The 67,488-nt window shown below is 63.2% G+C and overlaps 2 protein-coding genes across 5 annotated transcripts; one reads left to right on the top strand and one right to left on the bottom strand.

Annotated features, from left to right (window-relative positions):
- Nucleotides 1–14,320: 14,320 nt before the first annotated feature.
- On the top strand, nucleotides 14,321–49,842 carry COL18A1 (collagen type XVIII alpha 1 chain). Its single transcript, XM_058661534.1, has 41 exons — nucleotides 14,321–15,606; nucleotides 21,245–21,789; nucleotides 26,204–26,290; nucleotides 27,869–27,928; nucleotides 28,141–28,267; nucleotides 32,701–32,777; nucleotides 33,153–33,338; nucleotides 33,585–33,611; nucleotides 34,270–34,332; nucleotides 34,478–34,564; nucleotides 34,741–34,794; nucleotides 34,900–35,058; nucleotides 35,999–36,061; nucleotides 36,240–36,266; nucleotides 37,935–38,075; nucleotides 38,287–38,349; nucleotides 39,417–39,443; nucleotides 39,998–40,033; nucleotides 40,356–40,427; nucleotides 40,573–40,608; nucleotides 41,049–41,138; nucleotides 41,521–41,550; nucleotides 41,654–41,680; nucleotides 41,997–42,059; nucleotides 42,158–42,232; nucleotides 42,867–42,893; nucleotides 43,034–43,087; nucleotides 43,237–43,311; nucleotides 45,029–45,097; nucleotides 45,484–45,526; nucleotides 45,842–45,904; nucleotides 46,461–46,504; nucleotides 46,656–46,787; nucleotides 47,025–47,169; nucleotides 47,252–47,325; nucleotides 47,441–47,569; nucleotides 48,025–48,057; nucleotides 48,352–48,597; nucleotides 48,842–49,039; nucleotides 49,132–49,247; nucleotides 49,613–49,842. The coding sequence occupies exons 1-41, from the start codon at nucleotides 14,334–14,336 to the stop codon at nucleotides 49,821–49,823; spliced, it is 5,154 nt and encodes a 1,717-aa protein (XP_058517517.1). The 5' UTR covers nucleotides 14,321–14,333; the 3' UTR covers nucleotides 49,824–49,842.
- A 1,140-nt stretch (nucleotides 49,843–50,982) lies between these two features.
- Nucleotides 50,983–64,586, bottom strand: SLC19A1 (solute carrier family 19 member 1). 4 transcript variants are annotated; one of them, XM_058661210.1, is made up of 6 exons: nucleotides 64,512–64,586; nucleotides 61,078–61,364; nucleotides 58,956–59,727; nucleotides 58,674–58,866; nucleotides 55,309–55,450; nucleotides 50,983–51,398 (listed from the first exon to the last, which is right to left on the bottom strand). In XM_058661210.1, the coding sequence occupies exons 2-6, from the start codon at nucleotides 61,312–61,314 to the stop codon at nucleotides 51,177–51,179; spliced, it is 1,566 nt and encodes a 521-aa protein (XP_058517193.1). In that variant the 5' UTR covers nucleotides 61,315–61,364; nucleotides 64,512–64,586; the 3' UTR covers nucleotides 50,983–51,176. The 4 variants fall into 4 exon arrangements, with proteins under 4 accessions (XP_058517193.1, XP_058517194.1, XP_058517191.1 ...); XM_058661211.1 differs by lacking the exon at nucleotides 64,512–64,586 and adding an exon at nucleotides 63,936–64,046 and having other exon boundaries at nucleotides 61,074–61,364; XM_058661208.1 differs by lacking the exon at nucleotides 64,512–64,586 and adding an exon at nucleotides 63,936–64,046.
- Between the last annotated feature and the right edge of the window lie 2,902 nt (nucleotides 64,587–67,488).

Genomic DNA, 67,488 nt, shown 5'->3' with positions numbered 1-67,488 from the left:
CTGGCACTGAGGGCTTGGCTGTGCGGGGCTGATGTGGGCAGCAGACTGTCCCCAGAGGCTATAGCCCGTGTTGGCTGGGCAGGCAGCCCAGGAGCAGGGGTGGTTTCCTCCTCTGCTGATGCCCTCTTCACCCCTGCCTCCCACAAAGGCTGCCAGTGTGTGGGCCTGACCCCCGCCTGGGCAGCACCCCTGGGTAGGCAGGACATGCCTATACCCTGGAACATCCCAGGATCTCCCCAAAGGCCCAGCTTCTCCCTCCGTTCCTGCCCCCAGTCCTCACAGGGACAGGAGATTCCGGTACCCACTGCGTGAGGAGAACTGGGTAAGGCCGCCCACTCAAATGCTAATCCAGATCAGGTGCCGCCGCCTGGCCATGGATTACAGCTTGGGGAGGGGCAGCCCCTCCTGCTCGTGGAAGCTGCGAGTAGCTTACGTGACAGCCAGTGGGGAGGCAACTGCCCAGGGGGTCGCCGTGGAGGCCAGGCAGGCAAGCAGGTGTGGCCCCGCCCACCTTTCCCAGGCAGCTCCCCTGTGTCCTGGCCACACCCATACCAGGAACATGGCACCTCAGGGGGCTCCCTGACTGTGCCCATGTGTGTCCCCGGCCTGGGCCGGGGTGGTCAGCAGTCGCTTGTCCTGCTGGGCACTTTTAGTCTCTGGAGGCTCTGTGGATGGACAGATGGACGGACAGTGGACAGGCTCAGTGGGGTGCCCTCTGCTGCTCTTTGCACAGGTGCTCGTTGGCCAGGGGTCCAGAAATCACTCTGGATGCAGTTGGGAACCAAGAGCTTGGCCGTCACATCCTGCCTTGAAGATATATGTAGCAGGAGCTGGAGTCAGGGACTCCAAACCAGAAGTAGGAGCCATGTGCCAGGTGTGTGTGTTCCTGTAGGAGCTGTGTGCCAGGTGTGAGAACTTCCACAGGAGCCATGTGCCACGTTTATGTGCTCCTGTAGGTGTGGGCCATGTCGGAGCCGTGTGCCAGGTGTGAGAGCCATGTAGAAGCCGTGTGCCAGGTGTGTGGGTCATGTAGGAGCCATGTGCCAGGTGTGAGAGCCATTTAGGAGCCGTGTGCCAGGTGTGGGCCATGTAGGAGCCATGTGCCAGGTGTGAGAGCCATGTAGGAGCCATGTGCCAGGTGTGTGTTCCTGTAGGAGCTGTGTGCCAGGTGTGAGAACTTCCACAGGAGCCATGTGCCACGTTTATGTGCTCCTGTAGGTGTGGGCCATGTCGGAGCCGTGTGCCAGGTGTGAGAGCCATGTAGGAGCTGTGTGCCAGGTGTGTGTGTTACTGTAGGAGCCATGTGCCAGGTGTGAGAACTCCCTTAGGAGCCATGTGCCAGGTTTATGTGCTCCTGTAGGAACCGTGTGCCAGGTGTGTGGGCCATGTAGGAGCCGTGTGTCAGGTGTGAGAGCCATGTAGGAGCCGTATGCCAGGTGTGTGTGTTCCTGTAGGAGCCATGTAGGAGCCATGTGCCAGGTATGAGAGCCATGAAGGAGCTGCATGTCAGGTGTGTGAGCCATGTAGGAGCCGTGTGCCAGGTGTGAGAACCATGTAGGAGCCATGTGCCAGGTGTGGGCCATGTAGGAGCCATGTGCCAAGTGTGTGCTCCTGTAGGAGCTGTGTGCCAGGTGTGTGGGCCATGAAGGAGCTGTGTGCCAGGTGTGGGCCATGTAGGAGCTGTGTGCCAGGTGTGTGGGCCATGTAGGAGCCGTGTGCCAGGTGTGGGCCATGTAGGAGCCATGTGCCAGGTGTGTGGGCCATGTAGGAGCCGTGTGCCAGGTGTGGGCCATGTAGGAGCCATGTGCCAGGTGTGAGAGCCATGAAGGAGTTGTGTGCCCGGTATGAGAGCCATGTAGGAGCCATGTGCCAGGTGTGTGGGTCATGTAGGAGCCATGTGCCAGGTGTGTGGGTCATGTAGGAGCCATGTGCCAGGTGTGAGAGCCATTTAGGAGCCGTGTGCCAGGTGTGGGCCATGTAGGAGCCATGTGCCAGGTGTGAGAGCCATGTAGGAGCCATGTGCTAGATGTATTTGTTCTTGTTGGAGTTGTGTACCAGGTTTGTGACAGGTGGAGCCGTGGCCAGCAGGTGGCTGGGCAGACAATGAGCTGCAGAACCTGCAAGCCTCTTGGTGGAGCTCCCCGGTAGGTGCCCTCAGAGCTCTGAGGGTGTAGAGCCATGGGGTCCCTTTCCCCTGTGCAGGGTGGTGGGGTCTCAGAGCTGCTCCTCCACTCAGTTCCAGGGGTCACACTGTCCTGCAGGGCGAAGGTGTGGGAAGCCAGAAGCCCAGCTGGGAGCAGGAGGGTCTCACGTCATGGGGAACAGCGCAGGCTCCTGGCCACGGCTGACTTGGGCAGGGTTCCCAGGGGCAGTGGGGGCCGGGCTGTGCTGCCTGGCGTGGCAAAGTGGCCAGTGCTGCTGCTTCCTTGCCACGGGTAGATGGGGTTTGGGATGGAGCGGAAGTGACCATGCCTCTGTGTGCTGCCCTGCCTTGCAGGGGGTGCAGTGGGACCCATGTGGGCATGGCCACATCCATACCACCTCCCGTGTGAGCCCCCAGGACAATGCCCCCATTCCTGTGTGTGCCTGGGGTCCCCCAAACCCTTGGCCTGGCTGGCCAAGGCCTAGTGCTGCACCTCACAATGGGGCCCGTTAGGCCCTGTTTCCTCTGGGACCGGCCAGGGCTCTGCAGCCGGCTGTGGGTGGGCACACCCAGCTCTCCCCGGACGCTGTTCTCGTGGGGTCTTGGCGTGGGCAGTGGGAGCAGCTGCAGCCCAGCTGGCCAGCTCAGGAGGTGGGGTTGAGGTGTGGTCCTTGGAGGGCAGTGCCCTATGTCTAGCCGGTCCAGCCAGCTGTGCTGGGGGGCAGGCAGGGATCCGTGGGGAGCCCAGGGGTGCGGCCAGGCTGGGCTGACCGCCCTGTGCTGTTTGCAGCTGCCCCAGTGCCTGTCTCCTGGACTTGCAGTGACGGTGCCCGAGGCAGGGTGCCACCTGGAGGCACGTGGGACAGTTGTGCCCAGGCCGGCAGCTCCTGGCCCCCCCGGGGTGTCCTGTGGCCTGCAAGTACAAGTATCCCTCGTTGAGGGCTGTGTGGTGTCTCCCACAAACCTTTGGGGCCTGCTTCTCCACTGGCCGTGGGCCGTCCCTGCTTCCTTGGCGAGTGGCCAGAGTGGCCAGCCGTGGACACCAGAACTTCCACAGGACTCGGCTTTCATAGTCAGTCCTGTGTGGTGTTAGCCAGGTGGCAAGGCGGCCTCAGGCCCAGCGCACAGCCTCCAGGCCTCTCCTGCTGTCCCTCTGTCTCCTCTTGGCACTGCTCCAAGCACCGAGCAACTAGGACAGGCGCCCTCAGTGATCCTATGTTGGGGATGGTGCGGGGTCTGTGACATGAGACTGGCCCCAGGGGTGCAGGTTCGGGGTGTCCCGTGCCCATGTGTGCAGGATTGTGGGTGTCAGCTGACGCTCCTGGTGGTGGAGGCTGCGTCCCAAGCCTGTCCCCCCGCTGACCCTCTCGGGGGGCTGGCCTCCTGCCGTCCCCTGGGGAGGGGCTGCAGAGGAAGGGGACCACCCAGGATGGGCTTGGGTCGCGCAGTTACCCCAGACCTGGTTATGAAGCAGACGGGGAGAGACCACATGGGGAGGGCTGGCCTGGCTCAGCCTCTGTGCAGGGCTCCCCGGTCGTAGCCAGGCCTCAGTGTGGATCTGCCTGGTAGAGGGGCAGCACACCAGGGCACAGAGGCCCGGCGTGACCTGGCAGGCACCTTCTGGCAGCTGATTCCCCGGCCCTGGTCATGCATGCACAGGCCAAGACCAGCTGGGGGGGTTTCCTTTGGATTGGTACCCCCCAGGGGGTGTTACAGGCTGGACAGGGTGGATGCCTGGGTTTGGAAAGCCTGTGTCGTGGGCTTGGGCAGCATTGCGCAGAAAGGCCCTGCAGACCCCCGCTCGCCATTCCTACCCCCAGTCAGAGTTAGGAGAGACGGAGCTTACCGAGCTGGAGGAGATGCCTTCTCCCTGGACGGGCAGCACCCTGGCCGCCAGGGACTGTTCTGTGGGCTGTCGTCTCCTATGGATGCAGAACCTTCTGTGGCACGCCTGGGGTTTGGGCTGCGGGTTTCCTGGTCCGACTCCTTGGGGTGAGCCCCCACAGTCCCTCTGCCTCCATGTGGGCAGCTGGCACGGAGGCCCGTCCTGCATGTCGTATGTCAGCACGGCCGAGGGGCACCGCGGCGGCTGCGTGTTGACTGGGACGCAGACCCTGGCAGGTGGGAGGGAAGCTGGGGCATGTGTGGCAGGTCCCCCCACAGGCTCGGGAGGCAGGCGGTCTGTCCTCCCGCCCAGCTGTCCGTGCCGTGACCCTCAGCTCCTATGCCTTGGCTTCTGCGACCGGCCTGGGAGGGCTGGGGCTGGCCAGGTGGCACAGCCCGCTGGTGGATGTTGGTGTGAACGGTGGGGCAGAGAGGGCGAGCAGGTGTGCGGCTGATGGGTATGGGCAGGCCCTCTGGAGCGGAGTGTGCGTGAGGCCCATGGATGTGGTGACACAAGCCTGCAGGATGGAGTGTGGAGCAGAGGCCGGGTTGTTGTGGCTGTCGGGCAGGAACTCTGACCGTGTGGCTCTGGATGCCCGTGGCTCCTTCCCCTTGGGGCGTCCAGAGCACCGGCTCCTGGACCTTGCGCAGCTTTCTGCCCTGGTGGAGTAGGGGGCTGGCTGCGTGCCTGGGGAGCTCTGGTTATCAGGTACTGGGGGGAGGCACATGCAGGCGTCCGGGCCAGGGCCTAGCAGGTCCAGGCTCCTGTGCAGCGTTCACAGTGCTGGCTGCTGGAGGGGTTTTCGACCACAGCGCCCCTGAGTGGCCGTTCTTGACCTGGCCACCGGTTAGCCACCGGGTCCAAGGGGGTCACAGCAGGAGAGTCCTGGGAAGTCCGACTTCAGGTCCCCCACCCGTGTGTGCTGTGCTGTGTTGGAGCTGCCTCCTGGTTCCCCTGGGTGGTGAGTGTGTGTGGACATAGGGCAGGGTTAGCATGGGCAGAGCTGGGGTCTGGGGCGGAAAGCGGAACTTGCCATCCAGGGTGGACACTGGGGGGCAGAGGGCAGCCTCTGCCTGGGGTGCTGTGTGGGGTTCTCAGGGGCTGTGGTTCCACCCCCACCCCTCATAGCAATGCTGGTGTCACCACACGCAGAACCAGAGGACCTGCTGTCCAGTACCTAGGAGCAGAGCTGCGGGCCTGGGGCCACTGGAGGGACATGGCCCCTCTGGCCTTGTCCGGGGTCTGAGGACCTGCTTCACATCTCGACAGGGATTCCCAGGGCAGGCAGGGGTGACCGCATGTCTTGGGCTGCTCCTCACCGGGGCCCTGGGCACCCCACATGCGGGACCTAGGGCTGGCGGCACTTCAGAGACCCAAGCTATCTGTGCTCCGTGCTCCAACTTCCGGCCAACCATGTCCCCTTGGAGCTCCCTGGCAAAAGGTCATCTTTGTCAGGCACCATAGGCAAGGGTGGGCAGGGGTGGCGGCGAGGCTGCCCAGTCTCCAGCGCCTGCTCTGTGGGAGGACAGTGGTTCGGGGACGGCCTCTGTGGGGCTGTCTGCACGTGGCTGAGCCCTTGTGGGCTGTGCACACACGGTGCAAGTTCAGTCACAGTGCACGTGTGCACACTTACACGCATGTACTTACACACATACACACCCAGTGTGCACATGAGCACTCTCCCGTTCCAGGGAAGGGCTGCTGCTGGAAGTGCTGTGGACACTGCCCACCCCTCCTGTTATCCTACCCGGGCTCCTGGCCTCAATCTCAGGACTCTGAGCAGCCATCTGAGGGCCGTTGGCTGCTGCTGGGGGAAGGAGGGGCGGCACACTTGTGGCTGCTGTGGCTGCCGTGGCTGCCGTGGACAGCACGCAATGCAGCAAGTGTATCCGTGGCTGCCGTGGACAGCACACAATGCAGCAGGTGTATCCGTGGCTGCCGTGGACAGCACGCAGTACAGCAGGTGTATCCGTGGCTGCTGTGGACAGCACGCAGTACAGCAGGTGTATCCGTGGCTGCCGTGGACAGCACGCAATGCAACACGTGTTTCCGTGGCCATCCTGAGGGATGAACACGTGCTTGATGGCTTTAAGCAGTGGCACTGGGGCAGCAGTGGTGCCGTGGGCTGGCCTGTGTCCCATGTGGGTGTGCTCCCCCTGGAGGCGGTGGTGGCTCAGGTGCCTGGGTCCCTGCTGCCCGTGGGGAGACCTTGGTGTTCTAAGCTGCAGCCCCAGCTGATGGGGGTTTTTGGGGGTGACCCAGCAGGTGCATGAAGCCTCTTTCTGTCTCTCGTGGTTAAATGAGTGCATGAGACAACACAGCAGCACGTGCGCACTGCCTCGTAGTCCTGTCAGGCTGCCGTAGCCAGGGTCAAGTGCAGGCAGGGCGTCCTGGGGGTTCTGGGGAGAGTTTGCTTCCTGCCTGCCGGGGTTCAGGACACGGAGCTTGTTGCTGCTCAGCCTAGTCCATCTGCCCCTGCCCCGCTTCTCTGCCCGTGACCACAGTCTGACCATGGGCTGGAAGTGCTAAGTGACACAACTCCAGGGTTTCCACATCTGAGGTGGCCTGGGTGAAGGGGAGAGGCAGGTTGGCCTGCGCCTGTGTGTGTCAGGTCAGGACCAGAATACAGTGGCTGAGCGGCTGCGCACGGGTAGACAGGTAGCCCTGGCAGGATGGGGTTGCACATGACTGTGGCTGGGGTCTTGTGTCCCTCCAGGGAGGCTTGGCTGGCCCTTAGTGCAGGGTGGAGGATAGAGTGTGAATGGGACTTGATAGGCTCCTGCTGGGGGCTGACTTCCCCACTGAAAGGCCCTGGTGGAGGGCGGGAGTCAAGTTCCCCTTGTCCGGTCTGTGGCGCCCCCTAGTGGTGGCCCGGGTTGGGTGCCTGTCGCTGGGGCAAGGTGTAGGTCGCGTGTCCTCCTGCCGCGTGGGAGGACCCTGGAGGGCTGAGCTCGGTACAGGCTCTGCATTCAAGGGTGTGGGCCGGGAGCCGTCCGGTCCAGGAGCCGGTGTGTCCACTGGCGCCCGAGGCCAGCGGGAGGCGTGTGGCCCAGCACTGCCTGCGGCACCCGCCTACCCTGGCCCTGACCCAGCCACAGCTCACCCTCCTGTCCTGGTCCTAGAGCTGCAGCTGCTGCTCCCGCCAAGCTGGCACCACCTGCCTGCCAGCCTGTGTGATCGTGAAGGGGCTGCTCGTCCCGGGTGCCAGGACAGCTGTACCACAGAAACCAGCCTGCCAATACACAGAGAAAAACCCCCAGGGATCCCAGCCAGACGGGCCCTGCAGCCCACGGGACCAGGGAGGGGCTGGTGCTTGGGGCCTGAGGTACTGGGGTGTGGGAGTGACCTGGGGTCAAAGATGGTTGCACACTCCCACCCCTTGGATGGCAGAGGTGGCAGCCACCCCTCTGCTCTTCCTCCTCACCCTGCTAGACTGAGCCCGGAGGACAGTGGCTGCGGGGCCCCCAGTGCTCGTGCCTGGGCTGGCCATCTGCTTCTGCTCCTCTTCAGGAGTGCATCCTGGGTGTGCGAGCTCAGCGGGGGGCTGGACACCTGCTCGGTGGTCTGTGACGCCGGAGGAGGTTCGCCTGGGCTTGGCCCCCCGTGTGACCAGGGCTCTGTGTGGTGAGTTGGCAGTGACCACAGCTCCCTCCCACCTTGTTTGGGGCCTCTGCAGGGCCGCCCCCTGTGCCCAGCTGGGGAGCCGGGAGCCCACCAGTTCCCGCTGGTGGTGGCGGCCAGGCGGGGGCCCCCCTTCACTCCCATTCCTCCGCTCTGTGAGAACCTGCCGGTCTGTGCTGGCCCTCCGCGCCCTCTGTTATGGTCTGGTTAATAAGCAACCTTCAACCTGGAAAAAAAAAAAAACCCTGGGCGGTCTTGGCCACAGCTGGGCTGCCCTATCACAATGCACTGCTGCTTCCAATCACCTGTCCCTGTCCATCAGGGATGGCTTGGGCCTGGGGGAGACGGTCCCCACAAGGGGGCCCCAGTGAAGCCCTGGGAGGGACGCTGTCAGGAGGTGCCGGCCATGTGCCTGCCAGTGGCTGTGTTCCCAGAGGCCAGTGGGACCACAGGCATGCGTCTGTGAGGCGGCACCGGGTCACCCTCACGCAAGCAGAAGGGTGTCCCCTGCGGTCTGGGCCCTGCCCTGCTGGCCTCCGGGCTGCGTGTCAGCAGACAGGAATGCGCCAGCCCCCGTCTGCCCACCACATTCTTCACCGCCAGCCTGTTGGGCCCTGGCCTGGCCTCCCCGCTGTGTCTGTCTGCTGGGAGCTGTGGTCCTTGCCCGCGTCTGCAACACCCGGCAGGTGCTCCTCATGTACGTGTGGGACTGAACGTGTGCCGTCTGGTCTGTGAAGTGTATGCAGTGAGAGCGATGCGTGTGGTCTGCGCTCGCTGCCCTGTGGGCTGTGACTCAGAGCACCATGGCAAGGACGGCGGCTTAGACGTGAGAGACGGTGGCATCGGGTGCACACCAGGCACTTGGGGCACATGCGCCTGCAGCTCAGTGGAGGGGGCTGCCTGGACGAGGGGCTCCCACATGCACAGGCTGAGAGCCCGTGCGGCCCTGTGGCATCGTCAGCCATTGTCTGTCTTGGAGAGCGGGAAGGATGACCCGTGTTCCTGGCTGTGCCGGCGTGAGCCCCCAGTCCACAGCACAGGGCCTGGGTAGGTTCCGGCTGAGGCTGCCTGCTCACACACACACTGGAAGCAGCCGTGAGGGCTCCAGTGGCCGGGTCCCCGTTGTTCCAGGAGGCCTGGGCTGTGTTCGTGGCTCTGGGTTTGAGTACTGGCCTGCCCAGCCATGGCAGGCACTTGGAGAGGGAGCTTGTGTGCTTCCTCAGCCTCTCCAACAAAGAAGTGATAAATGCTTAGGAAAGCTGGTGTACAGGCAGTCACACAAGACGCAAACCCACGGCTCGCAGGTCAGCCAGGTGCAGGCAGACTACGGCAAGGCCCTGTGTTCCCGGGGCTGGGTGTTGTCAGGAGGCTCTGCGGCCTGGCCGCCAGGAGGCGCCCCCCTGTGAAGTGGGTGGTCGGGGCTGTCCTGTGTGCACCCCACCAGCCCTCCTGCCCTGCGGCTGGCGTCTGCATGTGCCAGGACCTTGTGAATTCAGCCGTGGCACAGGAGGGAGGCTGCATGGGGAGGGCATCCCTGCTGGCGTTCCTGCTGGCCCTGGGCGGGCCTCCCTCATGTGGAGGGGTACTGTGCAGAGTCCGTGTGCGTTTCTAACTGGGTTGTGCTGCGGTGTCCCCAGTCTCTGTCCCGCTGGAGGCAGGTTCCTCCCATGTTGTGCGGTTGGGTTGTCGCCTGTCCCGCCCGCCGCCCCTCCGCCCGCCCCATGGCTTCCCTTGAAGCCCAGAGGCTTGTCACTTGTGCGGAAAAGTGACTAAGCCACGAAGCGAGGTTGCAGTGATGTTTCTAGGTGCGTGCAGTGAGCTACCCAGATCCACCTACGTGAAAAAGGTACAGCTGAATGTAACAACAGAAGAATAAACCTGCAGCACAGTGTGGAACGGGATGGTGTTGTGGTTTGTGGGTTAAGCCTTCACCTGTGACGCCGGCGTCCCACGTAGGTGCAGGCTCCAGTCCTGGCTGCTCCACTTCCCATCCAGCTCCCTGCTGACGCCCCTGGGAGAGCAGCGGAGCATGGGCCAAGTGCTGGGCCTGCACCCATGTGGGAGACCGGGGTGGAGCTCCTGGCTCCTGGCTTTGGATCAGCTCACTCCGGCTGTTGCAGCCATTTGGAGAATGAACCAGCAGATGGAAAGCTTTCTTCTGTTTGCCTCTCCCTTAAAAAAAGAAAAAAAATGGGGGGGGGGGGAGAAAGAGAGGAAGGAGGGGAGACCTAAACAAACAAACCAAACAAAAACAATTGAAGTCGTTTCTGTCCCTGGGTTGGGAGGTGCCTACCCCAGGCGACCAGTGTCAGCTGGCTGCAGTTGAGGCCCGCTGTGGAGCTGCTGTGGAGCCCACGCGGGGATGACCAGGGTGGTCCCACACAACACAGGAAGAGCGAAGTTGGGGACCCCTTGCTTCTCAGTGTCTTCAGCACTATTTTTTTTAAGATTTATTTTTATTGAAAAGGCAGATTTACAGAAAGAAAAAGATCTTCCGTTTACTAGTTAACTCCCCAAGTGACTGCAACGCTTGGAGCCGATCTGAAGCCAAGAGCCAGGAGCCAGGAGCTTCCTCTGGGCCTCCCTTATGGATACAGGGTTCCAAGGCTTTGGACCGTCCTCACCTGCTTTCCCAGGGAGCTGCAAGGGAAGTAGAGCAGCCAGAACACAAACCGGTGCCCATGTGGTATTCCCGGTGCGTGCAAGGCAAGATTTAAACACAGTGCTGAGCCTTGTTTGTAGCACCTTAAAGAGGAGCTGCTCGGAGAGACTCCCGCTGCTCGGGCACGTGTGCAGTCTTGGGCTAGGCTCTCACTAGGAGCCGCCGGGACCTCCCCAGCTCTCTGCACACCCAGCACGGGGCGCACCTACCCCTGGGAGCCCTTTCTGGGGTCTCCCCAGCTCTCTCTGCACCCAGCACGGGGCACACCTACCCCTGGGAGCCCTATCTGGGTCTCCCCAGCTCTCTCTGCGCACCCAGCACGGGGCGCACCTACCCCTGGGAGCCCTATCTGGGTCTCCCCAGCTCTCTCTGCACCCAGCACGGGGCGCACCTACCCCTGGGAGCCCTTCTGCCCCTTCCCTAAGGCTGTGCCCGTGTCCTCAGAGTGCTCACCAGAGCCTGTGGGATGGCTGGAGAGGGAGGGACTCGGAGCAGTGAACGTCAGGGTCCTCACCCCATCCCCTTCTCTGCCGTCCAGGTCCATGTGCACACGCTCACATCTGTGCATGTACACACGCGTGGGCATCTGCGGTACACCCCTGTGTGCGCACCTGGGTATACACGTTTCCACACACACCTGTGTGTATGCACACTCCTCCATGTATGTGTGCTCACACATATCTAGGTGTGCAGCAGCCACACAGGCACACCCATGCACCCGTACACGGCCACGCGTGTGCACCCGTTGCCTGCCACCCCGATGGCTCTGCTCACGTCCTAAGGGCAGGAGTGTGGACCGGCTCTGCTCACCTCCTAAGGGCAGGAGTGTGGACCGGCTCTGAGCACCTCCTAAGGGCAGGAGTGTGGAGCGGCTCTGCTCACCTCCTGAGGGCAGGAGTGTGGAGCGGCTCTGCTCACCTCCTGAGGGCAGGAGTGTGGACCGGCTCATTTACTCTGTGACAGGCTGCGAGCGGCTGGTGTGAAGGCTGGTGTTAAGGCTGTTAAGGTTGTTGCTGTTCCTGGTCTGGAGGTCACAGTGCGCGATGGGGTAGCCCCGTGGATGGTCTAGAGCAGCGCCAGAAAGCAGAGCTAGGGGGCTCTCAGCTTTCATAACCACCGTTCCTGACACCCAGGACCTCCCACTGGGCCCCGAGGCCTGTCAGCTGTAACTGGGATTTAGTTGTTCCTCAGGACCGTGGGCTGAACTGGTCGGGGACGTTGGGGCGTTGGGGTCTGCTGCCTCACTCGTAGGAGCTGCGTCAGGGTTATGTGTAGCTGTGTCCAGGTGGCCGTGTCCTCCCACACTGCCCAGCAGGAGGTGGGTGGGAGCAGCCATGGCTGCCCAGTCCCGTGGGCCGGGGTGCCCGGGGTGGGGTGGGTGAGACGCAGCCCCAGCGCCCCTGCTGCTCTCCAGGGTGTCTCCGGCTGCCCTGGTGTTCTGTGCCCGTTTTCCAAATGAAAACAGAAGAGCACATTGCTCAGGAATCTGGACGAAGCTCTGACAAGACGGGGCGGACTCCGCACCAGGCAGGCCACATCCGCGCTGCCAAGGGCGGGGCGGTCCCCGAGGGCGGCCAGACCTGGGGCCTCAACTTGCCGAGGGCAATGAGGTAGACGGGGGGTTGTCCGTTCTACCCCCTTACCCTGGTCCCTGACATCTCCAGGCTGGTCAGGCGTGGCGGTTCCCACGGTTGGCCCCTCCTGGGTATTCATGGAAGGGTCCCTTGCTGTCCACTGCCGCTGCCCCAGAGCTTGCTCCCTGCTGGGGCGGCAACATGGACACTCAAGGGGAGCCTACTGGACCCTGAAGGCCAACGAGACGTCCTGCCCGGGAGGCACAGGGTCCCCCGAGGCCAGACCCCATGTCCACACATGGAGAAGCTGCTGTGGGGTCCATATGTCCTGTGTTCCCCCGTCAGTGGGTTCCTCATGTTAGGCTCTGTGAGCTGACCACGTGGGGACACCTGGTGGCTACTCCAGGAGTGACCAAGTGTCCAGAGCCTGCAGGGAGAGGGGGTCATGCCAGTGTGTTTGGGGCATGTCTGAGTCTGCCCAGCACTGGGACAGCTGGACACAGGTGTGAGAAAAGAGCTGTGGATGATATACAGGTGTGTGAGGACACAGCCGTGGACAGCACGCAGGGGGCACACACAGGGGACCTCTGCCCTTTGCACGGCTCCTGGCTGCTCCATCGCAGCTGCTGGGGGACGGTAAGCTGTGACAGCCACACCCCTCTCCCCATGGCCTGGAGCAGACGCCGCGGGTACTGTGTCGATCTGCTTCAGGATTGGAGAGGTGCAGTGTGAGCACGCCTGTGGGCACAGGCAGAGCGTGTGTGAGCAGGACTGTGTGTGTGAGGGTCACATGTGGGCACAGGCAGAGCTGTGTGTGAGCAGGACTGTGTGTGTGAGGGTCATGTGTGGGCACAGGCAGAGCGTGTGTGAGCAGGACTGTGTGTGTGAGGGTCACGTGTGGGCACAGGCAGAGCTGTGTGTGAGCAGGACTGTGTGTGTGAGGGTCACGTGTGGGCACAGGCAGAGCGTGTGTGAGCAGGACTGTGTGTGAGGGTCACCTGTTGAGGGGTACAATTAATATCATGTGTGGGTGATGGGAATCACACCCGTGATGGTCACGTGTGTGTGTTCATGTGTGAAATGGGACGTGGGCCATGGATTTGCCCACCTCTCCTGGGCTCAGGCTGGGCAGCCTGTATGTGTATGTGTGTGCATGTGAAATGGGACGTGGGCCATGGATTCGCCCACCTCTCCTGGGCTCAGGCTGGGCAGCCTGGCACAGGTGGGCACAGGCTCGTTGTTGGTGGGGAAGCTGCTGGAGCACCAGGTCCTGGCTTCTCTTGGTCAGTGTCAGGGCTGCCACTGGGCAGGTGGCACTGCCCACCACCCCCTGCTGGTGTCTACTCCTGCTGCTGGCATTTCTGGTTTCTCCCGGTTCAGGGGGCTCAGCGCATGGGGTCCCCCCACACTGGACTCAGTCGCCAGGCATGGGTTCCCCCATCCCGGACACTCTTGATGGTTGTCCCCAGAGCCCCAGGGGACCTGAGTGTCCCCAGAGAATCAGTCCTTCACCTGGGCTTGGTGGCCCCGCTGGCAAAGCTGTCCTGCTCCTTGTTAGGCCAGTGCCTCGGCCCAAGCCAGCAGGAAACAGCGTAGCCCTTGAGGTTGTCCACCCTCTGGGGCCAGCTTGTGTGCTGGGGTGGGAGTGGGCACCTGACCTAGGGCCAGGGAGCTGCATCTCTGGAGTGCCCCACAGAACCCCTGTCGGCCTCTGCATGGGGGCCCCAGGGTGCAAGGGGCAGGGCTCAGCGGTGCAGCCGGCCAGTACTGCCCAGAGCTGGGGGCTGGGACGGCAGACCTCTGGTCCCTGAGGAGCCCTCCTGGGGTAGACTCAGCCCCAGCACAGAGGGAGGGCTCTGGGGGAGCTGGGCAGGGGGCACGCGTGTCAGTGACCATGGGACACAATCTGGGACCCACAGCGGGTACTACAGAACCTGGCCTCCGTTACCACATTGTCCTTGGGGACAAAAGTTACTGCAGTTTTATGTGGGAGGGGGCTGTCTGGTGGGCCCGGGCGTGGGACTGTGGACACGGCGCCTGCCAGCCCATGGTCCCGGGGAGCCAAGGCGCAGTCTGCACTGGCCGCACCCTGCTGTCCTTTGCATCGCTGCCTGGAGCCGGGCTGTGGGGAGGGAAGGCTGCGTGAGGAGCTGCGGAGGATCTGCTGGCTGCTCAGTGGGGGCAGCGTGTGCGGCCCCTGCGAGCTCAGGAGGAGCTGGACAGCCCGTCCCTCAAGCCCTGGCTGCCCTGGGCGAGCCAGGAGCCGGGCAGGTGTGGAAGCTCTTCTTCCTGCCTCCTGGGAGGGAAGGTGGAGCAGCAGGGCCGGGCGGGAAGCAGGAGGGGCGGAGCCCAGCGGCCGGGGCGGAGCCCAGCGGCCGGGGTGGAGCCCAGCAGCCCCGCCTTCGGAGGACCGTAGGCGGCTGGGCGGCCTGGCCTCTCACTGCCCCGATGGCTCCCGACCCCCGCGGCCGCCTTGGCCTGCTGCTGCTGTTCACCTGCTGCGTGCCGATCGCCTGGGCCCAGTTGCTGAATTGGATATGGGCCACCGAGAATGTCAACCCCTTATCCAAGTGGGTCCCCAAGCCCCTCGGCAGCCCTGTGGAGCCCACGCTGGGACTCACCACGCATGGGGACCTGGGGCATGGCCCCACAGAACCCGAGGCCAGCCGGAGCCCAGCGCCTGCCGACACCAGCCCTGATACCACCCTGGCCACGAGCCCAGGCACGACCAAGGAAGGGAATGTCGCTGGAGTCGGAGCCCAGATCCTGAACGTGGCCGCGAGCATCCGGAGCTTTGTCCAGCTGTGGGATGAGGCCGCTCCCACTGAGAGTGCTGCTGGGGTGGCCACACTGGCTACTGTGGCTATCACAGACCCCCTCACCCTCCCAAGGCCACCTGATGACCCCCAGGAGCACAGAGACGCTCTCGGGCCCAGCACTGGAGCCCTGGATGCCCCGACGACCACCGCTAACGCGGTGCTGGCACCGACCCCACCACTAACCTCCTCTGGACAGCCCCAGGCATCGTCGGGGGTGTCTCCAGGTAGAACCGCCCTGTCTTCCCCGCCTGGTGGGGCCCCTCCCTGGGGAAGTCCCACGCCCTTGAGACAGCCCCAGGATCTGCACAGCAGCAGAGGACCCCGGCCCATGGCAGCCACCCCCCGTCGGCAGCGGTCAGAGCAACTTGGTGGCGGCCATCGAGCACTGCGCCTGCTTCCCCTGGTGCTGGGTCTCCCGGGTGTACACGTGGCCCCCGCTGCTCGCACCCCCGACCTCCTGGCCTCACCTGCTCTTGCTGCGGCCCCAGCTTTCATCGGTGATGGTGGTGGTGGACCCTGGGTTTCCCACGCGGCTAACGACTCGGCTCGCTGCCTGCTCCTGCCGCCTGCCTTGCCCATGTGCAGTCACCTGGGTATCGGGCACACCTGGCTGCCCAACCACCTGCGGCATGGGCGTGGCGAGGAGGTGCAAGCCGCGGCACAGGCCTGGGGGGCCCTCCTGCAGTCCCGCTGCCACCCTTTCCTCGCCTGGTTCTTCTGCCTGCTGCTGGCACCCCCATGCAGCCTGGGCCCACCACCCGGGCCCCCGCCATGCCGCCAGTTCTGTGAGGCTGTGGAGGACGCCTGCTGGAGCCGCCTGGACGGGGGCCGGCTGCCCGTCGCCTGCACCTCGCTACCTGCCCAGGAAGACGGGTACTGTGTGTTCATTGGGCCGGCTGCAGGTAACTGGCCGGCCGATGCCCTCCCTACCCTTCCTTTGTGCCTGGCCAGGTAAGCTGGACAGGGCCTGCCTGCCCCAAGCTGAGCTGGGCGAGAGCCCGAGGGAGGAGGCTGGGGCCAGGGTTGTGGGGTGCCACCTGCACCAGGTGCCCCCTGAGCATTCACTGCAGTGTGTTCTCCCCCTTCTGCCCCTGCCAGGGTGGGGAAATAGGTACCGGGTGGTGACAGGGCCCAGGTGTCTTCACGGGGTCCCAGCCTGCCTGGAGGGGCCGCTAGCTGCTATGAAGGCCAGTGCCTGATTATGCTTAGGGCAGGAGAGGCCTCTGGGCTCTGCAGCTCAGGGCCAGCGGAGGGGCTCCAATTCTGACTTCTCTGAGCTAGGGGCAGCTGGAACAGGCTCTGCCTCCGCGTGGGTGCGTGGGGGCTGGGCCCAAGTCACTGGCCAGGCCTGGGCGTCCTGTCTGCCTGGGGAGCAGCCCTCAGTCTGGGCTCTGGAGCGGGTGGTGGGGTGGCGAGTCTTGGGCCAGGTGACCTGTCACCCAGGGAAAGCCTGGTGCCTCCGCAGACCTGGGGTTGCAGCCTGTCAGGGGCACCAGCCAGGGGGAGAGGGACCAAGCCGTGACAGGGAAGGGAAGTTCTTGGGCTGGCATGAAGAGCAGGGGCGTACCCAGGGTATGTGTGTGTGTGATGGGGTGCCCAGCTTGTTCTGGGGCTCTCCTATGTGCAGAAACCAAGGGGGCCCCGTGGCTGTGCCCTGGGCGGCCAAGGTGGGGGGAGTTCTGGGAGCAGCTTGGCCCTGGGCCCCACAAGGCCAGCCCAAGTTGGCCCTGGTGTGACTGAGCCAGCTTTGTCCCCCACCCGGCCACAGCTGGCTGAGCCCGCCCTGCCCTGCTGTTGCCAAGTGTGTGGGGAGGGCAGCCACTCCCCGCCCAGCCCTGCCCACAGGCCCCCTGCTGCTTTTGAGGCGCTCCAGGGCCCTCTGGCAGAGAGGATCTGCCGTGTGGGGTGGGGTTGGCTCTGACGCCAGTGAGGCCTGGCAGGGCTGTGTGGGGCGGGAGGTCTTGGACCGCAGCTGGACAGTTTGGCCATTTCCCCGGCAGGGTCCTGGGGGACCCTCCCATTGAGCTGACAGCCAGCACCCCTCAGACCAGAGGAGGGAGCTGGCTGCTGCTGGCCGGTGCCTGTTCTGTGTGTGGCTGGGCATGACTGGGCACACTGCCCTGGTACTCAGCCCTTCCACCCCTTGGGGTGAGCACCCCCATGTTGGACTGGGTGCTCCAGGAGGACAGGAAGCGTCAGGGTGGGGGTGGCGGTCAGGCCCAGGGAGGTCGTTGGGGTGCTTCCCCTGGCCTGGGCAGAGCCCCGGCCACTCCTGGCTGCATGCTCCGTGCGTGGGCCCTGCCCTGTCCTGCCACCTGGTGCTCTGTGCGTGGGCCCTGCCCTGTCCTGCCACCTGGTTCCGTGTAGCCATGCCACCTGCTCATCTACACACCTGCTCCTGTATGTCCCCCCTCTCTCCCTGGGCTCTGTCCAGCCAGGCTTGCACCCCACAAGGGGTGCGTGCAGTGAGGTCTGGGGCCAGCTGTGGGGGTGCACTGGGTGGTGACCAGGAGGGAGGTTGCCCTGGGGAGCCTCTACTGTGGCTGTGCCTGGTGTTGCACAGGTCCTGGGGACCTCGTGGCCTCTACCTGTGTCCCTCAGGTCTGGGGGACAGGGGCTGCCTCTAGGGTCCTGCATCCACCTGTCCCATGGTCGGGCCATCCTAGGAGCCCCGAGGGGCTGTCCAGTGGGGCTGTGCATGTCTGACCCCAGAAGCAGGTGTCCTGCTCACAGGTGAGGTCTGGGAGGCCAGTGGAGAAGAGTGGAACCCCCAGCCCGGTGTGCTGCCCTCACTCCTGGCTGGCTGCTTGTGGTCGGGGCCACGTTGCTGAGGGTCACATCCCTGTCACTGTGCCCCAGCCAGGGGCTCTCTGCTGCCTGACTCCATTCACGTTAGCCTGCGTGTGTCAGAAAGTGTAGCCATCCCTGGCGGGCCCCCGTGAGCCTGCGGTCTGCAGGAAGTGGTCACTGCGCTTGACCGAGGTTCCTTGCGGGGATGTTTGGTGGTGCCAGTCATGACTTCCTGTGGCTGCCATGTTGGGGGGCTGCTGGGTGTGTTTGGGGTCTCCCCAGTGAGCTCTGAGCCCAAAGTGGGGTCTTGGCCGGTGGCTGATATCCCATCTCCAGGACCAGTTGGCCACATGGTTGTATACCAACACATGGCTCCTCCCTGTGCCTTGCCCCTGCCAACCCTGTGCCTGGCTCGTTGCTGTGGCTTATGGCCTGTACCACTGTGAGACAGGTTGCCATGTGTTGGAAGCCAGTGGTTCCTGTCCACGCCTGTGTCATTTGGCTGCCCAGAGATGCCGGGGCTGATTCTGTCTTGGCCGCCTTGTGCTGCAGTGCGCCAGGCGTGGCTGCGTGGGCAGACCTGAGGCCGCCCTTCCGGATACGCACCGTGCGGCACAGCTGTGGGGCTGGCAGATCCGTATATGCGAGTCCCAGCAACTTCCACACTGCTTTCCAGGAATGCCACACGGAGGGACACAGGGCCCGCCTGACACCCTCCCGCGCCACCAGCTCCTGTCCTCACCGGATTACATGTGTGTGGCTCTGAGCTGCACTCCCTGGGACTGAGACACCGAGCGCCTTCCCACATACGTGTTGTGTGGGCACACTGCTCGCTGAAACAGAAGGCTCATCTGTCCTGCAACAGCAGAGCATGTGGTGGGGAGCGTCTCCCGTCTGCTGGGTCACTCCCCAAACTGCCAGCAGCCTGAGCTGGGCCGGTCCAGAGCCAGGAGTCAAGAGCTCCATGCGGGTCTGCCTGGTGCTCTCGGGCCGGCCGCTGCTGCTTTCCCAGGAATGTTAACAGGGAGCTGGAAGGGAAGTGCTGCGGCCAGGACTTGAACCGATAAGGAAAGCCACCATGGCATGGCCCCAGGGCCAAGCACTTTTTCGTGACTGTGTTTCTGTCTGCTCTGGGTCTACTCAAGCACTTGGTCCTTATTCGAATGCGGCTTTGATGGTGTTCCTCATGTGCTTTGGGTATTAACGCATTTTCAGATATGTGATTTGCAAAGACCATGTTGCGTTTTGTGGGCTGCGTTTTATTGCGCTAATAGTTATATTTTGACACTAAAATGCTTTCAGTTTCCATGAAAGTCAGTCTGATGTACTTGGGCCCCCACCAGGAAATCCCACAAAGCCGAATTCGCTGAACTTCTCTTTTGCAAGGTTGGGGTTCTCTGGGATCCCCATGTGTCTTGGGACAGGGTTTCTGTATCTGCCAGAACATGGCCAGACTTCTGCTCGGCGTCCGGTAGACTGCAGGTTTGCCTTGGGTGTCGTCGCCTTGGTAGCCTCCTCCTCATGGCCTGGGTCAGGTGGCGTGTGGCTCCGTCTGCCGGGACACGTGTCCCCTGGTTGGTTTTCTCCTTCAGCCCCCAGCACAGCCCCATGGGAGTTGTGATGTGTGGCCAGCTTCAGGCATTGCCTCTCTGTTGTATGGCCAGTCCCAACCAGGACGTGTGGATCCAGTGTGGGCCAAGCAGGAGGACGGACGGTGGGCTGGGCAGGTAGGCACAGTGTGGGTCGGGCAGGTGGGCGCAGTGTGTGCCAGGCATGTGGGCACAAGAGCCTTTGCTGCTGGGTCAGGTGAGAGGTCCTTAAATGTACCTGTGGCTGCGGCCCAGGCAGGTTCATCTGCAGGCTGAGCCACATAGCCGTGTGTGGGGTCCCAGCACACAGGGCCTCCTTCCCTGTGACTGGCGTAAGCCCCCTGTCACCCCTGCCAGCCTGTTTCCCGAGGGAGAGGTCCTGAGCCACCAGGTCTCTGTCCTGGCCTCTGTGGGCCAGCCGGGGGCCGTAGGCCAGCCGGGGGGTGGTCCCCCTTCCCAGGAAGGCCGCATCCCCTGCAGTGCAGCTGGGCCGGGGCGGGCAGTGTGGGAGGTGGTGAGTCAGCGAGAGCCAGGATCCGGTGATCCGGTGACCCCTGTGGAGCCTGAGGAATGTGGTGGGGAGGAGGGAGCGGCTTGGGAAGAGTCTCTCTCGGGGGACCTGGCTGGGGTCTGAGGCCAGGAGTCGGCAGCTGCAGCCTGCTGCTTCCTTCATTAGCTGGGAAGTGCGTGGTGCTTGGCTGGTCACCCCAGAATGTCCCTGAGTGGACCCCGGGCCCGTTCTTCTGATGGACAGGACTCTTGCTGCGGGGGGTGGTCATGGTGCTGCGAGCAGGAAGTGGCTACCAGGGACAGTTGATCAGTGCGCTCTGACTCCAGCCTTCAGAGAGGCCGGGTGTCACGAAAGCCTCTGACCTCCTCTTCCTGTTGGGTGCAGGGAGTTGCCAGCAGCCAGTCATCCCCTCCTCCCTGCCGCCCCGCAGAGCGAAGCCCTGACGCTGCCTTGCAGGCTCTTAAGGAGCTTGAAGGACCATGACTGTCTCAGAAATCCGAGTTCCACTCCTTGCTCCCCGCATGAGCCTGGCCTGTGGCAGGGGCCCAGCCTATGTGACTGTCTCAGGACCAGTGTACATCCACACGCGTGTCTGCTCATGAACACAGGTTCACATACACCCCCACCACACAAATCCATGTGTTCACATGTATGTCTGCTCATGTACACTCGTGCATTCACACATGTGAACCTGCACATACAGCAGGTGTGTGCACGCACACTCCAGCCATGGGCACACTTACCTCACCACAGCCTCCCAGAGACATGCCTCAGTTCTTGCTCTGAGGCCCCTGAGATGTGAGCGCCCCACTCCTGCATGTGGGCTTCCTTCCGCAGCCAGGGGACAACTTGGGGTGCCCTTCAGGGGAACTGCAAGCCCGTGGGGTATCTGGAGTGTGGTTCCATTTTGTCTGCTGGTTCTGTGCGGGGCCAGTTTCCCATGCATAGAATTCCAGGGGAGTAGGGGTGCGTCTGGAGCCTGGGAGGCATGGAGCTCAGGGAGAGGTGTGTGCAGCTGCAAGGGGTGGTGTCTGGAGCCGCGGGGGGGGGGTCATCTGGCTCGTCCTTCCCCCTCCTGCACAGCGAGGCTTCTTTCAGGTAATGCCAGCGGCGGGAGCAGGGGTGGATGGGGGGCCCCTGCTCTTGGCAGGGCGCTCCCCGCCCCAGCCACCACTCATGGTGGTGTCCCAGAGGACTGCACAGTGGCCAGTGAGTCCCTGGAGGGTAGGAAGGGCCCGTGTTTGCTAGGTCCCTGGCAGGCAGTTTTGTTACTTCTCGAGCTGTATTTATTGCAAAGATAGTTAACAGGTTGTGGGGTGGGGAGGAGAAATCTTTCATCAGCTGGAAGGAACTGGGACTTTGGGTCCTCCGTGTAGATGCAGGGGCTTGGCAGTGGGGTGCCTGTACTGCCCTCCCAGGCCATCAGCAGGGAGCTGATCACAGGGGAGCAGCAGGACCGGGTGGGTGTGTTAGAGGGTGGTGTCGGCAGGCAGGGGCTTTACCCGCTGTACCCGAGCGCCAGCCCGTTGCGCGCATGCAGGTGTCGTTGGGCCAGCGGGTCTGAGGGGTGAGGAGCAGGGCTGCCACGTGCGGTCTTGGTCCCCGTGGGAGGTGAGGGACACAGGCCTCACCAGTCCTCTCCTCTTGCAGAGGGCTCCGGCGATGAGGTGGGGCTGCTGCAACTGCTCGGGGAGCCCCCACCCCAGCAAGTCACCGAGGTGGAGGACCCCGACGTCGGGCTGGCCTACGTCTTCGGGCCGGACGCCAACAGCGGGCAGGCGGCCCACTACCACTTCCCCAGCCCCTTTTTCCGGGACTTCTCACTGCTGTTCCGCATCCGGCCAGCCACGACACAGGCAGGGGTGCTGTTCGCCATCACGGACCCAGCACAGGCCGTGGTCAGGCTGGGCGTGAAGGTCTCAGAGGTGCAAGACGACCACCAACTCATCTCGCTGCTCTACACGGAGCCAGGCACCAGCCCGACCCGCACAGCTGCCAGCTTCCGCCTGCCTGCCTTCGTGGGTCAGTGGCTGCGCTTTGCGCTCAGCGTGGATGCTGGCCACGTGGCACTCTATGTGAACTGTGAGGAGTTCCAGAGGGTTCCCTTTTCACGCTCGGCCCAGAGCCTGCCGCTGGAGCCGGGCTCTGGCCTCTTCGTGGCTCAGGCCGGAGGAGCTGACCCTGACAGGTTCCAGGTAAGCTCTGTGTGGGGGTGGCAGGAACAGCAGGGACCACCTGGCTTCTGTGGCTCCTGTGGTCAACACTACCCTGTCATGGTCAGGAGCCCCATCTATGTGGACCCTGGTGGACAGGGCCACAGGGGTTGATGACCACAGAATTGGGAGTCCCCAGCCACTTTGAGTGACCAGACCCCATCTGCCGTGGCCTTCTGCCTCTGCGGAGGTGGCCAGGACCCTGAGCAGGGACAAGGCCTTGTGGGTGCCCTCGGCTGCGCTGACTCACTGGTGTGGATTCTGGCACTGGGTCCCTGTGGGCGACCTCGGGACAGAGAGTTAATTATTGTCACACTGAGGCTGTTTGTTTGAAGCTGAGCCGCGTCCTGGCCCTGACGCTGACCTCCCGTCCTTGACTGAGTGTTTAACCCCCAGGGGTCAGGAGCCCTGGGCCTCCGTGTGTTCTCCCAGTCTGCACAGTGAGCCGGAAGGAGACGGCATCCCTGTCTTGCCGTCTTGGGGGCAGGATTTAGACATTTGTGGAAGGGAGTACATCTGTGATGGAGTGGCACCTGGGGTCTGTGCATGCATGGGCCCTGTGATGCCATGTGGGCAGGGCGCCAGCCTGGGGCGGGTTTGCATTTTCTCTTGTAGTGTTGGCTTTTTTGTTTCTAGGATGGACTGAACTGTCTTGTTGATTCGTAGATTCTCTTTACATATGCACAAGACAAGCCTTGGGCTTCTGTGTAGTCGGTCTAGTCACAGCTTGTCCACTGTCCTCTGGATGTGGCCTGTGGACACATGCAGGCCCCAGGCATCCCATCAGGGTTGCAGGTCCCTTGTCTGCAGCTCATGTTCTGAGACCCCAGGCACTTCAGTTCTCTCTGTGGGTCCCCAGCTGGGAGGAGGAGACACGGGAGAGCAGAAGAGAGGTGGGGAGGTTCTCGGCCTCTGTGACCCTCTCAGGAAGGCCTCGTGCTGTGTGTAAGCTCTGAAGTTTGCAGAGCCAGCCCAGCACTGCGGGCACCTCATGGCATGCGACAGTGAGGTCCCTGGCCACCCAGGCACCTGTGGTTCCCCTCAGGACCGGGCAGCACCGTTCTCGCATTGGCCCCTTCCCCAGCCCAAGCTGTGTGCCCAGCAGGGCCTGCGCCTGAGTGTGTGCCCCGTGTCTCCTGTGACCCACCATGCCCCGTGTCACCCACTGTGCCCCGTGTCACCCACTGTGCCCCATGGTTCCTGTCACCCACTGTGCCCCGTGTCACCCACTGTGCCCCATGGTTCCTGTCACCCACTGTGCCCCGTGTCACCCACTGTGCCCCATGTCTCCTGTCACCCACTGTGCCCGTGTCTCCTGTGACCCACTGAACCCATGGTTCCTGTGACCCACTGTGCCCCGTGTCTCCTGTCACCCGCTGTGCCCCGTGTCTCCTGTCACCCACTGTGCCCGTGTCTCCTGTCACCCACTGTGCCCGTGTCTCCTGTCACCCACTGTGCCCGTGTCTCCTGTCACCCACTGTGCCCCATGGTTCCTGTGACCTGCAGTGCCCCATGGTTCCTGTCACCCACTGTGCCCCATGTCTCCTGTGACCCACTGAACCCATGGTTCCTGTCACCCACTATGCCCGTGTCTCCTGTCACCCGCTGTGCCCCGTGTCTCCTGTCACCCACTGTGCCCCGTGTCTCCTGTCACCCACTATGCCCGTGTCTCCTGTCACCCGCTGTGCCCCGTGTCTCCTGTCACCCACTATGCCCGTGTCTCCTGCTCTCCCTGCACAGGAAGGGGTCCCCAGTCCTAGTTTGTTCACTGCCCTTTATCTCTGGAACTCGGCCCTCACTCTGGCTTTGACCTCTTTGGTTGATGTCAGCCGTCTTGTTTGTCTAAATGTTCCACTGGCGTCCTTTGGCCCCCAGGCCACACAGAGCTTGAGAGCTGTAGGCCGCTCTAACAGTGGCCTCTGCCAGCACAGGCAGTTATGGATGTGAATTTTCTTCAGCGTGCCACCATGGGCATGCCGCCATGGGCACACCGCCATGGGCCAGTGGTGAGTGTGCTGAGACCTCAGGGTGGCACCACGGAACAAGCCGTGTATGTCCAGCCCTGCCAGACCCCATGGCTGACCAGGGAGCCTGGGGCACCCACAGTTCTGACCTTAGCCCGGCTCACCGAGCCATTTTTACGGATTTGGGGAGCCTGGGGGTGGCAGGACCCTGAGGAGAAGCCAGCACGTAGCAGTTAGCAGTGGACAGTGGTGGCAGGGTCCAGAGGAGGGAGGGACGGCCCCACCGCCTGGCTGCTGTAGTTCGTACTGTCCTGCGGGGAGCCGTCACCTGGGGAACCTCACCACGGCAGCTGTGGTGTGTCACGGGGCCGTGTGCTGTGAGCCAGAGGGTCTGGCGTTCAATGAGGCCGTGCACCGTGTCTGCTCGCGCACCTGGCGTGTGATGTAACCGTGCGCCGTGTTTGCTGTGGGACACTCTGATCTCCCGCCCAGCGCTCTGGATTTCATGGTTTTGGGTTTCAAGTCCAGCAAATATTTGCAGGGAACCATGTGGCTTCTGCACAGCTGCCTGTCCCCAGAGTGTGTCCCGCATGTGGAGCACCGGGAGGGCCGTGGGAGGCAGGCAGGGGCTTCTGTGCGGCCTCTGCCATGTGTCCCCTGCTAGGTGTGCAGGAGCCACTCAAGGGGACCACCCCCCGGCCTGACTGTGGGGTTTCCCCAGCTCCGCCCATGGCAGGTGTGCGTGGCCTGCAGGAGCCCCCAAGCCCTGCCCCGTGCGCGCCCCGAAGGCCTCTGTGCTGGGAACAGAGCCCCCCCAGGTCCTGTGCAGAGCTAGGGGATCCTGGAACACATGACATACACACACTCACTGACATCTTATCTTGGGACTTGCTCACACGCATGCAGTCACACGCTTACGGACTGTACAGTCACTTTCTCACAGGCATACGCACCTGTTCAGCCGTCCCAACATGGACACATGCCACATGAGGGCACATGTGCATGGTCATGGGCTCCCACAAACGTGCTCACACTGCACACACCATCACTCGCATGGACTACATGTGGAATGTCACTCTCACAGGTGTGCGCATCTGGTAACACACGTAGTGACACACTCCCACATCGCGAATCCACACACCTTACCATGCGCACACCCGTCCCTGGCACAGTCCAGCACTTTATGATCCTGAGGTTCCCAGAGGGCCAGGTTCCTGGGCTGGACTGACCCCCCATTCCCTGTCCTCCACCCCAGCTCTGTGTGGAGCCCCTTGCTGCCCTGTTCTGAGTCTGGGGCTGGCCCGAGCGTGTGGTGGAGGGCATGGGTCCTGCTAAGCCAGCCTGTGGCACCTGTGCCGAGTGGTCAGGCCCTATCCTGTGACCTGTGTGCCCTCCTGGTGCCCCAGGCCACAACCGGGGAGGATGATGGATCTGTCCTGGGGAACTCTGGAACAGGGAGACTGTGCTGGCATGACGGAAGCGGGTGTGGGTGTGTCCACTGTGTCCCTGCTGCTGTGTGAGGGGAGGACAGACAGGACTCAGGTGACTGAAGAGGGGTTCATTCCGGAAGCTTCCTTCCTCTGCAGCACTGCCCACCAGCAGAGGACATTGGTGGTGGCCCAGCTCCCAGGGACACCTGTGCTCTGGTGTCCTCAGGCCAGGATGGGCCGCTGCAGGTGATAGCACAGAACTCTGTAGAAACCCTGACCTTTCTGAGAACAGAGAGGACACTGACCACCCAACCTGCCCCCGGGCTCAGGGTTTTGGTGAGGATCCTGTGGCCAGCAGCAGGTGCCACAACCCTGGGCCCATGGTCATCCACGGCACTCTCCGGCCATGCCCTGCACGGCTACCAGTGGCCATGGCGCTTCTGCATTTTTCCATATTTGGGAAAATCCAAAATGATGCCCGTGTCAGACTTCAGTGTCCACACGTGAGTGCTCTGCAACAACCCCTGAGGCTGTGGGCTGCTGGTGGCCAGCGCTGCCGACCCCCTGAGGCTGTGGGCTGCTGGTGGCCAGCGCTGCCGACCCCCTGAGGCTGTGGGCTGCTGGTGGCCAGCGCTGCCCACCCCCTGAGGCTGTGGGCTGCTGGTGGCCAGCGCTGCCGACTGGGGGAGCGGCCAGGCTGAGAGCTCCAATACCCCATGCTGTTCGCTCTTGAAAAGGCCTGCCACCCCCACCATCCCTCCATCCTGGGGGTGTGAACTGCCACCCAGAATCCTCAGGGGGGTCTTGGTTAGGCAGCAGGGATGGTGAGAGGCAGACTGATAGCATGTGGCACCCCTATTGTCCCCCAGCCTGGACACCTGTCACACTCAATGTTGGGAGGGGCGTCACCTGGTGCCATGAGCCCCTGTAGGGCTGGGGCTAGGGTGGGCTGGGCTGGGCAGGGCCACCCTGGATCTGTGGTGACCTCTGTCCTCTGTTTAGGGGAGCATTGCCGAGTTGAGTGTGCGTGGGGACCCACAGCTGAGCCCCCAGCACTGCCTGGATGAGGAAGACGATGATGATGGCGGGGTGAGTGATGGTTTGTAGTGAGGCTGTGACCTGGTGCTCAGAGCCCAGCAGCCTTGCTCCCCGCTATTGCTGCCAAGGGGTTCCCCCACAGTAATTGCCCCCAGGGCTGCCTGGGGCTCGGGGCACAGTGGGCATGCGTGTTGCTTATTTATGTTTAGTTGCTGTGCAGTGACTGAAGGCAGAGCTGGGCTGGCCTCGTGCTGGGTAAGGCTGCGCCATGAGCAGTTCCAACCCAGTCCCCACATGCTGACCAGGCCCAGTCCCCACGTTGACCATACCCAGTCCCCGCATGCTGACCAGGGCCCAGTCCTCGCATGTTGACCAGGGCCCAGTCCCCGCACGTTAACCATACCCAGTCCCCACATGTTGACCAGGGCCCAGTCCCCGCATGTTGACCATACCCAGTCCCCGCATGCTGACCAGGGCCCAGTCCCCGCATGTTGACCAGGGCCCAGTCCCCACATGTTGACCAGGGCCCAGTCCCCGCATGTTGACCAGGGCCCAGTCCCTGCATGTTGACCAGGGCCCAGTCCCCACATGTTGACCAGGGCCCAGTCCCCACATGTTGACCAGGGCCCAGTCCTCGCATGTTGACCATACCCAGTCCCCGCATGCTGATCAGGGCCCAGTCCCCGCATGTTGACCAGGGCCCAGTCCCCACATGTTGACCAGGGCCCAGTCCCCGCACGTTAACCATACCCAGTCCCCACATGTTGACCAGGCCTAGTCCCCACGTTGACCATACCCAGTCCCCGCATGCTGACCAGGGCCCAGTCCCCACATGTTGACCAGGGCCCAGTCCCCACATGTTGACCATGCCCAGTCCCCGCATGTTGACCAGGGCCCAGTCCCCGCATGCTGACCAGGGCCCAGTCCCCGCATGTTGACCAGGGCCCAGTCCCCACATGTTGACCAGGGCCCAGTCCCCACATGTTGACCATGCCCAGTCCCCGCATGTTGACCAGGGCCCAGTCCCCGCATGCTGACCAGGGCCCAGTCCCCGCATGTTGACCAGGGCCCAGTCCCCGCATGCTGACCAGGGCCCAGTCCCTGCATGTTGACCAGGGCCCAGTTCCTGCATGCTGACCAGGGCCCAGTCCCCACGTTGACCATACCCAGTCCCCGCATGCTGACCAGGGCCCAGTCCCTGCATGTTGACCAGGGCCCAGTCCCCACATGCTGACCAGGGCCCAGTCCCCACATGCTGACCAGGGCCCAGTCCCCGCATGCTGACCAGGCCCAGTCCCCGCATGTTGACCAGGGCCCAGTCCCCGCATGTTGACCAGGGGTGAGTTTCCTGCCACGGCAGCTGCCTCCAGCCCTAGCCTTCATTCCATGTGCCCTGCCAAGAGCATGTGGCTATGGGGCCTCCTGTCCAGGCAGACATCCTGGGTGTGCTGTCCGTAGCCTCCATGGCCACAGCTGCCCAGACTCTGGGGGGCCCAGGCTAATGTGGGGAGGGAGCACCGCAGCTCCCTTCTTGAGGATGCTGGGAACACAGTGAGGTCGCAGCCTGAAGATGCTCAGTACTCCACTGGGGCCAGGCTGTGCTCACGCTCTTTGCCTCCAACCCTTCAGGCATCTGGGGACTTTGGCAGTGGACTCAAAGAGAATGGAGAGCTGCCCATGGAGGGCATGGTGAGTGGCTGCCCTCACCCCCAACCGTGCCCACACCAGGCACTCCTCCCGTCCCTGTGGTGTCTCAGACCTGTCCTCTGTGGTGCTCCCAGAAAGGAGCCCGTGCTGGGGGGACCTCGCCAGCTGCCCAGGGAGACTATGGTTGGCAGCCCAGGCCACCCCACCCAAGGGGCCCTCTGCCGGATGACCCACTCATGCGCCTGCTCCTGCAGGGCACGTCCCGGAAACCCAGCCCACCACAGCCACCGCCGGTCACTTCTCCTCCCTTGGCTGAAGACAGCACCATAGAAGATTCCAGAACTGAAGAAACTGAGGAAACTACGGTGGCTACATTAGGAGGTAACACTCTTCTGTGTGTCCACACAGAATCTGGTATGTATGGGTGTGCACACGGCGTGTGAGTATGTAGCACCTGCACAGCATGTGTGCTGGGAGTGAGCTCCGTGTCTGCTCCGTGTGGTGTGTGTCACGTGTGTGCTAGGAGCGAGCTCCATGTCTGTGCTCTGTGTGGTATACAGGTGTGTGTCACGTGTGTGCTGGGAGCGAGCTCCATTTCTTTGCTCTTTGCGGTATACAGGTGTGTGTCACGTGTGTGCTGGGAGTGAGCTCCATGTCTGTGCTCCGTGTGGTATGCAGGTGTGTGTCACGTGTGTGCTGGGAGTGAGCTCCATGTCTGTGCTCCGTGTGGTATGCAGGTGTGTGTCACGTGTGTGCTGGGAGCTCGCTCCATGTCTGTGCTCCGTGCGGTATACAGGTGTGTGTCACGTGTGTGCTGGGAGTGAGCTCCATGTCTGTGCTCCGTGTGGTATACAGGTGTGTGTCACGTGTGTGCTGGGAGCGAGCTCCATGTCTGCTCCGTGTGGTTTGCATGTGTGTGGTCTATGTGTGTTGTGTGTGTGGTGGCCAGGGTCTGCAGGGGTGAAGGTGGGGCAGCTGCTGACACAGTGCCGCCTCATGCCTCTGTCCCCCTGCACCTTCAGGATGGGTGGGCCCCCACTCACTCTGAGGGCCTGCAGGCTGCTTCTGCGAGGGGCTTTGCACAGGGACTGGGCGGGGGGGGGGAAGGGCCGGAGCAGCAGGCTGCTGGGGAGGGTGTGTGTGTGTGTGTGTCCTGGGTGCTGTGTATGTGTGTCAGCTCTGTGCCATGTGTATGTGTGTGTGTGTCCCCTGGAAACTGTGTGTAAGCGCCCCCTGGGTGCCATGTGTGTATGTCCACTACATGTCGTGTGTGTGTGTGTGTGTGTGTGTGTGCTCATGCACCCTGGTGCCATGTGTGGCCCCTCAGGGAACCCTGACTTGGTATGGTGGTCGAGATAGGTCCATCTTCCCCTTGCCTCTTATTGGGGGTGTCCTTGGCACCCTTGTCAATGCTTCTGTGGCCTCCAGCATGGCCAGGGTTGCGGGCGGGCGATTTTCCTGAAGAGCCAGTAGTGTGAACCTGTCCCTCTGCACAGAGCCTGGCTGCCCCCTGGTGGCCACGACGTGACTCACGCATGGTGTGGCTGCAGGCACTGCTGCCTGTTGGTGAGCCAGACCTGGGGGGACAGTGACCCCTGGGACCAGAAGGCTCTGGGCTGCCTGACAGGGCTCTGTGATGCAAGCAGGAACGGGGCATGTTCAGATCTCCAGAGGGGTGGACATAGCAAGGGCTCAAGGGAACTAGAGGATAGAATAGGAGGTTATGGAGCGCAGAACAAGGGCACCCCTCGCAGGTCACACCGTCCCAGGTCACACCATCCCAGGACACTCCTCACAGGTCACACTGTCCCAGGACACCCCTCACAGGTCACACAGTCCCCCAGGACACCCCTTACAGGTCACACAGTCCCCCAGGACACCCCTTACAGGTCACACTGTCCCAGGTCACCTGTCACAGGTCACACAGTCCCCCAGGACACTCGTCACAGGTCACACTGTCCCCAGCTCACCTGTCACAGGTCACACTGTCCCCCAGGACACTCGTCCCAGGTCACACTGTCCCCCAGGTTACCTGTCACAGGTCACACCATCCCAGCACACCCCTCACAGGTCACACTGTCCCAGGTCACCTGTCACAGGTCACACAGTCCCCCAGGACACTCGTCACAGGTCACACTGTCCCCAGGTCACCTGTCATAGGTCACACTGTCCCCCAGGACACTCGTCACAGGTCACACTGTCCCCCAGGTCACCTGTCACAGGTCACACCATCCCAGGACACCCCTCACAGGTCACACCATCACAGGTCACCTGTCACAGGTCACACCATCCCAGGACACCCCTCACAGGTCACACAGTCCCCCCGGTCACCCCTCACAGGTCACACCACAGGTCACCTCTCACAGGTCACACCATCCCAGGTCACACCGTCCCAGGTCACACCATCCCAGGACACCCCTCACAGATCACACTGTCCCCCAGGTCACCTCTCACAGGTCACATTGTCCTCAGGACACCCCTCATAGGTCACACTGTTCCAGGTCACCTGTCATAGGTCACACCATCCCAGGACACCCCTCACAGGTCACACTGTCCCCCAGGTCACCTCTCGCAGGTCACACCATCACAGGTCACCTGTCACAGGTCACACCATCCCAGGACACCCCTCACAGGTCACACTGTCCCAGGTCACCTGTCACAGGTCACACAGTCCCCCAGGACACTCGTCACAGGTCACACTGTCCCCAGGTCACCTGTCATAGGTCACACTGTCCCCCAGGACACTCGTCACAGGTCACACTGTCCCCCAGGTCACCTGTCACAGGTCACACCATCCCAGGTCACCCCTCACAGGTCACACAGTCCCCCCGGTCACCCCTCACAGGTCACACCACAGGTCACCTCTCACAGGTCACACCATCCCAGGTCACACCGTCCCAGGTCACACCGTCCCAGGACACCCCTCACAGGTCACACTGTCCCAGGACTCCCCTCACAGGTCACACTGTCCCCCAGGACACCCCTCACAGGTCACAGGTCACGTTGTCCTCAGGCATAGCTCAGATTGCCCCAGATCACCCCTCAAATGTCATAGGTCATGTTGTCCCAGTATACCTCTCAGAAGTACAGGTCATAGGTCATGCTCTCCCGTGTCACCTCCGTGTCCCGGGTCGCCTCCCACAGGTCTCAGTGCTGAAGGTGCAGTGGGCGTCCAACAGCCCTGAGACAGTTTGTCTCACTGCCCTCAGATCCCTGAGCCAGACGTGGCTATGGGCAAAGCAGCAGAGGTCAGACGTCAACCACTCCTGTAGGCCAGCATCAGTCCACCTGTGGCCTTGGCCGTGACCCCTGCTGTGGGGGTCTGTGGCCAGGCCTCACTCCAGGTAGCATGACGCGGCAGTGGCGTTCTCAACAGAGAAGTACTGAAGACAGTGATGGTGAACTTGTCCGTTCATAGAACCAAGCACAAGGTTACATAGGAGGGTCCAGGTTAACGAGCCTCAGGGCAGTGACAGCATTTGTATTGGATATCAGCTTCTGTTCCATAGCAAAGCCTAGCCAAGCAGCACAAACGTCACGTACTTTGCCCGGTGGCACGTATAGCCAGCCCTCCACACCCTGGAGTTATTAAAATGCATCACCAGTTTGTCACCAGAGGGGCATGGGCTGGGGTGGGCAGGGCAGGAGGTGACCGAGTTACTAGAAGCGGCTGAGTTGGAGGGAAGTACCCAGAGGGTCTCCGGCTTCTTGCCAACTGTATGGGTCCACAGGGGTCTCGAGCGCCATCAGAACAGAATGGGCTCAAGGCATACGCCAAAACCATGTTCCTGCTACCCCTTGCGTAGGCCGAGTGAGCCAAGGCCCATCCTGGCATTTGCTTGCCTCTCCATGTGCTGCTGGCCTGGTCTCCTCCTGTGAGCTTTCACCACAGGCGGGGGGCCCTGATCCTACCGCTGGTGCTGGCCACTGACCACTCACCACTTGGTCCATCAGAGGCAGAAGCCAGCAGCACACAGCCCTGATCACACCTCACGCATCTCATGCCCCTGGAGAGAAGGTCCCTAGGACACCGTGGGCCCGCACAGGTGGCCAGGTCATGCTCAGAGCAATGTGGGGTCACCAGGGGGACCTCAGATTGCCAGTGACCTCTAGCTCCCGGGACACACCAGTGTCAGGGAGAGGTGCCGATGCGTGTGTAAGCCCTGATGGCTCCAGATCAGATGACAAAGTGAGGTGTGTGTGATATTGTCAGCTGTGTGAACGAGAGGATGTATGGTGTAAGTGTGATAGCACACGTCTGCGTGTAAGTGGTATGTCATGCATGGGTGTGTTGGGTGTAAGTGTGCTGAGTGAGGAGAGTGTGGCATGCAGCCTGTGGTGGGCATGGCGTGCACCACACTGTGTGACGTGCTGTGTGGTGTTGTGTGGTATATACACCTTGTGTGATGTGTTATGTGTGGTGTGTGGCGTGGTGTGTGGTGTTGTGTGGTGTATACACCTTGTGTGATGTGTTATGTGTGGTGTTGTGTGACGTGGTGTGTGGTGTTGTGTGGTGTATACACCTTGTGTGATGTGTTACGTGTGGTGTTGTGTGGCGTGCACCACACTGTGTGACATGGTGGTGTGTGGTGGTGTGTGGTGGTGTGTGGCGTGGTGTGTGGCGTGGTGTGTGGTGGTGTGTGATGGTGTGTGGCTGTCACCACCAGCTGTCAGCTCTCTCCTCATCTGTCCTGAACAACAGCTGCGACTCCTCCACCCGAGGGCACCTGGTGCAGCTGGGTGTGGGCGGCAGCACCCAGGCAGGGCCTGCAGGAGCCCTTGGGACTAACAGCGACACCCCTGCCTCTCCACAGCGCCCACGCTTCCTGCCTCAGACCTGGTGTCCACGCGGGATGAGGGTGTGCAGAGCCCTGCAGGCCGCCTGGAGAAGGTGAGGCTACTTCCCTGACCCACAGGGAGCCATAGTGTTTGTGCCCCACTCAGGGAAACCCTGATGAGTCCCTTTGCTCTGTGCCCTGCCCGCTTTCTTCCTGGCACATGGCGCTGTGGCCTGGTCACTGTGTGTCACCGTCCCACCACTGTACACATTGTGGATCACATAGCCTGAGCAGGAACTTGGGACACACAGGGGCACACGTGTGTGCCATCCCAGGTGCACACAGGGGCACACGTGTGGACCATCCCAGAAGCACATGTGTGGGCCATCCCAGGTGCACACGGTGGCATACGTGTGGACTTTCCCAGGAACACACGGGCACGCACACGTGTGGGTCTCTTCACCCTTGCCTTTTGTCCCTGTCTCCAGGGAGGCCTGAAGGGACAGAAGGGGGAGCCAGGAGCTCAGGGTCCGCCTGGCCCGGCTGGCCCTCAGGGTCCTGCAGGCCCAGCGGCTCGGGACCCCGATGGGCTGCCTATCCCGGGGGCACAGGGGCCTCCTGGGCCACCAGGGCTACCGGGGAAGGACGGCACCCCAGGGAAGGACGGCGAGCCGGTGAGTGCTTGTCTGCATGTCTGGAAGTTGAGGCTCTGCGGGGGGATGGCATCGGGGTGAGGACCCAGAATGTGCTGGGAGCTGGGTGGAGGTGGGATGCAGGACCCGGTGCAGCAGAGACCCCTCACCAGGGTGCTGTCTGGGGGCTCGGCTGTGCAGGTGGGCCCGCTGGGCAGCTGCGTCCCCTGTTGTGGTTCAGGGGCAAGGCTGACCACCAGCACTGAAGCTGTTCTTGCACTTTTCCAGGGTGACCCCGGCGAAGACGGGAAGCCTGTAAGTTTGCTACTTGCGAGGTGTGCACAGGCCCTGGCTTTGTGCCCCAAGGCAGCAGAGCATGTAGCTGCTTGGCAAAGAGGCTGCAGGCAGGAGTCAGGGAGAATGACAGGGCATGTGGAGCCGAGCCGGGAGCGTGGGGGCAGGCGCGCCTTGGAGGTGCCTCCCAGACAGACGTGTTTGGAACCCACATGGCGTCTCACCGATGGGCTCACCTGGAGAGCCCACGTGTGGCCACATGAAGAGGAGCCGGGCCCGGGGCAGTCCCGTGTGAATCATCTCAGCCCCGTTTCTGTCATTGGAAACAGAATTACTGTTGTCAAGCACATCACACACACACACATCACAGTGCAACATACGTGCACAACACTACACATGTGTAATTGTATAGGACATGCCGCACACATGTGCATTGTGTGTGTGAATACAGGGCACGCGTGTGCATGTGTGGCCCCTCATGTGTAGCACACACACACATTGACAGCCAGGTGCTGCTCTTTGTGGGGTCGCTGGTGGGCACTGCTGTTACGAGGGGTGGGTCACACGGTGGTCCTGGATCCTCTGGGAGGGGCCCCGCTCCGCAGGCCTCACCCGGGGTGAGCACAGGGAATGGGACAGGATGCATGGGGCCCTGATGGGTCCTGCTTTTGCCTTCCAGGGTGAAGCTGGGCCACAAGGTTTCCCGGGGACTCCAGGAGATGTGGGCCCCAAGGGCGAAAAGGTGTGTGGTGCCTCTCCTCTGCTGCCGCCCCAGGGTGCCTTGTGCCTCTCCTCTGCTGCCGCCCCAGGGTGCCTTGTGCCTCTCCTCTGCTGCCGCCCCAGGGTGCCTTGTGCCCGCCGCGTGACAGCCTTGCCTTTTGTTCTAGGGGGACCCTGGGGTTGGGCCGAGGGGACCTCCAGGACCCCAAGGACCTCCAGGGCCACCAGGACCTCCGTTCAGACATGACAGACTGGTAAGTCACACGTTAGGAGCCGGGGGCACCCCGGCCAAGGCAAGGACAGGGCCGTGGGCGCTGTCCGGCCAGGGTCTCAGGCCTCCACTGCAGGAGCCGGGGGCACCCCGGCCAAGGCAATGGCAGGGCCGTGGGCGCTGGCTGGCCAGGGTCTCAGGCCTCTGCCTTGCCCACAGACCTTCATCGACATGGAAGGATCTGGCTTTGGGGGTGAGCTGGAGACGCTCCGGGTAAGTGCTGGGGTTGGGGGAAGACTCAGCTGATGTCCCCCAGCACCTGTGGAGCAGGGACCCACGGGGACGGGGATGAGGCCCTGTGTCTGTCTCCCTGTGCAGGGTCCTCGTGGCTTCCCTGGGCCCCCTGGCCCTCCTGGAGTCCCAGGCCTGCCGGGCGAGCCAGGCCGCTTCGGTGTGAACAGCACGCACTCCCCGGGCCCTGCAGGCCTCCCCGGAGTGCCTGGGCGACAGGGGCCCCCTGGTGTCCCTGGCCCCCCGGTAAGTTGGTCCGCCCCTCTCACTCACTGCCCTGTCTTGTCCTCCACCTCCCTCCACCCCTGTCGGGAGGGGCAGCTTGGGCCGTGGGATGCTGACCAGCTGGGGAAACTGATCCTTTTTGGGGTCTCCAGGTGGCTCACCGATGACAGGAAGTCAGGGCCCACCACGAGGGGTACCCAATGTCCCTGGGTTCCCGGTGCCAGCCCCAGTGCCAGGAGTCTCCCTGCCATGTGCTCATAAGCATGTGAGATGTGTACCCACGCCAGGGTTGGCCTGTGATCCGGGAACTAGCCCTGCCGGGGATCCTGCCGCACGCATGTGCGCTCCAGCACAGCCCAGCCTCAGTCCCTGGCCCCGCACTGCCTCCCAGGATGGCCTTGATGGCCCTGCCATGGGTGCCTGCCCTGATACCCCTCCCAGCAGTGTTTGACTAATAACTGAAAAACCAAAAAACAGAAGTGAAGCCTAGGAAAAGAAGCTGGTGCCGTGTGCTGAACTCTGTTCTGTGTGCTGAGCCCTGTTCCGTGTGCTGGACTGTGTTGCGTGTGCTGAGCTGTGTTGCGTGTGCTGAGCTGTGTTCTGTGTGCTGAGCCCTGTTCCGTGTGCTGGACTGTGTTCCGTGTGCTAAGCTGTGTTCTGTGTGCTGAGCCCTGTTCCGTGTGCTGGACTGTGTTCCATGTGCTGAGTCCTGTTTCATGTGCTGAGCTGTGCTCTGTGCTGAGCCGTGTTCAATGTGCCGAGCCGTGTCCCGTGTGCTGAGCCATGTTCTGTGTGCTGAACCGTGTTCCATGTACTGAGCCATGTTCCATGCACTGAGCTGTGTTCTGGTTCCTGTGGTTGGGTCTCCCATGGGCTGTTCCATGTCCCTGTGTGTCAGGCCCCTGAGGTGCCCATGAGTGACCATGTCCTAGGACCCACACTCTGCTTTCTTCCCACACAGGGACCCCAAGGTCCCCCAGGAAGGGAGGGGCAGCCAGGAGCGCCGGGACCGAAAGGCAGCCTTGTGAGTGAGCACCTCCTGGGGGTCGTGCCCTCCAGAAAGGGGTGGTGATAGCAGGAAGGACACCCGAGGCAGCTGTACCCATGGCTCTGGGGGTGGGGGGCTCCCTGTGGGGCGATGACAAGGGCTGTGGTGTTCATCCACTGGTTCTGGCCTCACCTGAAGCCTTCTTTCCCTACAGGGCGACGTGGGCGCCCCGGGACCCAAGGTACACATCCCAGCCTCACATCCTCACGTCACAGCTGTCTGCTGGGGGCACATGTCCAGGCAGCGTGTGGCAATGGGCAGCCAGCCCACAGCCCAGGGGCTGACCAAGGCGTCTGCTGGGGAAGAGGGCAGGGCTTATGTGGGTGGGGTGTAGGCTTGGGAAAGACCCAGGGTGACACGCACGGAAGGGAGGTAGCCCTGCCCTGGCTACCAGGTTGCCCAGTGGGAGCTTCCACACCCAGGCGCCTGTCTCCAACAGGCCTGTCCTCCAGGCTCATGGCCTGTTTGGAGACCCTCACCCAGCTTCTCCTGGGAAGGAGAGGAGCTTGCTAGAGACCAGGGCAGGCCCCTAACTACAGGCAGACCCCTTCCCAGTGGACAGCCCCCCATCCTGTCCAGGACATGGGGCTGGATAGGCGGTAGCCAGAAACTTACCCACTACTGTAGGGGCGGGGGGGGGGGTGGAAGGGGAGGGAGGTGTGGCTAAGGAATTGGAGAGCTGGAAGAAAAGGTGGGGTACTGGGGTTCCTAAAAGGGTTTAAGATAAATACATGAGCGTGTGTGCACACAGGTACAGGTCAGTGAGCATGCACAGGCCTGTGGCCGTGCGTCCTGAGCAGAGGGCTCCGCTGGGGGCTGACCTGCACTGGGCTCCCTGCTCGCCTTCCAAGGCACCGGGCTCCTGCCTCTCGCCCTGAGCGGCTGCATGTCTTCCTTGTGGCCATGCTGTGCCCTGAGGTCCCTCAGAACCTGTGTGCACCCCGCCCCCAGCCCTGCGGTGGCCAGGACCTGCACCCCACCCCGGGCTCTGCAGTGGCCAGGACCTGCACCCCACCCCAGGCTCTGCAGTGGCCAGGACCTGCACCCCACCCTGGGCTCTGCAGTGGCCAGGACCTGCACCCCACCCCGGGCTCTGCAGTGGCCAGGACCTGCACCCCACCCTGGGCTCTGCAGTGGCCAGGACCTGCACCCCACCCCGGGCTCTGCAGTGGCCAGGGCCTGCACCCCACCCTGGGCTCTGCAGTGGCCAGGACCTGCACCCCACCCCAGCCCTGCGGTGGCCCGGTCCTATACCCCACCCTGGGCTCTGCAGTGGCTAGGACCTGCACCCCACCCCAGCCCTGCGGTGACCCAGTCCTGTACCCCACCCTCGGCTCTGCAGTGGCCAGGACCTGCACCCCACCCCGGGCTCTGCAGTGGCCAGGGCCTGCACCCCACCCCGGGCTCTGCAGTGGCCAGGGCCTGCACCCCACCCTGGGCTCTGCAGTGGCCAGGACCTGCACCCCACCCCAGCCCTGCGGTGGCCCGGTCCTATACCCCACCCTCGGTTCTGCAGTGGCCAGGACCTGCACCCCACCCCGGGCTCTATGGTGGCCAGGTCCTACCCCATGCCCCCAGCCCTGCGGTGGTCAGGACCTGGCTGTCCTCAGTCTGTTCTTTCCTCTCTCCTCCTGGCCTCGCTCCTGGCAGCTGCCCCACCCTTCCTCACCTGCTCCACCTGCTCCTGGCTCCCCGGGCCGGAGGTAACGGCCGTGTGTGAGCATGCTGGTGTGTTGCACGCTGTCCCCAACCACTTGCCCTCCAAGCTGGCTCGGCTCCAGGCTGCCCAGTGTGCATTCGCCAGGGGGCATGGCCACTGGCTAGCAGTGCCCTCTTTTCTCCCCTGCAGGGCAGCAAGGGAGACCCTGGCCCCATGGGTAGCCCAGGCGAGACTGGCTTCGTGGGAGCCCCAGGGCCTGCCGGGCCCCAAGGACCCCCCGGACCCCCAGGGCCACCTGGGCCTCCAGGACCAGGGCTCGCAGCTGGATTTGTGAGTGTGCGACCCCGGGAAGCTGTCAGCCACCCCATACTCCCCTCCCTGCCCCGATCCTGAAGTCCTGAGGGCAGGTCGCAGGTACCTGCCCTGTTGGTGCTGTTCCTACACAGGACTGCACTGTTCAGCGAGGCCCAGTGACCACACATGGGGCCTTCCCCGTGCCACCTGTCCAGTGGCTCAGCAGTCTTGTCTCTCTCTCCCCCAGGAAGACATGGAAGGCTCCGGGGTTCCCTTCTGGACAACAGCCGGAAACTCTGAGGGGCGGCAGGTACCTACAGCAGGGTCTGGGCAGTGGGGCGGGAGCCCCCTGTGAGTGTGGGGAGTCCCAGGACAGAAGCCATATCTCCAGAGTAGGGGTGCCGTGTCAGCCAGACCCAGACATCTGCCCTGGGGACCCCGTCATTGCTTCATTCTCTGGCTGTGGGTTTGGAGCAGGAAACACGTGGTAGGACGTGTGTGGGAGCCGTTCCCTGTCTTACTGTTTTGTGTGCACAGTGACACGTCTGGGAATTCTGACACGTGGGGGAGAAGCTGTCTTGTGTGAATGCTGACAGGTGTCAGGGAGATGCTCTGTCTTCCGGGCACATGCGAGGCCCCTTGTATCCAGGTGGAGGCCTGGTGACCGAGTAGCCGTGGGCCTTCACGACGCGGCCCTCGCCTGGCCCTGCAGCAGCCTGGACGGCCCCGGTCACGGCCTGGACGGACCCTGGTCACGGCCACTCTGGCGCAAGAGCAGATCTCTGTTTAATCAGTGCCCACAGCAGATGGGAGCACCTCTGAGGCTCCTTGAGGCCAGCCTGAGGGGCATGTTGGGGACCACTGCCTCCTGAGGGAGCCCACACACGTGGCCTGGAGCCCAGCATGCCTTTCCCCTTGGAGACTGGCCAGTGAAGGGTATGGGGGCAAGACGAATGAGAACTTGAGGCCTGAGCCTGCCAGGTGGGCTCTGCCCCAGTGTAGCTTGGTACCACGCCTGCAGCAGCCGGCAGCCTGGTGGACAGAGGAGAAGGCCCTGGCGGTCCCAGCCACGCCGCCAGCCACGCCGCCAGCCACGCCGCCAGCCACACCGCCATGCGTGGTCCCAGGTGTTAGTTCCATGAGGTGCTGGTGCTTCCTGTTTGGGTCGGCCTGGGCCAGCTTGTGCTGATGCCAAGGATGACAGAATGTCCTAGAGCGTGGCAGAGACCACACCCACTTGCACCCAGTTCGTGGGTCTCCTGTGTGCCCCACTCCCGTGAACCCTGGGGGGATTGCAGCTCCAGGGAGTCCTCCTGGGGACATGGCGCCTTCTAGGGGGGCTGGCCACACTCACGCCTCATTCCTTTGCCCTGGCAGGGACTGCCCGGACCCCCAGGACTCAAGGTCAGTAAGGGGGCAGTCCAGGGCCCTGGACCTGAGCAGCCCTGGGGTTCTAGGCACAGTGCATCCTGGGAAATGTGTGAGCTCAGCAGAAAATCTGGGCGGAGCTAAGACCCTAGGCCAGAGAATGGGGGCTGTGTCCCAGCTTCCGGCATCACACGCGGGGCCTCCCAGACGCGGGGCCTCCCAGACGTGGGGCCTCCCACATGTGGGACCTCCCAGACGTGGGGCCGTGGGCCAGCACCCTGGCCCCTTATGACCGATGCCACCCCCAGACAGTTGGTTGGACTGGGAGGACCCCCCAGGCTCTGCAGCCACCCACATCCATGGTTCCCAGCCATGTCCAGCCCCCGGGGCTACAGGTGCTCCCTGGGGCGTTGGGGGGGGCCCAGGTGTTAGGGAGCTGCTCCTGCCCCTGAGGCTGCCCGTCACCCAGCTGGACCCTGTGCTCAGAGCTTGGGGCACTGGAGATGTATCCTAGCCAATGAGGGGGAAACTGGCATGGGCGGTGCCCTGGGTAGCCACCCCGTACCCCTCAGAGTCTCTATCCCACTTAGGGGGACCCTGGAGCAGATGGGAGACCCGGGCCCAAGGTAAGCTCCTTTGTAGCATTCTGGAGGTGGGTGGGGGGCGGGGAGGGTCCCTTGGCCCTGTACGGGGGTGCAGCTGGTCAGGGGGTGCCCACGGCTCAGAGCCCAGCTTGTCTCTCGTAGTTGAAGACTGCGCATCCTTGCTGAGTCCTGTGCAGATCTCTGGGGCACGCCCGGCTGCCCCCCACCTCTTGTCCTTGCCTGCCCACAGCCTCCAGCACTCAGAGCCCCTGACCACCGGACACCAGGGCTGTGGGATGAATTCCATGAGCACTGTGGCTGCCTCCTGGGCTCATGTGGCTGATGCTACTTCCTGTCCTTGCAGGGAGAAGTTGGTGCAGATGGTGCCCCTGGCTTCCCAGGCCTCCCCGGGAGAGATGGCACGTTGGGACCCCCGGTGAGTGGGTGCCAAGAGGGCTGAGACCCCAAGGGGCTCCCCAGGGCTGACTCCTGCCACCCCCACATCTTCCCTATGTCTGGGGTCTCCTGAGGGGAGGTTCCAGCTCCATTTCTGAAAAACTAGTTTCCTCCTGTCTCTGCAGGGTCCCAAGGGAGAAAAGGGGGTCCAGGGAGAGAAAGTAAGTGGGGGCCTGGGGGGCTTGGAGGGCCCTGGGGAAGACTGGGGGGAGTGGAGGGGCCTGCGGGTGTTGGGGAACCCTGGGAAAGACTGGGGGGAGTGGAGGGGCCTGGGGGGCTTGGGGGGCCCTGGGAAAGACTGGGGGAGTGGAGGGGCCTGGGGGGCTTGGGGGACCCTGAGGGAAACTGGGGGAACTGGGGGACCTGGGGGAGGCCTGGGCAGGCTGGGGGGAGTCGGGGGGCCCGGGTCAGACTAGGGGAAGAGGGTGGGAGCGCTGCCGTCCACTGAACGCTTTCCTGCCAGCCGTGTGGCCCCAGAGCTGGGCCCTGAGACCTCCAGTCAGCCGCAGGACTCCAGGCTGGAATGCAGTGTGACTGGGAGGGTCTCCCAGAACCGTGGGGTCCTGGCCAGAACTGCGATGACAAGTGCTCTGTCTTGCAGGGAGACCCCGGGAAGGATGGGGTTGGGCAGCCAGGCCTGCCCGGGCCCCCTGGACCCCCAGGACCTGTTGTCTACGTGTCGGAGCAGGACGTAAGGACGCTGTGGTGGGCCCTGGTGGAGGGTGGGTGGTGACCCTCGACCACACAGCCCTGACGCCCACGCTCTTGAGGGTGGAATGGGTCGGCCGTGGCAGAAGGTGTGACCCGGCGGAGCTCGGCCTCCCCCCCCTCCAGGCACGGCGCAGAGGCCATAGGGTGGACGTGCAGCCGCCAGCCGCAGCGGCCTCTGTGTCACCTCAGGCCCTGCTGCTCGTGCGCAGGGATGTGGCTCCCGGGCAGGGCGAGAGGAGGGCAGGTGGGCAGCAGAGTTACGTGGATGCTGCCAGGATGTGACTTGGCCATGGCCTGGGGGCTTCCTGCAGCGGGACATGGGGCATCTTTAAATGTCACTTTTTCTTCCTTTCTGCTGCCAGCGAGCTGTGATGAGTGGGCCAGGACCTGAGGTGCGTGCCCCGCCCCTGCCCCTGAGACCCCGGGTCTGGGTCTGGGCCATCCGGCCACCCCAGGGGCACAGTGACCCCCTTGCTGACTGTCCTCTCCCCACAGGGCCAGCCTGGCTTTGCAGGCCTCCCTGTAAGTAGCCCCACGTGGGAGCTGCCCCTTGCCCCCCGTCCTGCACCGAGGGTTTGGGGAGCTGGGGAGGGCGTTTCTTCTGTCTCCATGGGACCCAGGTAGAGCTGAAGTAGCCTTAGTATAGGGGATGTCACTAGAAGCCCCTGCTGGCCCAGCCAGAGCCAGGTCTGCCCCAGGGCAGGGACTGGTCAGGGTTGTGGGTGAGGGACAGCCCTGTGCTGGGATTGACCATGGCGTCAGGCCAGGGTGGAGGAGAGGCTGTGCGGTCAGGGCCACAGATCAGACAGGCCCCCCACCCTTCTCAACTCACTCGCAGGGACCTGCTGGACCAAAGGGCGACCTGGGCTCCAAAGGCGAGCAGGGCCTGCCGGGACCCAAGGTGAGTGTGGCGGGAGGAGATCCCCCAGGAGGGCCCTGGTCCCTCTGGCCCCTGGGGAGGGGCCTCATGGGCTGGAACCCCTACGCCTGCCATTCCAGGGTGAGAAGGGTGAGCCTGGCAGCATCTTCAGCCCCGACGGCAGAGCCCTGGGTCCCGCCCAGAAAGGAGCCAAGGTGAGGAGTGTGGGCGACCGGGCCCATGAGACCACAAAAGTCAGGGGCTGGGCCCATGAGGTGGCGAGGGAGCCGGGAACCTGGGCCCATGAGACCACAACAGTCAGGGGCTGGGCCCATGAGGCGGTGAGGGAGCCGGGAACCCGGGCCCATGAAGCGGTGAGGGCTCCAGGGGCCGGGTGTGAGGCTGCAGTGCAGCCAGGGTCTAGGCCTGTCCTCCCCCAGGCGGTGCTGGAAGCTTCTATAGCCGGGATCCTGATGGCCCCTCTGCTCACCTGTGACAGTCACGCTCAGAGAGACGGGTCCAGTGCTCACTCTGCCTGGCCCTCAGCTACCTGAAGGGGCCAGGTTGTCCCCTACATCCTTCCTCTTGTCGGCCTCCAGCCGCCCCTGCTGGCAAGGGTCCTGGGGAACCCAGAGCCCCCAGGTGGCTGGGCTGGTGGGAGACACCCCACCAGCTGTGCCTCCCCCACATCTGGGTACAGCAGAGCAGGACCCTTGGGATCTGTACTCCATGTGCTGACCTGGACACAGGCCCCAGCCTAGAACCTTCCCTGTGGCGCCCCTTATCCTCCACTGTTGGGGAGATGGAGAGGGCGGGGGCCCTGCCTCATGCCCTACTTGTTCCATACAGGGCGAACCCGGCTTCCGTGGACCCCCGGTAAGTAGGCCCCTCATGTCCTTTGGGCTGGGCCACCCTGGTGGGCTGGTTGCAAGGGCTCTGCACTGCCCCGTGGTACACTGACCACCCTCGGGTGGGCCTCGTTGTGGGCCTACTGCTCACCTGGCTCCTCCCGGCAGGGCCCGTACGGACGTCCTGGTCACAAGGGCGAGATTGGCTTCCCTGGACGGCCGGTGAGCTCTGGGGCATGTGGGTGGGGGTCCAGCTGAGGGGACATTCCAGGCCTTTCCTAGGGGCAGAGGCCATGGGTCCTGCCCTTGTGCCCAAGTTTCCCCAGGGCAGGGGCCTGGGAACCCACAGTCTATTGTGTGCTCTGCCCCAGGGACGCCCCGGGATGAATGGGCTGAAAGGAGAGAAGGGAGAGCCGGGAGACGTGAGCCTCGGCTTTGCAATGAGGGTAAGTGTCCTGCGGCCGGGCAGACAGCCGGGCTCCTGCAGCTCCTCATGGGGGCTGACCCCAGAAGCCCAGTGTGGCCATGCCACGCACGGTCCAGAATGCACACTTCACGTGCACACACACTGAGCACTCAGTGTGTGTGTGTGTACATCCCTGTGTGCGCCCTCTGTGTGTGCATGTGTACACACCCTCAGTGTCCGTGTGTGTACATCCCTCTGTGTGTGCGTGTGTACACACCCTCAGTGTCCGTGTGTGTACATCCCTCTGTGTGCGCCCTCTGTGTGTGCATGTGTACACACCCTCAGTGTCCGTGTACATCCCTCTGTGTGTGCGTGTGTACAGACCCTCAGTGTCCGTGTGTGTACATGCCTGTGTGTGCGCCCTCTCTGTGTGCATGTGTACAGACCCTCAGTGTCCGTGTGTGTACATCCCTCTGTGTGTGCGTGTGTACACACCCTCAGTGTCCGTGTGTGTACATGCCTGTGTGCCCTCTGTGTGTGCGTGTGTACACACCCTCAGTGTCCGTGTGTGTACATCCCTCTGTGTGTGCGTGTGTACACACCCTCAGTGTCTGTGTGTACATCCCTCTGTGTGCGTGTGTACACACCCTCAGTGTCTGTGTGTGTACATCCCTCTGTGTGCCCTGTGTATGCGTGTGTACACACCCTCAGTGTCTGTGTGTACATCCCTCTGTGTGCGTGTGTACACACCCTCAGTGTCCGTGTGTGTACATGCCTGTGTGTGCGCCCTCTCTGTGTGCATGTGTACACACCATCAGTGTCCGTGTGTGTACATCCCTCTGTGTGCGCCCTCTGTGTGTGCGTGTGTACACACCCTCAGTGTCCGTGTGTGTACATCCCTCTGTGTGTGTGTGTACACACCCTCAGTGTTCGTGTGTGTACATGCCTGTGTGCCCTCTGTGTGTGCGTGTGTACACACCCTCAGTGTCTGTGTGTGTACATCCCTCTGTGTGCCCTGTGTATGCGTGTGTACACACCCTCAGTGTCTGTGTGTACATCCCTCTGTGTGCGTGTGTACACACCCTCAGTGTCCGTGTGTGTACATGCCTGTGTGTGCGCCCTCTGTGTGGGCTTGTGTACACACCCTCTGTGTGCACGTGTATGGCTACATAGTCACCTTGTTTAGGCACGCCCACATGTACAGCCACATGCATGTGTGTGTGGACGCACATAATCCCAGCCCACCAGGACCAGAGTGTCTGGAGGTGTTTCTCCTGCTGTGGCTCCCCTCAGCCCGGGAGGCGGCTCTGCTCACTGTGCCCTCAGGAGCAGGCTCCTCTCTGGGTCCCCTGCCAGGCAGCTGCTATTGCTGGGCGCCCAGGCCTGAGAACCCCCTCTTCAGGCCGGGACCAGCAGTGGTGCTGGCCAGTGGCTCCAGTCTTGGCGCTCCAGACGTGGCTTCGCACACAGCCCATCCAGCTTGAGCTGGTCCTCAGGCGGGCGGCCATCCCTGACGGCCATCCCTGACCGTGCTGCCTGCGCCGGAGGAACCCACACAGGCCACCCCTTTGTAGTGGGGAGTGTCCACAGCTGTCCAGGAACCCCCATCTGGGTGCTCAGGGACTAGGCGCGCCCGCCATTTTCTGTCAAGGGCCTTCAGCTCCATGGCTGAGTGATGCTTCCAGCCACGTGAACCACCGGCCTGGGTCAGGCGCCTGGCTGTGACCCTGCCTAAGCCCACTTCCCACCCCCCACAGGGACCACCTGGCCCCCCGGGACCCCCGGGACCCCCAGGCCCACCTGGGACGCCCGTCTATGACAGCAACGTGAGTCGTCGTGTTCCCCTCCCTGTGCCGTCTGTGGTCCAGGGTCCTGGGGGAGGGGCTATTGGGCAGCTGCATGGGGACAGTGGCTGAGAACAGGGACCCTCAACAGCAGGGGTTGGGCAGGGCAGCTCTAGGGGCTGTGGCCTGTTCACACTGAATTTGCACATGAGTGCCTGGGACCAGAGGGCAGGGCTGAGGAGGGCATCCTCGTGGGCCCAGTAAGGTGAGGTGGCCCTAGGGGCAGGTGACCAGGGCTCCTAACCCCAGTCCACAACCCCCCACTACTCCTATGTAGGATCAGGTGGTGGAGGAGGGGTGCCAGTGCCCAGTGTGGGGCAAGGGTACCAGTGAGGCCTGTGTGCTTAGCCTCATGCCTCTCCCGGTAGGTGTTCGCTGAGTCCAGCCACCCTGGGCCTCCAGGACTGCCAGGTGAGGGCTCCAGGCCTGGGTGCTGCACAGTGGGGGCCAGGAGCCACAGACCCTACCGCATGTCTGCCCTGCACTCGGGCCTCACCCCGGCCCTGTCTCCCAGCTGTCCAGGGGCCCCAGCAGGGTGGGGCCGCAGGATCACCCCCACCCCTGCCAGCTGCCTCCTCTTCCCTGGGCCACTGCTCCTACTGGCTCCGGCCCCTCGTCCATCCCACGCTCTCCCTGGCCCAGTCCCACCCCATGTACCCAGCACCCCTCGGGGTGAGGGTGCCCATGTTGAACACCCCATGAAGGGCACAGAGTCTCTCCCTGCAGGCCTGCAAGGACCCCCAGGACCCAAGGGTGACAAGGGAGAAGTAGGACCGCCAGGACCAGCAGGTGAGCCCTGGGTGTGTCCCTTGACCTTCTGTCTTCCCTGACCACATCGGGGGTGGACACTTGGTCAGCCTCATAGCTGGACACAACAGCTGTCCCCACAGCAGCCCGAGATGGGGCAGCGCCCTGTGCATTGGTCCTCAATGTCCCTCCCATCCTCTGGGCCAGTACAGAGGGGATGGCCCCAGGCGCTGACCCAGCTGAGGGGACATCTGAGCCATGCAGGGTCGCAGCCACCACCTCGCTGGGCAGCAGCAGCATAACAGTACAGCTGTCCCTAAGGCTGCAGTGGGAGGGCAGTAGCAGGGAGCAGGTGGACACATGAAAACAGCAGTGATGTGGTGGGGTCAGAGGCCACACCACTCGTGGTCCCCAAGAAAGGACAGGGATGGCCAGGGTTGGACATGGGCGTGACCAGGGTGGGGACGGGCACGACTTGAATGAAGTCGGGGGACTTCTGTCCATGCAGTGTCTGCCTAACCCTTTGGGGCCTTTCCCAAGTGGGTGGGAGGGAGCATCATGGCGAGACCCCAGCCCCTCTCCCACTCCCCCTCTGCAGGGCAGTTCCCCTTTGACTTTCTTCAACTGGAGGCCGAGATGAAGGTGTGTGACGACATGGTCAGACCCAAGACGGGTGGAGAGGGGAGGGCAAGCACCCCAGGTCCCAGAAGTCCCTGGCGGGCAGCAGGCACCTGGCAGGTGCGTGGCACTGGGCAGCTGGACAGCCCTGTCAAACCAGTGTCTCCACCCCCAGGGCACAAAGGGCGACCGAGGCGCCCCAGGACAGAAAGGCGAGAGAGGCGAGCCTGGGGCCGGCGGCTTCTTTGGCTCCAGTGTGCCTGGTCCCCCGGGGCCCCCTGGCCCCCAGGGCTACCCTGGGATTCCGGTAAGATCGGTGCTGGCCAACCTGAAGCCCGTGGGGCCAGCCTACAGATACCCTAAGCAATGGCAGGTCCAGCTCAGCCACCTGGGGTGTAGCTGGAGAGGGTGGGGAGGTCTGAGTGGGGAGGTCTGACAGGGCGCCAGCCCACACCTGTCAGGGACTTGGCAGGCACGCCAGCCCCAGGCCTGCCCTGGCCTGGGCGCCTGCACCCCATGCAGCCTGCTTTGCCCTTGTTTTTAGGGTCCCAAGGGAGACAGCATCCGGGGCCCACCAGGCCCCCCTGGGCCTCAGGGCCCCCCTGGCATCGGCTACGAGGGACGGCAAGGCCCTCCTGGCCCCCCCGGACCACCTGGTCCCCCGTCGTTTCCTGGCCCTTACAGGCAAAGTAAGTTGCTGCGAGTGCCGGGGGCCTCCCTACCCCCACAGGCCCGGGGATCCTGCTGGGCCTGACCGTTTCTCTCCCACAGCTGTCAGCATTCCCGGCCCCCCTGGCCCGCCAGGACCCCCAGGGCCCCCTGGAACTGGGGGTGCCTCCTCAGGGGTGAGTGTCTTGGGGGCTGAGAGAGGGGATGGCCAGGGCTAAGGGGTTGGGTGACAGGTCTGGGGCTCCTTTGCCTCAAGCAGTCCTGGGGCCCACACAAGGTTGTGCCCGGCAGGTGAGGGTGTGGGCCACCTACCAGACCCTGCTGGACAAGGTCCACGAAGTGCCCGAGGGCTGGCTCCTCTTTGTGGCCGAGAGGGAGGAGCTCTACGTCCGTGTGCGCCATGGGTTCCGGAAGGTTCTGGTGAGTGCCAGCAACCTGGGAGGGGGTGACACTGGGCTCTCAGAGAGCTGGGGCAGCGGTGGGGCTGTTACAGGTGTCCTGCCCTGGGAGGTGCCTGACTCCTAGGTGTCCCCGGCCCTAGCATGCAGAAGCCACTGTGGACAGCATCAGGGTCACTTGGGAGGGGCCTCATTCCTGGGGCACACCTGGCTGCTTGACCCTGCACCCCCAGAGCAGCCCCAGGCTCCAGGTGGGGGTTCTGCACACCTTGCCAGCCTCCGTCAGTGCCAGAGGCCTCCCTCCCTGGCCCCTACACACTTCCACCGACCCCTTACCTGGCCAGGCCAGCCGTAGGCCTCTGTGTCTCTGAGAGCCAGGCGTGCGGCCGTGAGCTGGCAGGGTGGGAGCACTTGGGGAGGCAGCAGAAGGCCCTGACCACTTGGAGCTCACCCAGTGACCCTGCCCTCTCCTTCCAGCTGGGGCCGCGGACACCACTTCCCCGCGGGACGGTAAGGATGTCAGTAGCAGGGAGGGAGGCGGGGGGCAGCTGCCCCAGCCCTGGCCTGTTCTTCCTGGTCCCCCCACCCTCCCCCTGTGACTCTCCTGTGGTTGATCTAGGAACAGGACGGGGCTGGGGTCTCACCCTGAGAGTGGGCAGGGGCTCCCGGGGCAGGCTCAGGTCACCCTAACCCCAGGAGTGGGTACAGCTCCCTGCTTGCTGCCCGCCAAGCACTCCAGGGAGCCAGCAGGCTCAGGTGGAGTGCCACTGTGTCCCACGGGCTCCCTGACTGCTCCCTCCACAGGACAACGAGGTGGCCGCCCTACAGCCCCCAGTGGTGCAGCTGTATGAGGGTAACCCGCACCCCCGGCGGGAGCACACCCACTCCACAGTGCGGCCCTGGCGAGCCGATGACATCCTGGCCAACCCCCCATACCTGCCAGACCCCCGGCCCTACCCCGGAGCCCCTCGCCACGGCTCCTACACGCACCTGCAGCCAGCCCGCCCCACGGCCTCACCTGACCACATCCACCAGGACTTCCAGCCAGTGGTGAGTTCCCACAGTGGACGCAGGGCATCCTGGCCCCTCTGCCCTCCGGGCCACCAGGCCCAGGAAGGGGACAGTGAGGACATTTCAGGAGGGCAGCCAGGCCAGCTGGGCCTGCAGCCCCCAGCCCACCCTTGCTGCCCGTGGGCTGAGGGGTCTGGCAGGTTGGGCCCTGTGCCCTGCTCACAGGGGCTGGGTGAGCTGGGTGCCCCTGCTGGGCTGTGACAGTGGCGTTATTTCCTCTCAGCTCCACCTGGTGGCGCTCAACAGCCCCCTCTCGGGCGGCATGCGTGGCATCCGCGGGGCGGATTTCCAGTGCTTCCAGCAGGCGCGGGCAGTGGGGCTGGCCGGCACTTTCCGTGCCTTCCTGTCCTCGCGCCTGCAAGACCTGTACAGCATCGTGCGCCGCTCCGACCGCACGGGCCTGCCCATTGTCAACCTCAAGGTGTGCAGGGGCTGCGGGGAGGATGGGGCGGGCCAGCCCGGACTCCCCGTGCCCCGCCCCTATGGCCTGACCGCCCTGCTGTGTCCGTACAGGACGAGGAGCTGTTCCCCAGCTGGGAGGCTCTGTTCTCGGGCACCCGCGGCCAGTTGAGGCCGGGGGCCCGCATCTTCTCCTTCGACGGCAGGGACGTCCTGCGGCACCCAGCCTGGTAGGTGGTGTGGCCCGGAGCCCCCAGGAGCTGGCCTCCTTGGCTGTGCCGTGCCCATCCCCAGGCCTGGACTGAGGGTCACAGGATGGGGGCAGCATGGGAGTGGGGCTGTGCGCACATCAGCTCTGATCCTCATGCTAGGTGCTGGTGCTGCCTCCCCAGTGGGCAGGTGCTGCTCCAGGGGACAGGTGTGGCCAGGACCCCAGCCAGGGGAGCCAGGACCAGCCAGGAGGCAGCTGCAGAGACCACCGTGGGGAGGGACCAGGCTAAGCCCCACCCTCTCGTGGTCCCCACCACTCCCAACCTTGCCTGGCCTGGAGTTGGATTGCTCTGGGTGTGGCTGAAAACCAGCTGCCCCTCCACAGGCCCCAGAAGAGCGTGTGGCATGGTTCAGACCCTAGCGGGCGCAGGCTGACCGAGAGCTACTGCGAGACCTGGCGGACAGAGGCGGCAGGGGCCACGGGCCAGGCCTCCTCGCTGCTGGGCGGCCGGCTGCTGGAACAGACGGCGGCCGGCTGCCACAATGCCTACATTGTCCTCTGCATCGAGAACAGCTTCATGACCTCCTCCAAGTAGGGCCTGGGCGGCCTGGACACTGGCAGGCCACAGCAGGCAAGGGGGCAGCGGGGGGTACCCACAGCCTGGACCTCGGCTGGGGCTCGTCCCCGTGTGGCTCCCATACCGTGTAACCCTCAAAGAATTAAAGACGCCAAAGAGTGTATTTTTTAAAAACCTCCAGAGCGAGCCTGGCGTGAACTTCCTGCAGCTGCAGCCCTGGCTGGAGCAGGTCTCTAGGCTCAGTGTCCCCATGGCCACACCCAGGACCAAGGCCATATGTCCACATGGCCCAGGCCACCCTGCCATGCAGACTCATAGTGGAACAGAGCTAACCCAGCCAAGGCCCTGGGAAACCGGCCCTTGGGTTGGCTTCATGCTGGTCCCCGCCTGGGCTCCCCACAAGAGCCTGGTCCTATGTACCCAGGCGCCTGGACTGTTCATGCTTGGGGCCAGTGTGAGGTGACCCCACATACACCTAACCTGGTCTGCACACTGCACTGTTCAAGAAGGGGGTAGGCATCCCCGGGGTGCCCCAGGCACCTGTCATGCGATCAAGACTCACACAAGCTCTGCCCCTCACCCCAGGCCCAGCACACAGGGGCTCACCACAGCAGGTGTCCACAGGCTCTGACCCCCTGGAACCATACAGCCCAATGAGTGGAGGGGGCATGAGGGTACAGGAGTCCCACGAAGGCCCTGCCCTAGTGGCTGGCAAGGGGGGGTATCCCAGGAAGAGGCACCCTAGGCCCAAGGGGACAGTGGGCTGGCATGGGCCCTGGCCCCACCTGGCCACAGTAGCTGTGACACAGGACCCCACATGTGGCAGCTTCCTCCTTGACCCAGAGGCCCTGGAGGGGCACAGTACAGGGGGCTTGGTCCGCCCTGGGTCCCCCACTGGGAGTGTGTCGAGTGTGGCACTTCTCCCTGCCAGGGCCACAGCTGGGCATGTACAGGTCAGAGGGCAGCCAGTCCAGCCCCTTGGCAAAGGGCACGCCTCAGCCCAGGGAGGCCGGAGCAGCGCCCAGTCACTGAGAACAGGAAAAGGCTTGGGGTATGGGGTATGGGACCTGCCTCCTAATATACAGAGAGAAGCCCAGTGTGGTTCCTGGTTTTATTTAAAAAGACCAGCACGTTGTTCAAGTCGTTACCCAAGGATGTCACAGTTTGGTCAGGGCCTGTGCTAAAGTGCCCTGGGCTGGGCTCCATGCAGCGGCAGCCCTGTACAGGGCCAGCCTGTGGCCTCCAGAGGGGCTGCAGGAGTGTCCTTCGCAGCAAGGGCTCCGTGGTGCCTGGCCAGAGTTGGCCAGGGCTGCCTGCGCTGCGGGGAGAGACTGTTACACAGCTGAGGGTGGGCTGGGGTGTCCCAGAGGGTCAGGCCTTCACCTCACACAGGTCCATGCTCCGCTCGGTCCCTGGGGAGGAGGGGCGGGGCAGTGTCCAGCACGCATGGTCCTTGCGGTGGTTTCTCCGGGCTCTGCAGCTCCTGGGCCATTGGCACCGGTTGGTGGCAGCCATGTGCCACAGGAAGTCCAGCAGGGCCCCTAAGGCGTAGGCGATGGTCAGCACCAGGAAGTACCCGAAGTAGACTTTGAACTGCAAGAGAGTGGCCAGGTGGGGGGCTGGGATGCGGCTGCTTCAGCCGTCACTGCCCTGGGCGGCCGCAGAATCCCAGGAGGACCCATGAGGGTGAGCAGAATGCCCAGGGAGCTCAGCCTCACACAAGGCAGCCTCTCCCTCCCGTGACCCCACCTAGCTCTGCGGATGCCAGAGCTCCCAGGTGGTGCTCAAGGTCTGGGGCTGAGCCCACGCAATGCAGCGCAAACACAGGACCCTTCCTGAGTTGAGCGAGAGGCACCCCACCGCCCTCGCCAGGCTGCAGGGAGGACACTGCTGCTGGTGGCCAGCATGGGGCCCTGCCCAGGGCAGCGGCCTGGAGACATCAGCCGCCCACAGCAGGGGCTGAGCTCACAGCAGGGATGCAGCGAGGCACCACGAAATTGCACAGTGCTGCACACAGAGCAGGTGAACAGGAGCCCTAGGGAGATGGCGGCACAGGAGGTTGCGGGGAGCACTCCAGACCTGCAGGTCCGGGTGCCAAGAATCCAGGAGGACAAGCCCACAGCGCCACAGCCTTCCCCACCACGTGGCTCATCCACAGAAACTGCAACAGGGATACGCCACCGGCTCGCGGGTGAGATGCCACCTCCAGGAGGCAGAGGCAGTCAAGGTGTTGGGAGAGGAGGCTGTCCCAGCAGATCTGCCAGAAATCGTGGTGGTTCTCTGAACAGGGGAGTCGTGCTGGGACCAGTGTTGGATGCCATGGCCACACGAGGCTGCTCCACAGAGGGGAAAGCCCAAGAACGCCATGAGGGGATGAAACCAAAAAGTGACACCATGGCGCTGAACAAGGCGCTCCATGCAGCGTTTCCAGGAGCGCTTGGCTCAGCCCTGGATGGCCCAAGGTCGGCCTTGGCAAGCTAGTGTCCGAGCCAGAACCAGACCCAGGCACCCCAGCTGAAGGTGTAAGCTGAATACCCACTGCCTTCCAGAACCTTGTAACACACCTTTGTCCATGTGCCAGGGAAGACACGGTGACATCCAATGAGGCAGTATTTCTATACTGCAGATGTCAGAAAACACCAGATGCAGCCACAGGAAATGCACACTGAGCACGCCAGACACACCACTGACACAGGAAATGCACACTGAGCACGCCAGACACACCACTGACACAGGAAATGCACACCCAGCAGGCCAGACATGCCACCATGACACAGGAAATGCACACCGAGCACGCCAGACACGCCACCATGACACAGGAAACGTACACCGAGCACGCCAGACACGCCACCGTGACACAGGAAATGCGCACAAGGGAGACACAGGGCACGCACCAACATACACACACACACACACACACACACACACACACACCCCACACTGCAGCACAGGCAACAGAAAGGGAAGGACGAACGGCCAACCTGGGTCCTGAGGCGCAACCTACTGCGTTAAACACGGACAGGACGGGAGTCCGGGAGTTGGCCCCAAGGCTGTGCTCTCAGCATGCCCTCCTCGCCAGTCCTGCCCCCAGAACGCGTGCTCTGTCACAGAAGAATCTAACAAACCAGTGACAGGAGGAAGATGGGGAAGTCATCATGGGTCTCAGAGATCAGAAAGTAACCCAAAACTCAGCCCAGGAAGACGGAGCTGACCACCGACCACGTGGCTACAAGGGAGCCTCCAACCAGTCTCCATAGCTCTCGTCTCGAGAACTTTCTAGAAAGGACCAGAAACAAGGAAACCAAGCTGTTGCCTGTGCACTGCAGCAGGAAAGAGCCACGGAGCCAAACAGCACGGGTGCCCACCTGGGGTCCTAAGGAACCTACCCACGGCCTGCACATGACAGGGGGGGCCTGAAGGAACCTACCCACGGCCTGCACATGACAGGAGGGCCTGAAGGAACCTACCCACGGCCTGCACATGACAGAGGGCCACCTGGGGTCCAAAGGAACCTACAAAATCCTGCCATGGTAAAGCAGTCAGCATGGCCAAACTGGACCACATGAAAACAGCTGACCACGTGGAGAGTTAACCAGACACAGATGGCCACACCAACACAGTTAACCACATGGACACAGCCGGCCATGCAGAAAGTTAACCATGCGGACACAGCTCTGATCACATGAGCACACACCCACTGCTGTCGACCTGGCCCCGCAGGTGCACACTGGGCCTTAAGGAAGCCCACAGCAGACACCTGTGGAACCGAGGATAGGGGGCTCTGGACTGGTCGGCTCTCCTGGGACTGCAGGACAGTGAGCCAGTGTGAGCTGCCCATTGGCACAGCCATGGCTGACACAGACCCAGGACACTCCCCATGCCAAGCTGCTCCAGGCACAGCCAACACCACACAGAGTCTTGGTGTCAGCAAACCAGACTTGAAGCCAAGGCCACGGACTGCGGGCAACACTACAGCTGCCTGCCAAGGCCAACGCTGGCTCCAGGCCGAGCCCATGAGATGCCCACAGGAACTGTGTGCCATCCCGTGGGAGACCTGCATGGAGCTCCCGGCCGCTGTTGCAGACTGGCCCAGCCCAGCTACCGTGAGCATCCAGGCAGTGACCCACAGATGGAAGACGCCCGCGTCTCTCCGCCATTCCAATAGCTAAATGAACTCAAAGCATCTGGAAGTTCTCAGGCTTCACACCGTAACATGAGCCACCAGCAAGATCTGAATCCAGCAGTGGAACCCCAGCCAGAGAACGAAGCCCACCCACAGAAGTTTCCAGAACACAGAGGCACCGCATGGACCTCTGAGAGAAATGAAGAGAGGTGGAGGGGCGGCATATGCCACTGCTTTCCAGGGCAGTGGCTCCGCATCGACTTCCCACCCAGCTCCGACCTGCGGGCGAGGAGGCGGCCATGACAGCTTGGGGGCCGGGCCCCTGCACCCACAGAGGGCACCCGGATGGAGCTGCTGCCCAAGGCCTGGCCACTGCAGCCATTTGCAGAGTGAATTACTGAATGGAAGCATTCTCGCTCCCCGCTCACCACCCGTCCCCACCAGACACTCTCCTACAATTAAATACGATTTCTCACAAGAAACAAACGGACGATGAGAGGGAGCAAATCTCTAAGGATTCCTCATGAAACAGGAGCCCTTGCAGAGTGTGGGGGAGGGGCACACAGGCGCAGGGACACGGGGTGCAGACACACTGGGGTACATACACAGAGTGCAGAGACACACACACTGGGGGCACTGAGGGCAGCTGTGGTCCCTGCACGGTCGGAGTGCCCACTTCTGGGCTTGGCCAAGACATAGGAAGGACGGTGATCAGGACCCTGGGCCAGCCCCTCTCGCCTGCCACCTGTCCAGCATGCTTGGCCTCCCACGGGATTGACACTGACCCAGCCCAGGTGAAGGCCCCAACGCCTGGCACAGGCTGAGGACGGGGAAGGGCTGACCGCCCCCCAGGGATAGCCCCGTTGGTTCCTGGCAGCCACTGGCCTCAGGTGGACATGGCAGTCACAGGCCCACACAGGCTGGCCCTCCAGTCTCCTCAGAGTAGCCAGCCCACTGCAGAGGTGCCTGCCAGGTGGGCAAGACTGTCTCACCGGCCGAGGACACCTGTGTCCCCTGGTGGCCAGTGCCACGCCCCTCTGTGCTCGCATCTGCCAGCTGCAGCAGCCCTGACGCGACCTCGTTGACCCTACGGGGTGCACGCAAGGGACCCAGAGGCCCACGCCTGGGCCCAGGTAGGCAGCACGAGGTGGTGCCTGGCCAGGCAAAGGCGTGCTCGTAACTTACCTACCCAGTGCCCAGGTGAAACCCCACTCATCCTCATTGGCCCAGCGTGATCCAGCATGGCCCACAGGACAACCCGGCCTGCCTGTAGCTGGGTTCAGGTTAGGCGGGCATTGGGAGGCCCTGCAGGCCCAAGGCAGACCCTCCCTGATGGGAGACCGGGGGTCTCTCCTCCCTGATGGAGACCGCAGGGCCCACCTGCTCATGCACTTGCAGCCCGAGGCCGCGCTTGTCGGAGACGATGAGGGTGATGAGTGTCTTCAGGATGGTGGCCAGGAATGTGTTGATGCCAAAGAACAGGGCGCAGAGCTCCTTGGAGAGCGCGGATGCAATCTGGAACCTGGGCAGGAAGAACAGACAGTCAGCCTCCTGCAGGACAGCAGCCAACGCAAATATACCTGGAGACACGCTGAGCATGTCGCGAAATCCAACCCTGGGACCCAGGGCACAGCCCTGTCCCCACTGGGCAGCTGCTCCACTTCCCATCCAGCTCCCTGTTCATGTGCCTGGGAAAGCAGTGGGGGGCTGCCCAAGTCCTCAGTGCCCCTGCACCCATGCAGGAGACCCAGAGGAAGCTCTGGGCTCCTGGCTATGCCCTGGTCCAGCCCCGGGCAGGAACTGGGCTCAGGTGAGGAATGAGCAATAGCTGAGCTCTGTGGCAGGTGGGGGGTGAGGGGGAATGGGGGTGCCCCTAGCAGGAACAGTTGTCCTGAAACAACCCAGGCACTAGAGGGTTGAACTGCTCATCCCAGCCTGCCATGGAGTACAGCCAAGGCCAGGACACACACAAGCACAGGAGGAAGCACCAAGGAGAAGCAGGCTGAGGCGGCTGGCTACTCCCAGGCCAAAAAGGGAGGGAGGCCGGGCCTAGGGAATCCCCGGAAGAGGAGCCAGAAGTACCAAGGAACCCAGGATAGAAAGCAGGCAGCTGTGTGTGGGGTGTATGTGCAGTGATGGTGTGTGTGTGTAGCGATGGTGTGTGGTGTGTATGTATGCAGTGGTGGCTGTGGTGTGTGTGTGTGTGTGTGTATGTAGTGGTTGTGTGGTGTATGTAGTGGTTGTGTGTGTGTGTGTGTGCAGTGGTGATGATGATGTGTGTGTATGCAGTGGTGGCTGTGGTTGGTGTGTGTGTGTAGTGGTGGCTGTGGTGTGTGTGTGTGTGTAGTGGTGGCTGTGGTGTGTGTGTGTGTAGTGGTGGCTGTGGTGTGTGTGTGTAGTGGTGGCTGTGGTGTGTGTGTGTAGTGGTGGCTGTGGTGTGTGTGTGTAGAGGTGGCTGTGGTGTGTGTGTGTGTGTAGTGGTGGCTGTGGTGTGTGTGTGTGTAGTGGTGGCTGTGGTGTGTGTGTGTGTGTGTAGTGGTGGCTGTGGTGTGTGTGTGTGTGTGTAGAGGTGGCTGTGGTGTGTGTGTGTGTGTGTAGAGGTGGCTGTGGTGTGTGTGTGTGTGTAGTGGTGGCTGTGGTGTGTGTGTGTGTGTAGTGGTGGCTGTGGTGTGTGTGTGTGTGTAGTGGTGGCTGTGGTGTGTGTGTGTGTGCAGTGGTGGCTGTGGTGTGTGTGTGTGTAGTGGTGGCTGTGGTGTGTGTGTGTGTAGTGGTGGCTGTGGTGTGTGTGTGTGTAGAGGTGGCTGTGGTGTGTGTGTGTGTGTGTAGTGGTGGCTGTGGTGTGTGTGTGTGTATGTAGTGGTTGTGTGGTGTGTGTAGTGGTTGTGTGTGTGTGTGTGTGTGCAGTGGTGATGATGATGTGTGTGTATGCAGTGGTGGCTGTGGTTGGTGTGTGTGTGTAGTGGTGGCTGTGGTGTGTGTGTGTAGTGGTGGCTGTGGTGTGTGTGTGTAGAGGTGGCTGTGGTGTGTGTGTGTAGTGGTGGCTGTGGTGTGTGTGTGTAGAGGTGGCTGTGGTGTGTGTGTGTGTAGTGGTGGCTGTGGTGTGTGTGTGTGTAGTGGTGGCTGTGGTGTGTGTGTGTGTGTAGTGGTGGCTGTGGTGTGTGTGTGTGTGTAGAGGTGGCTGTGGTGTGTGTGTGTGTAGAGGTGGCTGTGGTGTGTGTGTGTGTAGTGGTGGCTGTGGTGTGTGTGTGTGTGTAGTGGTGGCTGTGGTGTGTGTGTGTGTAGTGGTGGCTGTGGTGTGTGTGTGTGTGTAGAGGTGGCTGTGGTGTGTGTGTGTGTAGAGGTGGCTGTGGTGTGTGTGTGTGTGTAGTGGTGGCTGTGGTGTGTGTGTGTGTGTAGTGGTGGCTGTGGTGTGTGTGTGTGTGTAGTGGTGGCTGTGGTGTGTGTGTGTGTCTGTAGTGGTGGCTGTGGTGTGTGTGTGTAGAGGTGGCTGTGGTGTGTGTGTGTGTGCAGTGGTGGCTGTGGTGTGTGTGTGTAGTGGTGGCTGTGGTGTGTGTGTGTGTGTAGTGGCTGTGGTGTGTGTGTGTGTGTGTGTAGTGGTGGCTGTGGTGTGTGTGTGTAGTGGTGGCTGTGGTGTGTGTGTTAGTGGTGGCTGTGGTGTGTGTGTGTAGAGGTGGCTGTGGTGTGTGTGTGTATGTAGTGGTTGTGTGGTGTGTGTAGTGGTTGTGTGTGTGTGTGTGCAGTGGTGATGATGATGTGTGTGTGTGTAGTGGTGGCTGTGGTGTGTGTGTGTGTGTGTAGTGGTGGCTGTGGTGTGTGTGTGTAGTGGTGGCTGTGGTGTGTGTGTGTGTGTGTAGTGGTGGCTGTGGTGTGTGTGTGTGTGTAGTGGTGGCTGTGGTGTGTGTATGTAGTGGCTGTGGTGTGTGTGTGTGTAGTGGCGGCTGTGGTGTGTGTGTGTGTAGTGGCTGTGTGGTGTGTGTGCAGTGGTGGCTGTGGTGTGTGTGTGTGTGTAGTGGCTGTGGGGTGTGTGTGTGTATGTAGTGGTTGTGTGGTGTGTGTGTGCAGTGGTGGCTGTGGTGTGTGTGTATGTAGTGGTGGCTGTGGTGTGTGTGTGTGTGTAGTGGCGGCTGTAGTGTGTGTAGTGATGGCTGTGGTGTGTGTGTGTGTGTAGTGGCTGTGGGGTGTGTGTATGTAGTGGTTGTGTGGTGTGTGTGCAGTGGTGGCTGTGGTGTGTGTGTGTGTAGTGGCTGTGGGGTGTGTGTGTGTATGTAGTGGTTGTGTGGTGTGTGTGCAGTGGTGGCTGTGGTGTGTGTGTGTGTAGTGGCTGTGGGGTGTGTGTGTCTAGTGGTGGCTGTGGTGAGTGTGTGTATGTAGTGGTGGCTGTGGTGTGTGTGTGTGTGTAGTGGCGGCTGTAGTGTGTGTAGTGATGGCTGTGGTGTGTGTTCATATGCAGATGACAGGTGTGCACACATGCTGCACGAGCCTGCATGCTTCTCCCCTCAGCCCCATCAGGGCCTCAGGAACATGTGTATGTGGACTGTGGCACCAAGACCAGGGTGCCAGGCGAGAAGAGAGCCAGAGGGTCTGGGAAGGCAAGGCAGGGTGCCCCGTCAGGTGCTGCGACGGCCGCGGGTGGAGACCGCTGGCTCCCTGGCACCTGGGCAGAGGGCAGCTGGAACTGGATCAGGTCAAAGTGGGAGTGTGGGGAGGACGGGGATGGGACCTTCAGAAGGCCCTTCTGTACTCACGTGGCAATGGGCACCAGGAACTGGTAGGCCCCGCGGAACAGCACAAACGTGGCATAGCAGAGCCAGATGTTATACGTGTTCATCATGATGCAGATGAGCCCAGCCTGAAAGGCGGTGACACCCGCGATGACCAGCTTCGCCCACAGCGCCCAGCGGATCTTCACGAAGCCAGCAGTGAAGGATGTGGCGGCCCCTGAGGGGAGGCGGGACTCAGGACCCGACAGGGCAGAGGGCAGGTGCTGGGGCGAGGGGAGCCTGGGGGGGCAGCGCGGCCCCACGTACCCAGCAGCGTGGAGGTGGCATCGGCAGCGCCGTTGTAGCTGTGGCTAACGCCGGTGAGCCGGTCAACCTCATTCCACCAGATGTGCACGTAGTAGACGATGAGGTAGTAGCCGGCCGAGTTGAAGACCCACCACAGGGACCAGAGGCGGAGCTGCGGCTGCCGCAGGCCGATTCCCAGCTCCCGCAGCATGCGCACCAGCACGCAGTCCCGGAAGGCCACCAGTGCCTGTTCCAGCTTGCCACCCGCCCGTGGGCCCGGGCCAGGGCCAGGGCATATCTGGGCCAGTTCTGCAGGCGTGGCCCCACAGGTGGGCGCCGGGCGGTGGAAGAAGAGGCTGCGCCGGGGCCGTTTGAGGAAGAGGGCGAGGACCAGGCTGAAGACGAGGAAGGCCAGCGAGACAGTGTTGAGCACGCTGAAGGTGACCCGGGCCACAGTGACCAGCAGCTGGCCCAGCACGGAGCTGGTGAAGACGCCCAGCAGCACGGCGGTCCGCGAGTAGCCAGCCATGCGCTGGTAGCGGGCGGGGCTGACCAGGGAGAAGATGTAGGAGGAGTAGGCGACGCGGGCGGCCATGGTCACGCCGTAGCAGAGCTCCATGAGCTGCATGTGCAGAACCGAGCGGCCCAGCAGCAGCAGCAGCCACACGCCGATGAAGCTGAGCACCTGCAGCACCAGGACGGGCGTGTAGCGCAGCAGGTCCGTCAGCAGGAAGACCGGCACCAGCACCGCCATGTACGAGTAGGACAACACGGGCAGGATCTCGTTGGTGACCTGCAGCAGGGAGGGCGGGCCGTGAGCAGGGCTGAGTGCTGGTGGCTGGGGGCGCGCTCTGTCCTGGCAGCCTCCCCCTGCCTCCCTGGGACGCCTGGCATCAGGTAACAGCATGCAGGTGCAGGACTGGTCTGTAGCAGACCAAGCCCCCAGGGCCTGGAAAGAGGCTGTAGCAGAAGTCACCATGGACAACTGGGGACTCAGAGGGACAGCAGGGCCAGGTCAAAGGCAGCTGGACCAGCAGCTGGCTGTGTGCAGGGGGTCAGCAGAAAGGGACTCAGCAAGGGCCAGCTGCCCAGGTCGGGCATGACAGAGCGGGGCAGCTCTCTGCACTGCTCCAGCCAGGGGTGGCGTCTCAGCCACACGCCATAGCTAGGCTCCATCCCACACAACCCCAGGGCCAGGGAGGGAGACTCACAGCTGCAGGGGTAGTGTGGGGCACCTGGGCTGCGCCCTGGACCTGGTCCCGACTCCAGCTACTGCTCACTGGGACAGCTGGGTGCCTTGTCTTTTACGTGACATGGAGAGCGATTATGATTATAGCAGGTCGTAAGTGACAGTCTCATCTCTGCCACGCGGGTGGACCCGCCCAGCCCCGGGGGATAGCGGCCTGACAGGCACTGCCACCTGCATCTGGGGGAGCTGGCTGCATGCCGTAGGGGCAGCAGGAGCACTCCCTGGGGGTCAGCAGTCAACTCCAGCCCAGGTCAGTTGGACCCTGGCCCACCCCAAGGCTTCTGGAACATTCCTTGAACCAGTCCCCTGAGGACAGGAATGCGGCCCGCACAGGCCCAGCCCTGCCTACCCCTCAATCCTGCACACAGCTGCCAGAAGGTACATGGCAAGATGCCATGGCCAGGGGCCTCCTCGGCACCCCAGGCCTCACTGGGAAACGACCTGGCTGAGCTGGGCAGGGCCAGCACGGTCACACTGCATCACGGGGGCTGCCACTGGGCTCCACAGCTCTAGTCGCGAGGGGGAGAGGCTGCACCCCTGGCCAGCACAGGCTGGGGGCAGGGGCGTCTGAGCGGGTGGGCTGCAGGCACAGCTTGCCCCCACACTGCTTCGCGGGGACACAGCCAGGCCAGGAAGGACTCCCTCCAGGTGTGCCTGGCCCTGCTGCCCCCACAGAACATTGCTGACCTGTTTGTTCTAAGGCCTCATCAGGACCCTCTGGAGCTGCCAAGTCTCTGCTGGACGCTGCGGCTGGCCCAGGACTGTCACCGGCACAGCTGGGCAGCGGGCCTGAGGAGTGGGGGTGGGGAGGCGTCCCCAGTCAACACACACACAGCCCCAGCAGGGACCCACGAGCCCGCTGCAAGGACACAGGGCCCAGCCTGACGTACGTGCCTGCGCCCGCGTGAAGTTCTTGTCGGGCCCCAGCAGGTAGGGCGTGATGAAGCTCTCCCCGGGCCGCATCTGTGCCATGAAGCCGTAGAAACACAGGTAGAACACCAGACAGTGCCAGGACCGCAGCTCGCGGCTCGGCTCGGGCTCGGACACGGGGTCCGACGTGGGGTCCGGCTCAGGGTCTGACTTGAGGGCCAACTTGGGGTCTGACTTGGGGTCCTCGCTGGATGGCGCCATGCTGCTTGAGGCTCCGGGCCGTGCCAAGGGGCATGCGGGAGCCGGTCCACCTGGAAGGAAGGGCACAGTGAGGAAGGCCACAGCCCCAGCCCATGTGCCGCAGCTGGACCGAGCCCAGGCTGGCACCACCTCCAGGGTCTCTGAGGCCAAAGCACACGGAAGCCACCAAGGGGGAGCTGGAGTACTCAGGAAGCCAGATTAGCTCACTGACCTCATCAGACAGATGCACAGGGTTAAACCTCCAGTTTGGGCGGGGAAGGCCAGAGTGCAGCAGCAGCTGCCGGGTCGGGGCCTCTGGGCAGCAGATTCTGCACCAGGGTTCAGCAGTGAGTGGCTGGACATGCGAGCCACACACAGGGGACCAACCCCTCCTGGGAGTCCAGCCCTGAGTGATGCTGCAGAGGAAGCCAGAAGGGCCCTATGGGGTCCAACAGCACCCAGGAAGGAGACTGAGGCTCAGGCAGGGATGACAGAGCACCCAGCACAGGTCCTGACAGAACCCAGGGGCCCTGGGGCCTGGGAGGTGGCAGGTCCCTAGAGAGAAGCAGCCAGAAGCTGGGCTAGGAGACAGAGCTGGCACCCCAAAGCACCTGAACATCCAAGACTGGCAAAGGCAAGGTCCCCGTGACTTCCAGAGCCCATCTTGTCCCCCAGCTGCGTGTCCACTGGCCTGCCCAGGGGAGGGGCTCACATGCCAGTAGGCCCGGTGGGCAGAGGCACAACCATCAAGGGAGTGATCTGTTGTGGAACTACCCCTTCCATTACAGGATGCTGTGTGCCAGGCTCGCAGATAAGGCCCACCAAAATGCAACCTGTCAGGTGTCCGCCTCGGCTCAGGGGCAACAGGCCTGCCCAGGACAGGCAGTACTGCCTGCTCAGAACCCATCCAAGCTGGCAGAGTTCCCGCCCCATGTGGCCCAGGCACCCCATGTGGGAGGGAGCCCCCCAGAACTGCCAGGCCCCAGCCGGCCCACCCTCCCCAGGTACCCCGCGTGGGAGGGAGCCCCCAGGCCTGCCAGGCCCCTGCCGGCCCACCCTCCCCAGGTACCCCATGTGGGAGGGGGCCTCCAGGCCTGCCAGGCCCCTGCCGGCCCACCCTCCCCAGGTACCCCATGTGGGAGGGAGCCCCCAGGCCTGCCAGGCCCCTGCTAGCCTACTCTCCCCAGGTGCCCCACGTGGGAGGGAGCCCCCCAGAACTGCCAGGCCCCAGCCGGCCCACCCTTCCCAGGTACCCCACGTGGGAGGGAGCCCCCAGGCCTGCCAGGCCCCTGCCAGCCCGCCCTCCCCAGGCTCAGTGTAGAAAAGCAGGAGCAACAAGGGGTGCTGCAGGAAGCAGGAGGTGAGGGAGGGTCCTGGGAAGCCCTGCAGAGGACTCCCACTGCCTGGGCCAGCCGCACACCATCCACTTGGGTTGGGGGGGTGACGGCGGGGAGGGGTTCTCTGCTCCGTGTGCCCGCCCTGACGCAGCAGGTCTGGGAACAGCCAGGATGCTGCCCTCCAGCTGCCCCCAGGTAACCCAGAGGGCACTGGCCACACCTGGGGAGGAGGGATGGCTCTGCCCAGTGCCTGCAGACTAGAGCTGGCCTGGGCACGGGTCCAGACCCCCTGGAGCAGCAGGGACAGGCTGCACTGACAGAGCACCCAGGAGCCTCAGTGTCTCCCAGCTGACCCACCCTGAGCCTGCCCCTCCGCCTTGGGAGGGCTTGGGCTCTGACAGGCGCTCAGCTGGCCTCCTCTGGGGCTGCACAGGGCCCTGTCGGCCCAGGGATGTGGGTGCCCGCAGGCTTCCAGCTGCTGTGCAAGCAGGGTCAGGCCCCGCTCCCACAGAGAGCAAGCACCAATGAGACCTGGCAGGCAGGGCAGGGGCAGCCATGGACCCCCCGTCCCCCAGGACCAGGCAGTCTCCAACCACCCTCCCTGGCAGCAGGTGGAGAACACAGTGGAGGGAGACCTGTTGGATTGGAGTGGGGCAGCAGAGGTGAACCCCAGGCTGGACGTGCACCTCCCTCCCCCCTCCCCATCTCTCAGGGCAGCTTCCCTGCCAGGGGTCAGCTCCACACACAAGCAACAAAACCCCAGGGTGGAAAGACACCCCTTAGGCTGCTCAAGGATGGAAACGCAGGCTGCCCCGTCAGCAGAACAGGTGCACCGCCCCCCTCCCGCTCCACCTGCAAAGAACTTGAAGCCAACTCCGCCGAGCCGACTCCACTCTGCAGCTGGCTCCCGGCCAGCTCTCCGGGCAGGCCTGACACCCCACCGGACACACTGGGATGGACCCGGGGTCCTGTGCTCCTGGTCACCTGATCCCACCCAGTCCCACCTCCCCCCACACAGGGCAGAAAGCAGGCAGGAGGTCAGACCTGGTATCTCCCACCACCCTCTCTGGCAACTGCCCCCACTCACGCCCTTGGGGAGGGCCAGGGCCAGCTGTTGGCCAACGCAAGCAACACCCTCCCCTCGGGGCACGGGCTGAGAGGTTCCGGAGCGCTCAGCACACCTGGAGAAGGAATGCAAGCGGCCTGGCCCCAATTCCAAACCCAGAGCTCGGGCCAACGTAGCCCCCCACCCCCCGCAAGTGAATTAGAGCCACCCGAGCAAGGAAAGCAAGCCGCGATGCGAACCCAAACGCGGCGCCGCTCCCTGGCCGCCAGCGCCGGGCAGCAGGCGAGACGCCATTCGGGTTCCGGGCTGCAGGAGGGTGGGCGCTTGTCGGCCCGCCTTTCGGGAGCTCGGAGAGCGGGGCAGCTCGAGGCCTTTATCCCGCCCCTGCCCCAGAAGGCGGGCTCCACGCACAGCCGGCCTCCGAGAGCGGGCACAGGCGGGGGCACCGGCCACGTGAGGGACCACGTGGTGCCCTCCGAGCCGCCTTTCGCGCTGCGCGGACCGCTAGCCAGCTTTCCCACGCGGGCGCGTGGGCGGCCCCGGAACGCGGCGCGGCGCCAGGAACTTGGCCTGGAGGAAGTCGTTCTGCGGCCGACAGAACCCCGCCCGGAGCGCCCTGGACCCGCGCCCGGCTCGGCACGCGCCCCCCGCCGCCGGCGGCCCGGCCAAAGGGGAGCCCACCGGGGGGAGCCGCACCGGGGGGAGCCTCCGCGCTGCAGCCCCAGCCCCGCGGGCGCAGCCAGACGCCAGCCCGCGCCCCGGCCTTGACGCGGGGGTCTCGGCACCCTGCAGACCCCGCCGTGCCGGCGCTGTACCTGGACTCCTGCAGGCGGCCTCGCGCGCGCCCCGGCGGACTACAGGAACCAGAAGGCGGCGCGGCGGGCGCGCGGTCAGCCGGGACGGGGGCAGGGGCGGGGACTCGGGCCGCGTCCTCGGCGCCCCGGCGCAGCCCCGGCCCGCCCTCCGCGGCCACCTGCGCCCTGCGGGCAGCTGCGGTGGGGAGAGGAGCCCCGCGGGGAGCTTGGCTGGGAAGCCCTGGGCCTGCAAGCCACGTCCTCCGGCCGCCCTGACCTGGAGTGCAGCTGCCCCTGGGGTCTCTGGCCTCTGCCCCGCTGGGTGTCCAGGGCGGACTGTGGCCAGCCGGGGTGGTGGCCTGGGTGGCTGCAGGAGGCGGGGCGGGCCTGGAGGGGGTCAGGAGCTTGTTGGGGAGGGGAGCCCAGTGAGCCTGTAGAGAGGTGGGTTAGAGTTGGGCAAGTCTTCCCAACACCGTGTCCGGTCTTAGCAGCCTGCAGTGTGCACGGAGCCACAGGACTCCGTTTCCAGAAGTTTCTAGAATGCCTGCGCCAAGCCCTTGGGCTGTGGGTTGTGCGGCTCCGCCTCCACGGCGCAGCAGGTGCTGGTGCCCCGAGCTCCTGCGAGCCTCCAGGGGACACGAGGCAGGGAGCTCCGTCAGTGACCCGAGACTGACCCCACCATCCCAGACCCAGTGCCACCTGCTTACCTGGGTCTGCCTTAAACCTCCCGAGCCTCAGCCCCCTCAAGGCCCACTAGCCTAATTCAGTTAGTGCCCTTCAGGTTTAAACTGTGCGCTCACCAGTCCGCTGAGGCATTTATCCCTGGCGTCCCCCTACAGCCACACCTGCCAGTCCCTGCCCTGGCACTCCCCACACCCACCTCCAGGCTGGAAAGGTGCCCTGCCCTTTGTTCCCTGTCTTGTCTCTCTCTGTCTCTCTTCTCTGTCTCTCTTTGTCTCTGTCTCCCTGTCTTGTCTCTCTCTTTCTCTCTCTCTCTCTCCCTCTCCCTCTCTCAGCTCTCCTCTTCTCTTTGTCTCTCATCTCACGCTCTGTCTCTCTCTTCCTGCCTTATCTCTGCTCTGCTCACTGTCTGCCTGCCCCACGCTACCTCCCTCGCTGACAGAAAGCCTGTCGCGTGGCTCAGTTGCTGTGTCTGGCATCTTGGCTTTGTGGGGAAAAGCTCACGGTCATCTGTGGAGTGTGTATCCAATCCTGGCTGTTGTATCCACCTGAGCTTGCGGTGGGCCAGTCACAGGTACCAGGGCGAGGGTGTGTGGGTGCCCACAGGACACAGTCAGGGTACCCTGTGGTCTGCAGCCACCCGTCCCCAGGCCCAGCTCCTCCTGCAGGCCCCCTCTTCCCTCCAGTGACAAGCATCTGGCATGGTGCTGGCTCCTGGCATCGCACTGCCGGGTCCAGTGATTTTGGAGCTAATGTGTTCAGGCTGGCGTGGCAGGGCTGGAGGGGTCAGGGTCTCTGGTGAGTCCCAGCTGCTCTACTTCTGTGGCCCCCAGGAGGCCACCGGAGTGCCCTGGTTTCAGCCAGCGCAACCCTGGCTGTTGTGGGGCTCTGCCAGGTGGACCCGGCAGGCACTGCTTTGCTGTGTGAGCATACACATTTATTTAATATGTTCACGAGCAAATATCTTTAAAACAGGCTGGCAAGTTAAGCTTCTGCCTGCATTTGTATCCTATGTGGATGCTGGTTCGTGTCCCGGCTGCTCCACTCCCCATCCAGCTCCCTGCTAGTGGCCTGGGCTGCAGCAGAGGGCCCCTGCACCTGCCTGGGAGACCCAGAAGACGTTCCTGGCTTCAGCCTGGTCCAGCTCTGGCCATTGCCAATCGGGGTGTCAACCCGCAGAGGGAGGATCTCTTTCTCTTCTCTGTAACTCTTCAAAATAAAAAAGAAAGACTCTCATTTGCTCTGTGAGCAGAAAGCGGTGCTGCAGGGCACGCTTGCTCCTTTTTCTTAAGATTTATTTGCTTGTCAGAAGAGCAGAGTTCCTCAGAGGGAGACCCCAAGACACTCAGCGTCTCAGACACCTTCCAGCTGCTGGGTCACTCCCCAAAGCTCAGTAACAGACCGGGCCAGGCCACAGCCAGCAGCCAGCTGCAGCCACGGCTGCCCTGCAGGTGGCAGAGGCCTCTGCTGCCTTCCTGGCGCAGTGTCAGGGAGCAGGAGTGCCAGTGGGGCAGCCAGGACTTGAGTGGGTACTCCCATGGGACACGAGCATCACAGAGATCAGCTTGATGTGCTGCTCCGCACCATGGGTCTCTAGTCTGTTTCACAGCCACATCCTAGGCTCCCCAGGGCTGCCGTCACGTTCCAGGATGTCAGGTGCGTCTGTTGGGTTGGGCGGTTATGGAATGGACCATGGTCAGAAGGTGGCAGGTGCAGGCCCTCCTGGAGGTCCCAAGGGAGGGAACGCAGCCCAGGAGAGCCGCTCAGGCATGGGCAGCTGATGCCCAGCCCACCAGGAAAGGGGTTGCAAGCTCAGAGCAGGACCAGCCAGATGCCACGTGCTCTGCCACAGCAGTGCTCACGTGCAGTAGACGAAGGGCCCACGTCGGAGGCTGGGGAACCCCTGGGCCTGTGCTGGCCAGGGTGGCATCCCCAGAGGACATCTGACCATTCTGGTTGCAGCAAGCCAGGAGCCTGGGAAACTGGGCTTCCTGAAGATCAGCCCCTCCGGGGTGGGCAGGCAACACACAGCTGAGACACCCGCTGCTGTTGGTGCCTGCTTCCTGGGTGCGGCTCGTGTGGCCGGGGCCTCACCTTCCGCATGGGAGGCCCAGCGGAGCCCCCGGCACAGCGTATTCCGGCTGCCGGGAACCTCTGGAGGGTGAACTGACCAACAAGCACTCTCAGGTATGATCAAAGTTACTGAACTGAAGACTCGGTGCTGCCAAGTGCAGGCGCAGTGGCTTCCGACAAGGGTCAGAGGCTGAGTGGGTCTGTCCCGATAGTGTGCTCCTGCTGCCAGTCACCTGCGAATTGC

This window comes from Ochotona princeps, chromosome 3, assembly GCF_030435755.1.
Source record: "Ochotona princeps isolate mOchPri1 chromosome 3, mOchPri1.hap1, whole genome shotgun sequence".
NCBI lineage: Eukaryota > Metazoa > Chordata > Mammalia > Lagomorpha > Ochotonidae > Ochotona > Ochotona princeps.
Note: the sequence above shows the minus strand (reverse complement) of the source record. Positions and strands in the feature narration are given on the sequence as shown.

Coding starts and splice junctions, on each gene's coding strand:
- SLC19A1 (XM_058661208.1), bottom strand. CDS start 63,990: ATGGCGTCTCGCCTGCTGCCCGGCGCTGGCGGCCAGGGAGCGGCGCCG. Junction 61,365..63,935: donor GGGAGCGGCGCCGCGTTTGG/GTTCGCATCGCG, acceptor CCTTCCTTCCAG/GTGGACCGGCTCCCGCATGC. Junction 58,867..58,955: donor TGCCACCTCCACGCTGCTGG/GTACGTGGGGCC, acceptor GCCTCCCCTCAG/GGGCCGCCACATCCTTCACT.
- COL18A1 (XM_058661534.1), top strand. CDS start 14,334: ATGGCTCCCGACCCCCGCGGCCGCCTTGGCCTGCTGCTGCTGTTCACC. Junction 33,339..33,584: donor CAGGGAAGGACGGCGAGCCG/GTGAGTGCTTGT, acceptor GCACTTTTCCAG/GGTGACCCCGGCGAAGACGG. Junction 41,139..41,520: donor TCTACGTGTCGGAGCAGGAC/GTAAGGACGCTG, acceptor TTCTGCTGCCAG/CGAGCTGTGATGAGTGGGCC.